The following is a 54,975-nucleotide window of genomic DNA, read 5'->3' on the forward strand; positions in this document are numbered from 1 at the left end:
GAGGGAGACTTGACTACAGATGAGAAGAAGGCAATGTGATAATGGAAGCAGAGGTTTGGTCTTCTCAGAAAGTCCCAAGAATTGAGGAACCTGTCATTCCTTGCAATGGCCAATTCGGTGGAACATATTTGTATTGGTTCTCCTCCTTTCCCTGTTCATTCCTGAATAAATCACTCACACATCAACTTCATCTCCGGCTCTGCTTTCCAGGAACCCAGGCTAAGACACCTAGTCACTGGGTCTCAATTTCTGATCTTCTCCGAGCAAATGTTTGGATATCAAAAATGCACACACATACATGCACATATACAACACACATATATACATATCCCAGGAATAAGCAATATTATACAAGTATACCCATAAACCCACTCCCGTCGAGTAAATTCCGACTCATAGCAACCTTATAGGACAGAGAACTTGCCCTTAGGGTTTTCAGGGAGCGGCTGGTGGATTTGAACTGCCGAACTTTTGGTTAGCAGCTGAGTTCTTAACCACTATGCCATGAGGGACCATATACAAGTATAACCCATTGCCGTTGAGTCGATTCCGACTCATAGCAACCCTGTAGGACAGAGTAGAGCTGCCCCATAGGGTTTCTGAGGAGCTCCTGGTGGATTCAAACTGCCAATCTTTTGGTTAGCAGCAGTAGCTCTTAATCACTAAGCCACCAGGGTTTCCATATACAAGTATGGTGCTATCTAAATCTAAAACTCTTCTCCCCCAAAGAAACCTAAAGGTTTCAGCGCACTAGCTTTGCTAAAGCAAACCCTCCAGTTTTCATTGTCGAATAAAAGTGTTTTATTCTCAGGATAAAACGCACACATTCAGGTGACTACAAGGTTTTCCCTAAGAGCCAAGGGTGAAGGTCTACTTTTATGTTTTCATAACTCAAAGGCCCTAGAGATGGTTTTCTCAGTCTGCCCTAATGTGAATTCCACACATTAATCTCTTGGGTGGCTGAAAACTGTTCACAGATTTTAAAATGGCTATTTTATTTTCCAACTTCTTGACTTTAAGGCTTCAGAAAATCTTGAGGTGTTCAATGTCAACCAGGTTAGCCTTGTTTCTGTTAGTTGCACGGGGGAGTCCATTCCAACTCATGGCAACCTCATGTATGCAGAGCAGAACTGCCCCATAAAGGTTTCAAGGCTGTGACCTTTTGGAAACATCCCCAGGACTGTCTGCCAAGGTGCCTCTCGCTGGGTTCAAACCATCAACGTTTCAGCTAGTAGTTGAGTTGTTAAGCATTTGCACCACCGAGGGATAGGTCATCCTTAGGCAAGTTATAGTTTACATGATTCAACCCGTACTTTCAAATTACTTTTCTTGGGCTAAGTGTCTCATGACTCATGAGAGGATTCAGATTGGAAAACCGGGAGAAAGGGGAACAGAGTGCAGCGAGGTGTTGTTTAAGTTCGGGAAAGCTGCTCTACGTTCCATTAGCCAGCTATTACTCACACAGCCACAGGCAGCTACAAGGATACTGGGAAATGTAGCCTTTTATTCAGGGTGGCCTCATGCCAGGATAAAAATCAGGGGTTCTACTGCTATGTAAGAAAAGGATGTCTTCGAACCAGCAGTTTCTGCCACCGCCATCCACAGCAGCCCCTCTCCGTCATGACATCCCTGGGATTCCCCTACCCCAGGCTAAATTTGGAATGTCAGCACTCAAGACTAATGTCACCCCTGTCCAGGAACAAGCTTTCTGAAAAGACAGTTTCCACTTCTCAGTTAGGATTTCAGAAGACGTGGGTGGGCGAAAAAGTGAAGCCAATCGCTAACAAGAATCTGCTTAGCGTCGGTCTGAGGCGTCGCGTAGTTATGGAGATCGACCTGGTCCATATTAAGCATTTCCGGAGCTAGAACACGAGAGGGGAGGGGGAACGTAACCCGGAAGTACTTTCCTGTTGTCTTAGGGGCAACATGGCGGCGGTGCAGATTGTTGGCTCCCTGCTGCGCGAGCCGACGCGAGAGGCAGCGAGGGAGCCACCCCCTGAACCTGGGAACGGGTTCCGTCGCCTGTCGGCCAGGCTCCGCGCCCTGCATCCGGACGACAGCAGCTCCGCCCGCACAGAGATCCACCTGCTCTTCGACCAGCTCATCTCCGAGAACTACAGCGAGGGCGACGGCGTGGCCCCGGAGGTAGGCGGCGCGCCCCATGGGGAGGACGGCGCCGCGTCTGCTGGCCCCTGCTCCACCCCTGAGGCATCCCCGCTGCTGGTTCCCGCCTGCCTCTCCGGGTTTTTCCCGCACCGTGCGGAATTACTTAGTTCCAGGCTTGTTTGCGCCTTCCGCTTGAGGCACATTCTTTGCCCTTCTCCAACTTGAAGACTTCAGTGCTTGGCAAACTCACATCTTTCAAAACTTAACTTGATGACATCTGCTCTGATTAACACCTCAAATGTCACCTCTGGTACTACCTTACGTCCCTCCCCCCCACTCCCTCGCTGTGCATCGAAACACTTTGTACACCAAATTCATTACTTCCATTTATTAAGTACATGGTACATGGACCACGTACAGTAAAAACGCACGGTTCCAGTAATCCTAGGACGTGGATATTACTAGATTTATTTTACTGATGAAAATACCGATGCTCAAAAAGATCTGGTGTCGTATTGCTGACCAATGGCAGAGCTACAATTGGAACCAAAGCCTGTTAAAAAGTCCCTGATTTTTCTGTTCTTCCATGCTAGCTCCTCCGCCTCTGCCGCCTCTTTAGAAGCTAATTTCACTCTCTCTGAGTAATCTTATCCACACACATCAGGTCTTGGTTACCACTTATATTGTCGTAACTGCTGAGTTCCCTAAACTCTTGACGTAGCCATACCACTGCTTTCTGGGGTTCATAGACACCTCGCTCTTGACAATTCCTAAAATGAATGCATTATCTCCGAATACACTCTTCCCGCTCCCCAACCCATTTCATCACCGAACACATACAAACATGCACCCAGTCCACTAAGTGACTCAAGGTACAAACACTGGAGTTATCCCTGGTTCTTCCCTTTTCCTTCATCCTCAGTCTTACCCATCATTGAGTTCTTCAGAATCTACCTCATAAGTATTTTGCAGTTCATCTCCACTTCTCTATTCCCATCATGCCCTCAGTCATGAAGACTCTCACCTGGACTCCTGACTGATTTCCAGTCCAGCCCTTTTCCAAACCATTCTTTGCTCTGCTGCCAGAGTGAACTTTTTTATAATGGGGAAAAAAATATGACTATAAAAGTCTCATCGGGAAACATCTTCAGTGCATATTGGTAAATGGTGAAAGAGAGCTTCAGAACAATTCATAGAGTATGAGACCAATATGAGGAAGAACCAAAACGAAACGCATTGCCGTTGAGTTGATTCTGATGCATATTGACAGAGTAGAACTGCCCCGTAGAGTTTCCAAGTTTGTAAATCTTCACAGCAGCAGACTGCCAAATCTTTCTCCTGTGGAGCTGCTGGTGGCTTTGAACTGCCCACCTTTCAGTGTGCAACCAAGCGCTTAACCACTGTGCAACCAGGGCCCTTTAATATGAGGAAAGGAAGGAGGAAATTAAAAAATATTTATGTATATAGTAGCCTTGGTGGCACAGTGGGTAAGAGCTCTGCTGCTCACCAAAAGGTGGGCAGTTCAGATCAACTAGACGCTCCTTGGAAATCCTGTGGGGCAGTTCTACTCTGTCCTGTAGGGTTGCTATGAGTCGGAGTCAGTCTTTTTGCTTGCAATGCCCTTTGATGCCTCGTCTATCTGGCAAATTTCTACTCATCCTTCAGATCATCCTAGATTCTGCTTAAAAGTCACCTCCACAAGACCTTTCTAATTACCCTTTGCCTCTTCCAGCCTCGTGGTTTTGCTCCATCAAATTAATACTTAATTCTTTCATCATTTAGTTCACTTTATTTTAATTATTTGTAGGTATTTCTATCTTCCTCACTAGACTGTAAGCTCTTTGAGACTCAGGAGCATGTTTTTGTTGTTTTTTAACCTTTGGAGCCCAAGGACCTAGCATACTACTGCACACAGCAGGTACTTAGAGCCTTTTTATTCAGTAAACATCAGTGGATGAATGATGTGATTCCTCTTCCTTTAGAATTCCCTAATTCTACATAAAATCTATACAAGTGTCATTTCTGATTTTCCCAATAGCGTGGAAAGTCTGGTTTGCTTACTTTTTGGTATCTTTACCTTAGTGCATGCTTTCATATCCTGGATGCTTTTTTTGGCTGTTTACATGTACTATGCTTACGTCTGTAGAGATTCTGGAATGTTTAGCCTGACAAAACCATACTGATTGTTTTCTTTCTTTTTAGCACATTCTGTTTTGCACTGTCATTTTCTTTTCCCCTACTCTCTGCCTCAAAAGTGTCTTTCCCCATCCTTGGATATGAACATCTGCATTTATTTTCCCATTTGCGTCTGTTTGGGAGCGTCTTTACTTGCCTGATACGTATAGCACCATTTCTTTGTTTTTTTTTGATAGGATGTCAGTGCTCTTCTTGTCCACGCTTGCCGACTGGTGCCTCTTAATCAGAATCATCTTGTCAGCAAAGTGTCTCAACTTATTCACCATTTACTTAACAGACTACAGGTAATTTTAGAACTCAGATTGTGAGTTTTAGTAATAAGTAAATACCTTTTGAAATACTACATCTGTGGTAGGTGTGATAGGCCAGTCTTTTGAGAAGCGATAGGAAAAGCAAATGCCATAATAAGGATGATATTGAAACAAATATAACTCTGACTAAAAAAAAAAAAAAATCTTCACAATTCTAGAAGTTTGTCCATTAGAAGCATTCCTTTCTGTTGGATTCAATAAACCAATGTCATCCAGCCTTCCCCCAACCTCCTCCCAGTCTTAGAATTTTTCACAGATCTATGTGATCAAGATGTAACTGAGAATCTGTTGAAATGACCCCACCCCCATCCTCCCGTCAATATTTTTTCCCGTTTTCTAAAGCTACCATTTTTGTGGTCTACTTTTGTTCTTCATAAAACATAAAAAATGGTTTGGAGGAGAGGGAACATTAGGACAAAAAAAGACCCTAGCTATTTATATCAAGCTGAATATAAATAAATTAGGTATCTTTTTAGGAACAGTTCAGAAATGAAGATTTGAGATAATGTATATGAATGCAGTTAAGTGCACAAACACATTTGAATTTTATCAACTAGGATGCTTTTGGCTGCAAGAAACAAAAAAAATCCAACCCGTAGTAGCTAAACACATTTTTTAAAAAATTATATTACGAGGCTCACTGACATCTTTCCAGTCTGCCATCCTCAGGGTGTGGGTTATTCTTGGCTAGCCTCTCTCACCGTCAGCACATACAAAAAACAAATGACATCCAGCAGAAGCCGAGGAAGCTTTTCTCATAAACTTTCTAGCCAACCTCCCCTGATACCTCTATTGGAGACCTAGGTCATGTGAGTTCCTCTCTAAACCACTGTCTGACCAGGGGAATAAACCAAAACCAAACCCGTTGCCGTCGAGTCAATTCTGACTCATAACGACCCCATAGGACAGGATAGAACTGCCCCGTAACGTTTCCAAGGAGCACCTGGTGGATTCGAACTGCTGACCTTTTTGGTTAGCAGCCATAGCTTTTAACCACTACACCACCAGGGTTTCTGACCAGGGGAACAGTATTACCATAGTTGGCTTAAATCTGTGGTTTTAGCCTTGGCTCTACATTAGAGTCAAGTGGGAGGTTTAAGCTCCCTAGATGATTCCAGTGTGCAGCCAGAGTTGGCTTACCTCAGGGTTTCTCAGCCTCAGCACTGTTGACATTTTGGGCCGACAATTTTTTGCTGTGGCAGGCTGTCCTGAGCATTATAGGACGTTCAGCAGCATCCTCAACCTCTAACTACTAGATGCCTGTAGCACCCCTCCAGTGTGACAGCCAAAAATGTCTCCGGATGTTGCCACATGTCCCCTGAGGGAGAAAACTGAGAACCATTATCTTAGACTAAGTAGGATTTACCCCTAGGTCTCATGTGGAAGAGGTAAGCAGCCAAATAAAATCAGTACCCTGCCAGCAGGGAAAGAGGAGACAGATGCTGGGTAGGCACCAGCGGTGTCTGCTGCTACATGTGAAGCCAGACTGTATTCAGGCTTAGAGTTTTTCATGGTAGTATTACATCCCAGAGCGGTGGCTTCTGAATGTTTATTATTCTCAGGTGTATCATCTTTGTAACACTGGCAACCGGAAAAGTATTTGATTACCCTTAACCAACTTTCTAGCACTTGATGACAGTTTGTTTCAATTATCCATGAATCGATTCTTGGATTAGCCTAGTCTGTCCCAGCAAGATTCTAAGCTCTTTGATGGCAGGGATATGCTGTCTCTGCCTGTTGTATTCCTGACATCATGCGACAGACATAGTAGCAGTTTAGCAGGTACATTTATTCACTATTGAGCATCTACTATGCCTAAGGCAATTTAACTAAGAAATTTCAGTGGATTGAGTCGTATGTATCTGTGTATATTTATAGCTGCCAGTTTCTGGCTAGTTGAGGGAAAAGTTACAAGGTCTTTGCCAGGTTCTACTTCGAGTGGAGGGACTAAGGGGAAGAAGTGAGTGAAGGCCCTGGGTCAGGGAGAAGGCTCCTGTCTAGATCAAACTTTCAAGGCCTTTAGAGCTGATCCTGATGACAAAAAAAGGAGGAGACACTCACTTTCTTACACAGCTTGATTCAGGTGAGCATACATGCCCGTAAAAGGGTAAGAATGTGTTTTAGAAGTTAGGCTGTATGTATTTTTTCCTGTATTGGCAGGTGATTGTTGATGAACAGAACCTGGATTTCCTGTTGGCATATACTATCTCTGCTATTCAGCAGTGTAGTTCCTGGACGCACATGGCAATTCTTCAAGCCCTGGCGGCTCTGGTTTACTGCAATGGCTCAAAATGTCAAAAGGTAGCTGAAACTATGTTTTGTCTTCCCTTTGAAAGGTTAGGAGTATAGGCTCTGGACCAACAGACCTGTGTTCAGGCTTCTGTCCTGCCACTAATTAGATGCATAACTTTGAGTAAGATGTGTAACCTTGAAAGATTTACACAATAGTCAGTCTTTATGGTATTTATCTTCCCTGTGGATGAAAATGAAATCTGTCTAACAGATAATGTTTTTGAGAAGTTTTTCTTCGACCAATGTTGGCTGTTATTTTGTTTTAGTACCTCCCAGACTTGGTAGGCAAGACTGGACTCTTGATAAAGTTGAGTGACCCAGCACAGTCTGACCCGGAAGTGAGGAGGGCAGCAGTGCACTGTATGGCAAACTTATGTCTCAGGTATGTGGATTCAATCAGGTTTTGCAGTAGTAATGATATAGGCTCTCTCTTGGGCTTTTTGTAAGTGGTATAATCCCTCTGATGCCAGAGCCAAACTAGAAAAATAACCCACTGTGCATTTCCCATGTCCTTTACTAATAAGATCATACTATATTGCTTGTTTTTAATTTTAGTATTGTTTCTAACGAAAGCTTATAAATAAAAGAAAAGAGTAGACCAGCACTTTGTCCCTAAAATAGGGTAAAAGTGATAATATTTGCAATATGTCAGGGTTTTGTTTTCTGTTGGTATAAATTCTAACCATATTAACTCATTTAGAAAGATGTATTTGTGTGAATTTAAGCTGTGGCGAGATTTATCTGTCAAGGCCAGTCTCTTCTTTTTTAAGAAAATGGAACCAATTCCAGCCGCCCACTTCTAGATTCATGCAATAGAAAATGAACAGCACAAACTTGATCTGATTTATGGTACCTTGTCTCTACCCAGGCCAGTGTTGTCCAGTGGCTAAGAAGACAGGTTCAGCGGTGTGATTCTAGCTTGGCAGGACCTGTCCGTATGGCTTCCCTCTTAGAACTGAAAAGCAGAACTGAGATTTCTTTTTCGCTGTAAACTTCTGTAACCCTTCCTTATAGAAAGTATTCCTCCTTTTCCATATTCATTCCAGGCTCGTGCCTGGCCCACAGCAGAGAGGAATTAACCAAAGTGCACAGTTTCCTATAGTGCAGTTCCATTCAGGGGTGTATTCCAACTCAGTTAGTCTGGATTACTGCTATTTTTAATTCATATTCTTTTGCAAAGCCCATTTCAAAGGAAACTGAGTTTGAATTGTTTATTCTGTGTGTATTTTAGTGTGCCAGGACATCCCTACCTGGATGAGCCCTACCAAAGCATCTGCTTCCAAACTTTCTTGACCACTTTACAGTCTCCAAAGTTGTCTGACATGGATGATATCACATTTTGCATGGTAGGTGGGAATATCACTGATCTTGTAAATGTTACTGATGTGTTTGGGAGCAGCGATAGAACAGAGGCTGTGACCGAAAAGTTTAATTTGGCTGCTGTGTATTATGTTTTGTCTGGAGATATAGATAGAAGTAGAGTGTTTATAACCTGAAAAGACTAAAATCATACATTTTGGGTTTAAATTACAACAAAATTGTTTTTGTTTATTTTTTTCCATAGGGGGTGGTTATTTGTTTTTACAAGCCTAGGTTTAAAAAAGAATATCTTTATTTTTTTATTCCTGACTGTAAAAGCAATACAATTTCAGGCTAGTATCTGCCTTTAAAGTAGAAGAAAAGGAGGCGAATTTCAGCAACTGCTTTTTTTCTTTAAAGAAAATCTGATGCAAATATGGCAATTTGTTAACATGTTCTAAATTCAGTGGCGGATTTCAAATATTAGAGATCTAAGATGGTGAGAGTTCCTTATAGTCCTCTGCTCAGATATAGCCACTGGGAGTAACTTGACCTACTTGCCCCCAAGTGCTTTTCTATGTGTAAATAAGCATACTTACAGTTTTTTAATGGGATCATATTAAGTATACCATTTTCAACTTGCCCTTTATTTTAAAGTATCTTTTGGACATCTTTTCCATACCTGTTGATGTACTTTCCAGCTGCTATTTTTTTTTATAGGTGGGAGACTTGGGGCAAGTTGCTTAACTTCTCTGAGCCCCCATGCTTCTCATTCCTGAAATGGGCTAAGACTGTGTTATAGGATTCTTATGAGGAGTATATGAAATAAAGCATTTAAAGTGCTTGGCAAAGTGCCTGCTGATATTATTTACTGAGTTTCACGTTTAACAAAGGGATGGCTTCTTATATCATCATTGTTACACCAGCATAATTGGTGGAAATCGGAGTTTTAAAATGTTTCCACTATTTCAAAGGAAGATAGCATTCACATCCTCCCCACATGCCTGTGGGGAGTATTTCCTAGGGACAGATTCCTGGAAGTGAGATTGCGGAATCAAGAAATCAGTCTCGATCAGAATTGCCCTCCAGGAGCCAAGTTTTTGTAATTTATCATCTGGTCCAACATACATTCACTTGCTTGAAGAGTTTCTGAGGTGGCTATATTACAGGGTGCCCTTGGGACTACCCCCACTTTGATCTCCACTCTACTTTTTGATTCTTTACCACATTCTTCCCACTAAACATTTCTTTTTTTCTTTCTTACCACTTGTACATGCTGATTTATAGACTTGTATGGTAAGAACGCTCTTATTCAATACGAGTAGTACAGGCAGTCCCTGACTTACCACATATTCAAGTTAGGACGGACTGTACTAATAACAGTGCCTTTTTTTGTTAGTAATATGTGCCGCATACAGTGTTGCAGTGCATAATTGTTGACATTCTCGGTCTCATGCCAACCCCCTGAAACAAATAAAAATTGGATTTATCAAGATGCTAATAATAAATTAAAAAAAAAAAACTAATAATAAAAGGCAATAATAATGAAAATAAAAAATGAGGCATTTGACTTACATCAGAACCAACTTACCACAGCATCTTTGGAACGGAACCCTGTCGTAAGTTAGGAACTACCTGTAGTTCATCAGGTCTGTTTTCTGGATCTTTATCTCTGCTGCTTTGTTGTTTTCTTTTTTTTTTTGTCTGAAAGTTTTCTCATAACTGAAGACTTTTTCTTCATCCTAAATGATGCTTCAAAGTTGATCCCTGGACAAGCAAATTTTATTCTGCCTTCTAACTTGATCTTCCTTTTTCCCCTAGTTGTTACAAAATGCATTAAAAGGTATACAGTCACTTCTAAATAGTGGGAAGATGAAACTGACACAAACTGAAGAACTTGGAGCTCTTCTAGCTGTGCTAAAGGTAAGGCATTGCTCATTAAACCCCAGGTCCCATTAGGGTTGGTATCTTTCCTGTTTAAACCCCAGGCACAGCTTTACATCGTCACCCTCAGACTAGCTTTAAAGTGTTACATTTTAAGAGAGAAAAATAAAATGTTCAAATTTAGGCATACTTAAAATTAAGAATAGAAACCAGTAAAACTCAATTTAGCAAATGTATCAAAACTTTATCTCTGAATCTTAACTTGGGAAAGGGATAGGTTTTGAGGTATGATCTGTAAGTAATTTAATTCTAGATGATTTCGAACCTACTTATACCTGTTTGTACTTGAAAGAAGTACAAACCAACTTCTTAGCTTTCTCCTCCCTATAGTAGGCAGACCAAACAGCAGGCTGCCACCCTTTAGCTTCTGAGCCTGGCTGACGGTTGGGAAGTCAGTCAGATTCTCTGGGAACCTAGCTGTCTTCAGTTCAGCCAGAAAAGAGCAGGATGCTTCATGCTGACCTCCAGTCTAAGCTCTGTATGCTAATCCTAACTTTATCTTAGTAAAAACCCACATTTTAACTCTTTCCCTGTACCATCTCCCCTACTCCCAAATAAATAGATAGCTAGGTATGGAGATGGTAATATAAATAAGGAACCCTGATGGTGCAGCGGCTGAGAGCTACTATGGCTGCTAACCAAAAAGGTCGGAAGTTCAAATCCACCAGCTGCTCCTTGGAAACCCTATGGGGCAGTTCTACTGTCCTGTAGGGTTGCTATGAGTTGGAATTAACTTGATTAGCAACGTTTTTTGTTTGTTTGTTTAATAGAAATAAAAATGATAGATTGGCTAAAAAAATTATAGATAGGTAAAATAATTGGTAAAAAATGATTGGATGAATTTTTTTTAATTAACAAATAAAAAAATAAGTAAATAAATAAACTAAAACCTAACCTAACTTAATCTGACCAAACCTTGTTAGAGGCTAGCTAATTTGAAGCTCCCATTTAAGCCCTAAACCTTGACAGTATTTTCTGTCCTGTTTTTGTTTCCTTAATAAGCTTCTAAATATTCATTGGCTGGAGTTTGTGATCCAGAACGTGTTGAATGATTCTGTTTCATGATTTATGTTTTGTATGTATGTGTGTGTGTTTCCTTAATCCTCATTGTTAGAAAGCCATGTTTCATGGGCTCCCTGGACTAAATATAGAGATACCTACAGTGTTATACCCAACCCCGCTTCCTCAGTATGATGGGCCACCGCCCTCCAGACCGCAGCCATCGGAATCCTGTGCTTCTCGGCCACCTGTGGTATGTTGTTCCTGTTCATACTTAAATGGTGGGTTGTTTGTTTTAGTTGCTTACTATACATGTTTTCTATGATTTGCATCACTGCTGCCCCAAAGGCCCACCCTGAATTTGATTTCAGTTAGGGTTTTTAGCATAATAAATTTAAATTCATCAGACTGTTGAAAATACCAGTTAAAGCATCTTTTACTTCTAAGAGGTTTAGGCCATGTAACAGCTATGAACACGTGCATTCACCTGTACACCGAAAGCCGCTCTTCCTCATCCCCAAAATGTTGAAGACCAAGCACCAGGAAACCTTTTCTGCAAAGGGCTGGAGAGTACAGATTTTAGGTCTGTGTCGCAACTACCAAGCCTGCTGTTACAGTGCAGTTAACTGTAGGCGTTATGTTAATGAATAGGCATGGCCACGGTCCAGCAAAATTTTATTTACAGAAACTGGAGGGAGGGGGCCTGGATTTGGCCTTCAGGACATAATTTGCCAGCTGCTCTCTAGACCATTAGAAGCCCACCTACCAGTCAGCTTACAATCCCTACACTCCCTACATTTACTGAATCTCCCAGCCTTTCCAGATAATTGCCATATCCTTCATGTTGGAGAACCTAAAACATACAGATACATGGTCAAGATATTACATGCAAAAATATAATACCTGATAAAAATGTTTATAATTAGAAACGCATTTACTTAGCCACTTGTTCAGCATTTACCAGGCATCTGCTATATGCTAGACATTGTGCTAGGAATTAAGGATATAACTCGAGAGACTCAAGAATTTAGCAGGGCAGAGGGGTGATGGCTAAGTAAACAACCATATTTCAGTGTCATGATTTCTTTTGTCAGAATATTCACAGGGTACGCTGGGAACATGTTCTGGGCACCCAACCCCATGGAGGAGTAAGAGGAAGCTTTTTAAAAAACGTAGTGGCTGAACTGAGACTCCTGTACAGTAGTCACCAGTACAAAGAAGGAAGGGAGAGTGTTTCATTCAGAGAATGAGAGTGCACACAGCCCATCTGTTAACCAGGAGGGCTAGAGCTTCAGGTGCATGGAGGGCAGGGTGGGGCCCTTGTGTCACCCAAAAAACCCCTTGCTACTGAGTCAGTTTCAACTCATAGTGACCCCATATGACACAGTTAGAACTGCCCTGTAGTGTTTCCAAGGCTGTAACCTTCACAGCAGACCGTCACATCTTTCTCCTGCAGAGCAACTGGTGGATTCAGGCTGCCAGCCTTTCGGTTAGCAGCCAAGCACTTAACCACTGCACCACCAGGGCTCCTTGAGGCCAGCATATAGCAGAGGCTCAATCATGAGGGCCTTGTATGGTATACTAAGGAGTTTGGGGTTTTATCTTGTAGGTGCTGGGGCTTCATTGAAAAATCTTATATAGGGGAGCAAAGTGATGAGATTTGCATTTTGTAAAAACCTCTCTGGTAGCAAGTAAAAAAGTATGAGTCTGGAGCTGAATTAAGCCATCCAAGGTAGAAGTGATATGAGGACTTTCCTTCCCCAAGGCCAGGGGCTTTGGATATCTGGAGGAGGACACAGATTCCAGCGATATTTATATGTGAGAAAGCAGGAAGTAGGAGAAAAGGAACTGGCCTTTACTTAAAAACCCCAGTGCCCTAGAACGTGCATTGTGTGTAATGGATTAACTTCTCTCCTATGCATCTAGAATGGTACTAGCTATGTATCTTATTTTGGAAAATTGAGAAAATAGTCATTCAAATCACTTTCTATAAGCCTTTATTGTGTTGTGGAACCCTATTTGAGAAAGGCTGGATACTTCGACACCAGCTGTGCCGGGTGGACGGTATTAGCCTGTGCTTACAGAGAAGGAAGGGAAAGCTCAGAGATGCTAAGCAATTTGCTCAGGACCACAGAGGTAGATTTGGAACGCAGGCTACATATTTTGCTCTGTCCCATGTATTTCATACCTTATTTCTTATAATTCAGCTGGGTGTGTGTAAGCACTTAGCATAGTGCCTGACAGGTGGGGTATTAAGTAAGTGCCACTTTCTTTTCTCCTCTTCTTTCTTCAAACTGCCATTGGGAACATGTTCGGTATTGATCAGCTGAGAGGAAGTACCAGTGATTCAGTTGAAAACTATTTTGAAATAGCTATTATATTATGTTTTCACTTGCTCCTAAAATCAGAATAAAAAGAAAAAAGCTAAAGTAAAACCAAAGAAAACCCAAGAAGGAGAGGAAGAGGACGAAGAAGCCAATGGTGAAATAGAAGCAGCGCCAACCACGGGCCGAGTGCACCTGCATAAAGGGAACACTCAGTGTCGCTCCTCCCCGGGTGTCCAGAGCTTGCCATTAGCTGGAAGTGGAGCTGCAGGAAAAGATCGAGTCTCCTCTCCCTGCAGTTCTTCCAGCTGGAAAAGGGTCAGCAGTAGTGAGTCAGACTATTCTGATGCTGAAGGAGGCATGCAGAGTAAAATGAGGTAGTAGTTTTGGGTAATATTTTTCTATTTTATATTCTGAGCTACTCATAAGTTTATAACTTTAAAATCTGTCTGCTACATGTGATTTCCTTGACGATTCAGATTCACTGATGTGGGGCTTTGCGTTACCCTGAATATGCCTTACTCCCTTGATCTGCTTTTTTATGTGTTCCTCTGCCTGGAATATTCTTTCCTTCGTTTTTTTGCCTTTCTGCCTTGTTAACCACCACTAATCTTGAATACGAGCTCAGTGATTATCTCTGAGAAGCCTTTTCTGATTTCCCCCTTGCCTCCCTATGGACACAACTTAGCATTGTTCATAATGTGTTACAGTTGTCTCTTTAACTGCCCATCTCTGCCATTAATCAGCTTTTCAGGATCGGGGGCTTTGTTATGTCTGCCAGTTCAGCACGATGGCACATAAGTAAGGACACTCAGCACCTATTTGTTGAATGGGTGAGTGGATGGATGGATGGATGTCCTGCAGTGTGTCATATTTAACACCAGTTTCCTAATGTCAACATGTTGCCCTCTTGTTAGGTGCCATCAAGTCATAGCAACCCTGTGTACAACAGAATGAAACCCTGTCTGGTCCTGCACCATCTTCACAATCATTGTTATGCTTGAGCCCACTGTTGCAGCCACTGGTGTCGTTCCATGTCACTGAGCATCTTCCTCTTTTTTACTGACCCTTTACCAAGCATGATGTCCTTCTCCAGGGACTGATCCCTCCTGATAACATGTCCAAAATATGTGAGATGTAGTCTCACCATCCTTGCTTCTAAGGAGTATTCTGGCCATACTTCTTCTAAGACAGATTTGTTCGTTCTTCTGGCAGCCCGTGGTATATTCAATATTCTTCGCATTGAATTCAAAGGCATCAGTTCTTCAGTCTTCCTGATTCATTGCCCAGCTTTGGCATGCATATGAGATGATTAAAAACACCATACATAGCTTGGGTCAGGCGCTCCTTAGTCCTTAGGGTGACATCTTTGCTTTTTAAGACTTCAAAGAGGTCCTTTGCAGCAGATTTGCCCAGTGCAGTGCATTGTTTGATTTCTTGACTGCTGTAGCCATGGGCATTGATTATGGATCCAAGTGAAATGAAATCCTTGACAGCTTCAGTTTTTTCTCTTTTTATCATTATGTTGCTTATTGGTCCAGTTGTGAGGATTTTTGTTTTATGTTGAGGTGTAATCCATACTGAAGGCTGCGGTCTTTGATTGCCGTCTTATTCTCTATTTAATGTGTTTTTTGATTTTTGGCTCTGTTAACTTTTTATATAAGATATTGCTTTAATATATTTTTAAAGGATATATTTTTTAATATCTCGGCATCTTCAGGGCTTATTCAGAATGTGTATCCTTTGAATTGTCTGGAATAAATAGCATTTTATGTTTGCCTTTTTTAAACCTATTTATTAAAGATTTGTTTTCTTCCTTCTGTTGTTTACTAAAGGTCTTACCAAGCCAAAGTTCGTCAAGGAGCATTAGCTTGTTTTCTTTCTACTATAAAATCAATAGAAAAAAAAGTTCTTTATGGCTACTGGTCTGCCTTTGTTCCTGATACACCCGAACTCGGAAGCCCACAGTCTGTGTCCTTGATGACTCTTACATTAAAAGATCCTTCTCCAAAGGTAAAAACTTTCAAGCTTTATAATAAGGAGAAAACATTTACAAGTCTTCATTTTTTTTTTTTTCTCTCTGCTTGATCTGATCTTATCTGAATACAGCTCTTACTAATATTAACCCAAATCCTTACTTGAGAATAGGAAGACAGGAAAGGGACTTATAATGGGCAGGGAGACATGTACCAAAAGTCACACTGAGGTAGCCTCCTGCCCGAGGGCTCACTGAAGGCCTGAGCACACAGAGTTATAACTGCAGCAGCTGTGCTTCTCTCCCTTTTGTGCAAATGTTGATTCTGAAGTGTCATTTATAATAGCAAAAAGTCAGAAATGGCTTAAACTACCAAATGGAATATCATGGCACATAATGGTTATGAAAGATGTGTAAGGCTTAGAAAAATGCTTATAATGTTTTGTGAAAACAGGATATAGAATTATACATACAGAATGATCACAACTATGGTTTTTTTTCTTTGAACTTTTCTGTAGTTTTCAAACCACATGTAAAATTTACGTATTTTCATAAGAGAAATTTATTTTACAAAAAAGACAACGAAAAAATGGCTTGGCAGTTATGGATGGCTGCAGCAAGATATCCCGTATTTGCCTTTTCTTGAATGTGTTAACTCCTCTCTGAAAGTTAGCCTCTTAACCAAGAAAGAAAAAGGTCTGCTACTTAGGTACTGTTTACAATAATGAGCCTAAAAAAGTCATGCTGGGTAGCGTCTGGAGTCTTTAGGTAACCAGCTGCACTTTCAAAGAGAGTGGTTTTAGTGATGCCAGTAGTATTCCTCTTCTATTTTTTAGATATTCCCTTTAAAAAAAAAAAAAAAAAAAGGTGTAATACCCCACAGTGCATTGGAACTCCTTATGATCATCTCCTTGACTAGCTAATTACTACAGAAGAAAATTTCCAAATAACCCTTCAGGGTGAAGAAAAGTAAGCTAGCCTCAATTACGTACCAGAATGCCTTATCAGGCATTTCAAATGCTGAGCTACGATGGAAACACTCAGTATCCTAAGCAGTTAAGCCAGCAGAAATGTTTCAGATAGACTGACTCAGTACGAAATCACCTGGGAGGAAGATGAAAAATGAGTGGTGGCGATTAAATTAGTGTAATGAAGCCATTTTAGTAATTGAAAGGAAAACTACTATAGTTTATTTGAAGACCTACTAGCTGGGGCCACTGCCAGCAGTGGCCAAGGAGATAATGCCATGAAGCAAGCAGCAACCCAAGTTAACCACCACGCCGCACCTACCCAGACTAAGTGGATATGGAAGACGTGGGTTTGGAATATGAATACAGACAGGTTATAAGGTCGTATTTTATGAAACTGGATTGAAATAATTTTTTTATGTTTATATTCTTTAAGTATTTGCATTTGACTTAGAGTGCCATGAGAGATTTTATATATCACAAGGTAGTCCTATCCATCTCCTTGATTTGTGTACCTTTTAAAAATGTTTTGCTCTTTTACTTCACTGAATACAAGAAATGTGATGAGAAAAAAAAAAGATACAGAACTTCCTCTTAGAGACGTCCTAGATCCAGTATAAAAGCCACATGAAGGTCCTATAGAAATGGAAAAACCAGTCATAATTCTTAGAGAGCATAAAAAAAAAAGATGACAGAAATGATTGAAATCAGCCAGTTCAGTTTAATAGCAAGTGGAATGATTGTACTTAACAGATTTTTACCCTATATTTAAAACCAAACCTGTTGCTGTTGAGTCGATTCTGACTCATAGCAACCCTATAGGACAGAGTAGAACTACCCTGTAGGGTTTCAAACTGCCGACCTTTTTGGTTAGCATCCAAGCTCTTAACCACTATATTAGCTTAAATCAAAAAAACAAACCCATTGCCGTCAAGTCAATTCTGACTCTTAGCAACCCTATAGGACAGAGTAGAACTGCCCCATAGGGTTTCCACAGAGCACCTGGTGGATTCAAACTGCCAGCATTTTGGTTAGCAGCCATAACCCTTAACCACTACACCACCAGCATTTTTTAGAAGGGTGTAAATAAGTGTGGTGATTATTGTCCACAACAAGGTTTGAAACATACTTCCGCAGACTCTCCAAAGTGTGATTAATTGTGCAGAAGACACATGCTAGAACAAAGTATTGTGGTAGATGTCAGTAAGAGACTTTTAAAAAAAGACTTCTATAGAGTTATGTACAAAAATTAAAAGTACCAGTTCATGTAGCAATGGAACAGCATTTTGGAATGATCAGAGCTAGATTAAAAGGAGTGGGATGTCTAAAGCCCATGTGGTCATCATTGTGAATGTAGAGTTGGATGACTGAAGTTTCTCTTAGCCAGGATTAAACATGACAGGGCAGTAATAGTATATCTTGTCATCGAAGTGCTCAGTGATGATACTTCTGAGTTCATGGCAGGCTCCCACATGACCTGTAGTAGATTCAGCTGGAAGCATGTTTTTAACAAGCATACTGAGAAATTTCCCAAAGACAAATGGAAAGAGAAAAAGATGATTGGACTCTCAGTCACGACACCAACAGTAGACAGAGATTTCTTGTAGGAATCTGGAACATGAGATGCTAGACTGTGAATCGGGAAGAGGAAAACTTAGAAATGTCCTTTAGGATTTGGCAGTGTGATGGTACTTGGGAAATTGTCACATGCCTACATGTTGGACATGTGCTTTAGACAGCACACCTTACATGTTTCCAGGAGGCACAGAGCAACTTATCAATAAAGTAACAGATGACTAATGTAAGAATCTCTTCTATGTGATTTCCTCTGGTATTACAAAGGTAGACTATGGAGATGTATCATCAAGGCTTGGTCTAAGGAACAAATTATAAGGCAAACCTTTCTCTTGGTACCTTGAGAATTTTTATCCTGATTTTAAAATTCCATGAGGTTTATTTCTGTTTGAGAGCTGTGAAATGTAGAAACAAAGTAAAATCTAGATAATTAGTAACATAGCTAGAAAAAAGGATGAAAAGGATGGAGTTTTTAACTTTGATAGAATGGTAGCCCATCTGTGTCTAGACTGGGTAGACACACTTACGTCTCAGTTTTCTCTTACATGGCCTTCCAAGACCTTGAGACAGATAACCTTTGCTTGGATGTCTCCAAATCTGAAGGCCCTGACAGTGTTCACGTGCCTCCTAGAAGACAACCAGCTTTGGGAGTGTGATCTAATGAAATCAATCCTGAAGCATGTGAAGAATAATCAGTACTTGGACAGAGCCAAAGAAGAGCCTTGCTTTGAAACCTATGTGGTACCCATTCCCAGCAGTGACTTCTTCAAAACATCACCCTTCCAGAAATATTCTGAGACCAAACATACATAAAAAAGAAAAACATAATGGTTGACTAAGCTACCTCAGCAGACATTTCTGCTACATTTTTAAATTGCAAAAAAGGAAAAATGCTTTCCTGTGTCCTGGACAAGCCTTCATATCCAAGGAAGTGAAACTAGACAGTAGTGAAACTGAGCACACCATCGTTTATATGATTGGAAAGTCTTCTTTCCATCATTGTAAATATTCAGATAAAAAAAACTTAATCAACAAAATGAGCTCTTTGGGGGCTGCAGCACCTCGGTTAGTGTTTGTTTAAATAACTGGAATTTTTTTTTTTTAATAGGCTAGCCCAGTGGATACATAAAACTAGCTAGCTATCACAGTAAAAATTGAAATTACTGTATATCAGTAATTTCTGCTGAAAGTGATGATTCGTTTATTAAATATTGATATAAACCAGACCCAATATTGCAAATAATGTTTTTACAACACAAATATATTAAACAGAGTTTAAAGGAAATTAAATTAGAATTATAACAAGAATAATTTGTTACCTTATGAAATTTCTGTATAAATTTTATATCTCAATGGAGAAAAATCACCAATATCCTATTAACAAGGAGCGCTCATAAATGCTTCAGAGTAGATTATAAAGCAGAGTGTCCCCAGGAAGTATGATATTAAACAGACTCTAAATGGGTGTATTTTTTTTTCTACCTCCTGGGTTGTTCAGTTCTATCTTTTCAGTTGGCTTTATGCTTGAATAAACCAGACTTCTAATCTTTAAGCTGTTCTAATGCTTAAAATTTCAGATTTTTTTTTAACTGTGGTGTAGCTAAGACTTATTCTTTACTGTAAGAAAGCCTGACAACAGTGTGATTTCAGGTGTCTTTTTTTAGGTCAGGGCTGCAAGTGGTCTAGTTCATGGGTACTTTTAGATGTGATAGATAATCCCATCGCCACTATTTTACTAATTAAAATGATCCTAAGTACTTTGAAAATTGAAATACATATATAGAGAGAGAGGAAGAACAGGATGTTACTCCTGCTTTTGACCTAACGAATGTGAATCCTCCCGGAATTTCAGACGCGTGCCTGTGCTCTGCAAGTTTTATCTGCCATCTTGGAAGGCTCAAAGCAGTTTCTTTGTGTTGCCGAAGACACCAGTGCCCACAGGAGGGCCTTTACTCCGCTCTCCGTAATGATCGCTTCCAGCATTAGAGAGTTACACAGATGTCTTTTGTTAGCTTTGGTGGCAGAGTCATCGTCGCAGACCCTTACTCAGATAATTAAGGTAAATGTGTCAAGTTATCTGTGGGTTTCAAAGAGGTTTCTCTGTTTTAATTTTATATAGTGTTTCATGTTGTCCAAAAGTAACTTGATTTAAGAATATAAATAAGTAGTAATTTTATTAAAGATATCCTATTTGGTCGTCTGTACCTACTTGTCTGATCTTATTTAGAATCTCTGTCCAAATAAATGATTTATTAAAAATACTCCTTTATCTTTAGTATTAAGCTGTACCAATGAGAACAAAAGTGTCCCCCCGCCCCCATTCCCCAAAAAAGAACTGATGTTCAAATAAGTGTAAAAGCTTTCTAAATTATATGCTGTAAAATTTTGTTTCTAGACTGTGGCTTAATTGGGCCTGTTGATGGGCTGTTCTCTCATTTGTGTTTTGCAGTGTCTTGCAAATTTAGTATCAAATGCACCTTACAACCGTCTGAAGCTCAGCCTACTGACCAAAGTCTGGAACCAGATAAAGCCTTATATCCGCCACAAAGGTTGGTATCAATCAAGCTTCTCCAGAGAAACAGCACCAAGAGGATATTATACATGTACATATAAAGAGATTTATTTTAAGGAATTGGCTCACTCGGTTGTGGGGGCTGGCAAGTCTGAAATTTGTAGGACAGGATGGCAGCCTTGAAACTCAGGCAGGAATTAACACTGCAGTTCTGAAGCTGAATTTTTACTTCTCTGGGAAACTTCAGTTTTTGCTCTTGAGGCCTTCAACTGATTGGATGAGGCCCACCCACATTATCCAGGGTAATCTCCTTTACCTAAAGTCAACTGATTGTAGATATTAAGCACATCTACAAAATCACAGCAGCACCTTGGTTAGTGTTTGATTAAATAACTGGATCCTATAGGTTAGCCAGTGGATACATAGAACTAGCTATCACAGTAAAAATTCAAGCTCAATTGCTTCTTTATATCCATCAAATCTAGATTATTAGTAAGAAAAAGTATCAGAGCATTTTCACATATATTCATCTTTATAAATATCCTAAAGGATAAATAGGAACATAAACTGACATTTACCTAGTATTGCAGCTCTAAGAAATCTCTACTGTTCCCCCAAACTGAGAGGGGACCAACTGTTCCTACAACCCCACTTTTGACCCCTGAAGTCCTAGTGGTTTTTGCTGGAAGGAAGTGAGATAGGGAATTAATTGTAAAGCTTAATACCTTTTTGATGCTTCAGTGTAGTACCCAAAGTAACCCTTTAGAATTAAGACTGAGCCAAGTGCAAGGGGCCCCCCTCCAGTGTATAATCGTTCATGTCCTTTAGACATATAGGTGGAAGGTGGATAGATGACTGAATGGGTGGACGAATAGATATCATCCTGTTTTTGGAAAGAAGTGGGACACAAAACCTAACTTACCTCCTCTGAAGTTGAGATAAAATCCCAGAACTTCAAATTCCCCACTGACTTCAGAGTCTTATTTTCTGTTACTTCCTGACTTGCTCCCACACGTATTATGTATGTGCTGTAAACACTTGCCTTTAGGATCTTTGTTTTTCTTTTGTTTGTAAGCTTTAGGATCAGGCCACGATCTGAAGAGTTAAGTTTTTCAGTAAGAATTGTGGAACTAGGAGGAACCGTGGGTGTTTTAGTGATATTACAGGAAGAGCACTAAAGCTAGCTGGGGTCCAGGGAGGGTCTCCAGCCCAGTTCCGTTTCTGCCTTCTTGTAGCCATGGCTCTCTCTGAACCCTAATTTCCTCCTGTAGAAAGAATTATACCTATCTCAGAATTTTTTGAGGCTCAAATGAGATAATGGTATGTAAACTCAGCCCGGTCTACTCCTTTCACCAATGTGTAAATTGGAGCCCAGAAAGATAAATCTTGCTTTAGGGTCCCTCATCTCATTAGCGAGAGAAGATTAAAACCAAGTCTCCCGGCTTATTAATCCACTGCTCTACTTTTCTTTATCTGTAAACCGAGGGGAGTCACCGTGTTTCAGAGGTGCCTTTCACATGTCTGGTTTTGTCCTGCAGTAAGTTTTTATTTATTAAAATGTTCAAATCCACAGAAAAGTCGAAAGAACAGTGCAGTGAATACCTGTGTACCTCTACCTAGATTTAACAGTTGTTAACATTTTGTCATATTTGCTTTCTCTTTCTACATATGTGTATATGTATGTGAATATATGACTCTGTTTCCCTAAACTGTCTGAAAGTAAATTGAAGACATGATTTTCACCCCGGAATATCTCAGCACATGTCTCTTAAGAATATGTACAGTCTCCTGAAAGTGCAATACTGTTCTCACACCTAAAAAAATAATGATTGCATACATCATCTAATTTCAGACTACAGAAGCTGGTAAAAATCTTCAGTTTCTTCATTTTTGGCCTAGGTGGTTGGTGGATAAATTTGAATAATAGTCTTATTAACTACTGCTGAAAGTGAAGAGAACTTGAAGCACTTACTGATGAAGATCAAAGACCACAGCCTTCAGTATGGATTACACTTCAACATAAAACAAAAATCCTCACAACCGAACCGGTAAGCAACATCATGATAAACAGAGAAAAGATTGAAGTTGTCAAGGATTTCATTTTACTTGAATCCACAATCAACACCCATGGAGGCAGCCGTCAAGAAATCAGAAGACGCATTGCATTGGACAGATCTGCTGCAGAAGACCTCTTTAAAGTGTTAAAAAGCAAAATGCCCCCTTGAAGAGTAAGGTGCACCTGACCCAAGCCATGGTGTTTTCAATCACCTCATATGCATGCAAAAGCAGGGCTAAATAAGGAAGACCAGAGAAGAACTGATGCCTTTGAATTGTGTTGAATATTCCGTGGACTGCCAAAAGAATGAACAGATTTGTCTTGGAAGAAGTACAGCCAGAATGCTCCTTAGAAGCAAGGATGGTGAGTTTATGTCTCATGTACTTTGGACATGTTATCAGAAAAGATGAGTACCTGGAGAAGAGCACATGCTTGGTAAAGTAGTGGGTCAGTGAAAAAGAGGAAGACCCTCAATGAGATGCATTGACAAAGTGGCTGCAACAATGGGCTCAAGTATAAACGATTGTGAGGATGGTGCAAGACTGGGCAGTGTTTTGTTCTGTTGTGCATAAGGTTGCTGCAAGTTGGAGCCGACTCAACGATACTTAACAACCTTACAACATCATCGTCTGATGTCTAGTCCACATTCAAATTTCTCCACATGTCCTAAAAAGTCTTCTATAGCTTCCTTTTAAAACTAGGATTTATTCATGCTTCATGCATTGCCTTTAGTGGTTGTGTCCCTTTGTTGTTGTTGTTGCTAGGTGCTGTTGAGTCAGTTCCAAATGATGGTGACCCTGCACACAACAGAATGAAACACTGCCAGGTCCTGAGCCATCCTTATACAGTCGTTATTACGCTTGAGCTCATTGTTGTAGCCGCTGTGTAAGTTTGTTGTACTATGGGGGCTTATGTCTTGCTGTGATGCTGGAAGCTATGCCACCAGTATTCAGACACCAGCAGGGTCACCCATGGAGGACAGGTTTCAGCTGAGCTTCCAGACTAAGGCTGGGAAGAAGGACCTGGCAGTCTACTTCTGAAAAGTATTAGCCAGTGAAAACCTTATGAAAAGCAGCGGAACATTGTCTGATACAGTGCTGGAAGATGAGCCCCCCTCAGGTTGGAAGGCACTCAAAAGATGACTGGGGAAGAGCTGCCTCCTCAAAGTAGGGTCGACCTTAATGATGTGGATGGAGTAAAGCTTTCGGAACCTTCATAAGCTAATGTGGCATGACTCAAAATGAGAAGAAACAGCTGCAAACATCCATTAATAATCGGACTCTGGCATGTACGAAGTATGAATCTAGGAAAATTAGAAATCATCAAAAATGAAATGGAAAGCATAAACATAGATATCCTAGGCATTAGCTGAAATGGACTGGTATTGGCTATTTTGAATCGGACAATCATGTAATCTTCTATACTGGGAATGACAACTTGAAGAGGAATGGTGTCGCATTCATCGTCGAAAAGAACGTTTCAAGATCTATCCTGAAGTACAACGCTATCAGTGATAGGATAATATCTATACACCTGCAAGGAAGACCAGTTAATACGACTTATTCAAATTTATGCACCAACCACTAGGGCCAAAGATGAAGAAATAGAAGGTTTTTATCAGCTGCTACAGTCTGAAATTGATCAAACATGCAATCAAGATGCATTGATAATTACTGGCAATTGGAATGCGAAAGTTGGAAACAAAGAAGGATCAATAGTTGGAAAATACAGCCTTGATGATAGACACAATGCCGGAGATCGAATGATAGAATTTTGCAAGACCAACGACTTCTTTATTGCAGATATCTTCTTTCACCAACATAAACAGTGACTATACACATGGACCTAGCCAGATGGAACACACAGAAATCAAATGGACTACATCTGTGGAAAGAGACGATGGAAAGGCTCAGTATCATCAGTCAGAACAAGGCCAGGGGCCTACTGTGGAAGAGACCATCAATTGCTCATATGCAAGTTCAAGCTGAAACTGAAGAAAATCAGAGCAAGTCCACGAGAGCCAAAATATGACCTTTAGTACATCCCACCTGAATTTAGAGACCATCTGAAGAATAGATTTGATGCATTGAACTCTAGTGACCAAAGACCAGACGAGTTGTGGAATGACATCAAGGACATCATCCGTAAAGAAAGCAAAAGGTCTTTGAAAAGACAGGAAAGAAAGAAAAGACCAAGATGGATGTCAGAGGAGACTCTGAAACTTGCTTTCGAACATCGAGCGGCTAAAGCAAAAGGAAGAATTGAGGACGTAAAAGAACTGAACAGAAGATTTCAAAGGGTGTCTCGAGAAGACGAAGTAAAGTATTATAATGACATGTGTAAAGAGCTGGAAATGGAAAACCAAAAGGGAAGAACACGCTTGGCGTTTCTCAAGCTGAACTAAAGAAAAAATTCAAGGCTCGAGTTGCAACAGTGAAGGATTCTATGGGGAAAATATTAAATGACGCAGGAAGCATCAAAAGAAGATGGAAGGAATACACAGAGTCATTATACCAAAAAGAATTAGTCGATGCTCAACCATTTCAAGAGGTGGCATATATGATCAGGAACCAATGGTACTGTGTCCCTTTAGCCTCTTTTAATTTAGAGTAGTCCCCCAACCTCTGCCCCTCCCCCCCCCCCCCCCGCCATGACACTGATTTTTGAAAGAGTCCAAGCCAGTTGTCTTACAGAATGTCTCACCTTCCGGATTTGTGTGATTGTTTCTTCACAGTGTTGTTTAAACTTATACTTCTGTCCGAGGTTATTTCCTTTCAACTGCAAGTTAAGTCTAGAGGTTTAGGTAGATTCAGGTTAAACAAGAGTCCCCTAAGTTTCAGCTGCCTACAGAGACAGTTATGATCCTTAGTGGTGATAACTGTGATCCCATGCTAATAGGTTCTTACTGTTTCCTTTGGCAGATGTAAATGTTCGTGTGTCAAGCCTCACGCTTTTGGGAGCCATAGTGTCCACTCATGCACCTTTACCTGAAGTTCAGCTGCTTTTACAACAGCCGTGTTCTTCTGGACTCAGTAATAGCAGTTCAGCAACTCCACATCCGAGTCTTCCTGATTGGTGGAAGAAAGCCCCCTCAGGAACCTCTCAAGAAGAAACCACAGTTAACTCACCAAGGGGGTCTTCAGAGCCCTGCTGGCTTATTCGACTTTGCATTTCCATTGTTGTATTGCCCAAGGAGGATTCCTGTTCAGGTAGTGAGGCTGGCTCTGCAGCAGGAAGTACCTATGAACCGTCCCCCATGCGACTGGAGGCCTTACAGGTAGGAGGTTTCATTTCCTCATCTTTGAAGTAGAGGTAACCATTCCTCCTCCTTAGGTGATTGTGAGAAGTGAGTCCAGGAAAATGAAGCCATGTGCTCGTGGTATTACTGGGAGTTGCGTTTTAGGTAGAGGTGGTTTGTTTTGTTGTTTTGTTTTGAAAGATTCTTGGTTGTAAAATGTCAAGATTCACTCTTTTGTTCTTGTTGCATGTTACTTTAGTCATCTCAGGTATTGTATGAATATGACAGGTGGGTATAATAGATTATATAGCAATTCTGAAAGAAATTGTACCATTAATCTTTTTTGATTTCTGCAAATTAAATGTTTAATTCTCTATAAACTTCTCTCAGGTCTTGTATCTGCTGCTTAGAGAAGACAAAATAATTGTTCCCTCAAAGGAGATAAACAACCCTAGATAAAAATACTTGCTTTTCCTATATGAATAGGATCTAAGACACTGACTTCACCCTGAGTTCTCTGCTGATTATCTGTATGGCATGAAATACGTTCTTCAGCCTTTTCAGCCTTAGATTTCTCAGCTTGAAAAATTCACTATCTCAAAGAATTGTTCCAAGGCTCAAATGAGATCATATTAATGAAAAACATTTTACAAACTGTAAAGCACCATAAAATTATGTGGTATGGTTAATTGGTTTTAATCAGGAAAAAAATAGTCATTCTTCATTTCATTCAACATCAGATTGTAGCCCTTGTTAAGTATGACTGATTTGTGAAATACTGAAACACTTCTGTATATCTCAGCCCTGAATTCAGGTCACGAGGTTAATTCCCTGCCACTGTTCTCTTGGCAGGTGTTGGCTCATCTGGCAAGGGGCTACTTTTCAATGGCTCAGGTCTACTTGATGGAGCTTGGAGAGGTGATTTGCAAGTGCATGGGGGAAGCAGATCCATCCATTCAGCTTCATGGAGCAAAGGTAATATCTTACTAAAAGCTACCTGCCTTTTTTCCTCTTCATTTTATGTATCTTGCTTCTGATGTATGTCCATCAATTCTGAGGTTTCCTAAGGAAGGTTTGAATACAAATATTTTTACGGATGGTATTTCTGGTAAGGAAGTCAGATATTCCTGTATTTTCAGTTCTACGTATAAACCCAAAGAATTGACTTGGTAGTAAATTAACAATATATAGGTAGTGATTTTGCTCTTGGGAAGAATGCCTCTGAGATAGGAGTTACTGAGAAATGAAAGAAAAGCAATTGGAAGTTCTTTTTTCCATTGATTTGGGGTAATCTCCAAACCAAAGTGAAGTTGTTTGTAACCTCCATAGTTCTACTCCATTGTTTCGATAATCTCTCTCTTTTTTTATCTTGGCAGCTTCTGGAAGAATTGGGTACAGGCTTAATACAACAGTACAAACCAGATTCTACCATAGCACCTGATCAGAGAGTGCCAGTCCTTTTAGTAAGTAAATGTGAATTTGTAGTTTGTTTTCTTAGTTCTTCACTTGTGTCTTTATTTTGAGGCTCAGTGATAAAGTGGAGTAGATGGCATGGTTTCTTCCAGTGATAAAAATGATGGTTTATAATCTAGGATGATGGAAAACTAGCATGAATAGGTTTTACTGGCATGTCGGTTTATTTGCAGTTCAGTGTGTGGTAGGATTATGTCCAGCCAGCAGTGGGAAAACCAGTATTTCTTTTGCCTAAAACCAGCCTAGTTTGGTTATTCAGCATGCTCAAGACTGGTGGGAAGAACCAAGACCTTGGAGTCAGAAGGCATGGGCTCAAATCTGGGGAGCACTACTTCATGGCAATGTGGTTATGAGCAGAGTTTCGTCATTATAAAGAAGAGTCAGAATCCTTACCTCACACAGCTGTTGAGTGAAATGTAATGACCTTGGCACATAGTAGTGCCCAATGAATGTTAGTTCTCTTAACCTGCCCATGATTTGTCTTAAATTCCTGTGATCTCTGCTTGTTTCTGTTGTTTCCACTCTGTGCCAGTTCTTTGGAGAAGGGACACGTGACTCCACCAAAAAAGGCTTCTACCTGGTACCAAAAGCAAAATCAGTTCAACATCAGTGATGTTTTCTCCTCCTTCCCCCTCGTCTTACCTCTTCCCTTCACAGCTTCCGTCATCCTTGCAGTGAATTAAGAATCTCTAACCCTGTCCTGAAACTATTGCCCTGAGATAACCTTTAAACCTTAGGCTGGATTCTCTACAGAAAGAAAGCCAGTAAGGCGTATAAATACATATGGGGAGAGATTACATCAAGGAAATGACTCACGTGGTTGTAGAGGCTGGAGAAGCCTCTTGCCTGACCCACAGACTTGAGACATTCCAGGGTTGAAATCATCTGAAGGCTCAACTGAGGCTGGAGAATCCTCTTCTAAGGTGGCTCACTCAATACCTGGCAAGCTAGTGCTGCTGTTGGCAGGAAACCTCACTCAGCTCCCCCCATGAGGACCCCTCCATAAGGCTGTTTGGGTGTCCTCTTGGCTTCTCCCAGAGTTAAGTGATCCGAGAAGGAGAGCACAAGGTGGATGCTGTGGTCATGGACGCTTTGGAGGTTTCACACCATCATTTCCTCAACGTCCTATTGGTTACACAGGTCAGCACTATTCCGTGTGGAAGGAAACTGCCCAGGGGAGGCAGAAATTATTGTGGGCCTTCTTAGAGACTGGCACCCATACCTTCTGTCCACATCCTTCTGCTAGATTGGGCAGGGAAGGCCAAAACCAGGCTTCCGGGGTCTGGGGTTGGTGGGAGGACAGAACTGGCCCATAGGGTACACAGCAAAATCCAGGACTAGGTCCATGGAACACAAACTGGAGACACCAAAACAGATTTGCAAACGGACATTCTAGTGCAGATTTTTTGTAAGGCATCCTTGGACATGGGCAGGAAACTGTTAAAGATGCCATTCAGATGCCTACCTTGAGGGGTTTTAGAGTGAGATGGTTGTTCAAGGTGCTTAAAATAGAGCCTAGTATTGAATTTAAGAGTGCCCACTCTAGGAACTTTATACACAACTATTACATTTAATTATCACACACACTCAAATAGATGTCTTTGCCCTGTTTTATTGAAGAGGAACTAAAGCTTAGACAGGTTAAGTGACTCAACTGAGGCTGCAGAGGCAGAAAGCAGCAGCTGAGGGACTTGACCCAACCTCTGCCTCTGGATCCCGTGCACACAGCCTCTGGGCTGCTCTGGGGCCCTGGGCCCTGAGCCCTGAGCCCTAGTTGGGTATCAGCTGATACGGATTCTAATCCAGCTCTGCTGCTGCCTATTAGCAAGTTGCCTTATCTCTTTGTGCCTCAGTTCCTTGTGCGAAAAATGGGGATAATGTTTCATTTAGTTGTGCTAAGGATTAAAATGAGTTGATATGTATAAAGCACTTAGAACAGTGCCTGGCATATAGTGAGTTCTCAGGAAAACCTTAGCTGTTGTTGCTACTGTCATCCTCATCCTCATGATTATTGTCACTGTTGCTGCTTAATTTCATCAGCTGTAGATTCCTAATCAGTAAAATGAAAGGATTCAACTAGTTGTTTTCTAAAGTTCTTTTCATCACTGTGGAAGAAGAGCCAGTGAAAGCAGTTACAAAAAGCCACTACTGTAAGGAGAAACCTTTCATTCCTACAGTCACTTCTGATAGGCTTAGTGTCAAGTATGTCTGCCTGTTGTCTCTTGGGCTGGCTTGAGCTGTGCTTCCATTCCAGGTGGTGACATTCTGGACTATGATGCTGAACGGCCCTTTACCCAAAGCGCTCCAGAATTCTGAACATCCGACTCTTCAGGCGAGCGCCTGTGATGCCCTGTCGTCCATCTTGCCAGAGGCCTTCAGCATTCTGCCGGTAACTTTAGGGGCACTGGTTCATCATTAAATCATGCTTCCAAGCATCAGAGTTTGAGTTTCTTGTTCACTTGTACCAGTCTCCAACATCATTTGTGAGGAAAAGGTCTTACTCTATTTGAGAATGGAGAGAGGGAAGTGGGGAGCAGCAGATGGAAAAACTGAAAGTAAACCGTAATGTACCTAGAGAGACTTTTCCCCCTGTGCTTTAGAAGGTAGACGGTACAAGTGAGAGGAGCACTTGAAGTTTTAAAGTCAGGGAGGTTTCAGGATAATTTCAAAATTGAGAGTTAGAAAAACCTAGCTTTGAATCGTAACTCTTGTACTCTGATTTGATTATCTTAACTTCCCTGAAAATTTCGTTTTACTCTCTATAAGATGGGGATAATGTAAGAAATATTATAAAGTATGTGAAAATACTTAGCTTGGTACCCAGCACATACTGTATTCAAACAGCTAATTTTCATCAGTCCTAAATGGCATTTGCATCTATTTTTCTTATTATATAAAGGAACTTTTACAAAGGAAGCAGCTTTAATGAAGTAGAAGGTTGTACAGATTAAATGTGATAACAGATACTGCGTGTACCCTCTACAAAGTGTGTGCTTAGGTGATGGTTGAATCTGAATTGAACCTTTGCTCTTTAACAAAGGTAGCCTTAGGGTCACAGTTGTGTTCAGTTCCTGAATATGGACTCAAATACAGATATTTTGGTCACATGTTGAAGACATTGGCTCATAGCTGTTTCATTCTCACTTTTCCTTTGTCACCCTTCCTTACTGCAGAATGACAGGCAGATCCTATGCATCACGATGTTGCTTGGGCTGAATGACAATAAGAACCGTTTGGTGAAAGCTGCAACATCCCGGGCCCTTGGAGTCTACGTGCTTTTTCCTTGTCTCAGACAGGTCAGAATTAGTCTATTTAGCTCTTCTCTGTCTCTTTTATAATCCGTATCACTGCTTTTTTTTAATGTTGATGGAGCCCCTGAATTGGACAGTAAAAGGAAATTAAATTGCTTTGAAATCTGGTTTCCTCAATTGCTACTAAAATATAGTAATGCCTGTAATTCATTTATTCTTTAGTTAGCACACTCCCTGGGACCCTAAGTGTCCCAGTAAATGCTTAAATTATTGCATGATTAAATAAAAATGAAATAGGATGTTGCTGTGTGATAGTAAGAATTTGGAGCGTTATATACCTTTTACTTAAAAGGAAATTATTTTTGCATTCACTCTTACTTCACACTTATCTCACCCAGAAGTATATAATCATACAGTGTATTTTAGGAATGCATTTCATTGTCAGAACATTGTTTCCCAAGGTGAAAATCGGTCTAAGCACAGAAGTCAAAAATATCTATCACAGGCCAGATGTAAGGTACAGAAAGCAATTTGGCCTTTGTTCTTGGTTCCTGAGAGCTAGACCACATCTGAGGCTAATGAATGGGGACTGAGTAGACCAAGAGGTACCACCTGGTGGTCTGATGTTGACTAGCCTCAGGAGGTATGATGTAACCTATCATAACGACGTGATGTGGCCAGTAAAAAGCCCTGAGCTCTAAGGCTCAGGTGAACTTCCTGGTTGGTGATAATATCTGGTCTCGGGAGGGTAGTGCGTCCTTTTAGGACATGGAAGCTACATGCCGGTACCCCTCCCAGACCTTACCCTATATGTATATTCATTTATGTCATTTTCAGCTATAGTAAATCTGTGGCCATAAGTAAGGTTTACTCCCTGTGATTTCTGTGGGTCGTTCCAGAGAATTACTGAATCTCATGGGGCATTAGGAGCCAGTGGGTCAGAAAGTAAGGGTGTCATGTGGGTTCCCCAAACTTACAACTGGTGTCTGCCTGTTTGGCAATCTGAGGGACGATGTCCTTTTAACTTGTGAACTCTGACCCAGCTGTGGGTGGCTAGAGTAGAAGAGAAAATGCTACGTGGGTGGCTGGCAAAAGGGTGAAGTGGGAATGTGAGGACTGGACCTATCCCCACGTTTTGGGATTGGATTTATACTGTTCCCTACCACGTAGCAGATTACAAGATGTTCACAAGAGCAAAATCCCTAAGCTCATACCAAAATTGTGGGAGAGATTCCCTTGGGATTTTAATGTGTGTCCAAATTAAAATAAACCAGAAGAACAGTAGGTTGGTGGAATAAATGAATTTTGATTTCCGAGTAGAAATTTGCGGTAAAGGATTATAGCTTTATCTGAAAATAAATTTGAGAATTTCGAATATGCCAGTGTGAACCCCTAAAGGGGCCACAGTATTCTGTTCTGCTTTGTCTGTCTTCTAGGACGTCATATTCGTTGCAGACACTGCAAATGCAGTGCTGAGGTCGCTTCAAGACAAGTCTCCGAACGTCCGGGCCAAAGCAGCCTGGTCCCTGGGGAATCTGACGGACGCTCTGATTATCAACATGTAGGTGACAGAGCTTGTTTTCCTAGGGGACTTACGAGACTGAGGTCCCAAGGGATATCTTTGGTCCTTCACACGAAAGAATTGGCAGTAATTCTCCCGCGTTATGCAGCCCTCTGCAGTAACAGCATTAACAGGCTACTCCTAATGTGTACTAGGAACGTATCTGAGTTGTTGTTGTTCGTTGCCGTTAGTTTCCGGCTCCTGGTGACCCCACGTGTGCAGACTAGAGCTGCTCCGTAGGCTTTTCACGGCTGTGATCTTTCGGAAGCAGATTGCCAGGCCTCCGGATGGGCTTGAACCGCCAACTTTTTCGTTAGTAGTTTGCACCATCCAGGGACTCCAATATATTAAGAGATAAATATATATATATATATAAAATGCTGTGTTGCTATATTATATCCACGTTATAGAAAATGTGGAAGATACAAAAGTAGAAATCTAAAACCTTAGTAATGGTTGTCCTACTTTTTTAAATATAGTGTTTATATTTTTTTAAGTCATATATCCACAGGTTTAAAATTTTTTTTTTAACAATGCAAAGGGATATTAGTGTAAAGGCTTTCTCCTACTCTGACCCCGTAGCTCCCTCCCCAAAGGCAGTTGTGGACACACAAGTGTCCTGCTTTTTGTTAACTCTGGCATATAATATGTACAAGCATCCTCCTGTTTTCTGGACTTTTATTATCATGTAATATTGCACTATCTATGCCTGTGCGATAATTATTTAACGATTCTTCTGTTATTAAACATTTAGCCTGTTTATAGCATTAGGCTTTTATATGCAGTGAACTTTTTTGTGCATGAAATCTCCATTTTGAGATGTTCTTCTGCATGCTTTCCTAGACGTGGGCCTACGGGGTCAGAAGGTATAAACTGCAAGTTCTTGGTATAATCTGAACAGATTTGTTGAGCTGTTTTCTTGAAGTTCTTCTAGCTACACTAAGTGAATACATTTTATATATACATGGATTTTACTTTTTTACATATTTCGCCTGCTTTTGGTGGAGTAGGGAAACACCAGACCCAAGTTTCCAGGAAGAGTTCTCTGGCCTCCTGCTCTTGAAAATGTTGCGATCAGCTATAGAAGCATCCAAGGATAAAGACAAGGTAGAATCTCAGCAAAACCTCATATTTCTCATTTAGATACTTAGTGTATTGTAGTGTTATCCCAGCCTGGAGTGTGATGTTCCTCAAACTGTCCCACCAAATTTACCCCTATTCCAAGGAGATTGAAGCTATCCTCTAGGGGTAGAGGGGGGGCCACGCCACACCTTTACAGTTTATTTACTGTCTCCTGTTTCGTGAAAACAAACAATACCCATTGTAATAGTACTTCATAATATCCATGTTTGTTTTAACATTAAGATTAATTAAATAGATTAATATTAATCTATATTTTTCCCCAAAAAATCTTCAAGTAGAATTGACAAGTTAGAAAGATGAGCCCTTGGCTTTGAATAGCCCATTATACAAATGAGTTTAAAAAACAGACCTGGGCTCTAAGATCAGGTAGACATGGATTTAAACCCTGGCTAGGAGACCTTTGCTGCATTATGTAACTTCTCTGAGGTTCAGTACTCTCACCTATAACATGGAAATAGTTACATATACCTCACTGGACTCTGAGATGCCTTATGTTAAAGCACTTAGCCCAGTATATGACCCATATCAAGGACTGAAAACCCAATAATCCCCTGGAAGCCCCCCTCAAACTAATTTAATCAGATTTTCTGGGGTTGGGGCCTGGGAATTGTTTTGTTTTGTTTTTTTAAACTCCCAAGATGATTCTAATAGGCCGCAAGGGCAGAGAATCTTTAGTAGAAAAGTCTACCTTCTGCTCCTAGTCTTGCTATGGACCAGTGTTGTCCTATTACCCTGGGCCTTGCAGCCCTCTCTCTAAAATGGGGAAGATAGACTAGATAATCTCGGAGGTCCACTTAAGCACTAAAAAAATAAGGGAGAGGAGTTTTTGTAGGATGGTTCACAGTGTCACCAGACAAGACTTTGCAGAGTTCCAAGAGCTGGCAAATAGTGGATCTCTGCCACCTTTATGGTGTACGTTTTTCACTAGCTTTCTGGCTTTAAGAAGTCTAGGACTTCGGGCATTTTTTAAAGCTGAAATTTTGGTTTTTGAAACATCTCTGGCAAAACAGGTTTCAAATGCTTTTACATTTTATTCTAGGTAAAGAGTAATGCAGTCCGGGCCCTTGGAAATTTGCTTCATTTTCTGCAGCCATCTCATATAGAAAAACCCAGATTTACTGAAATCATCGAGGAGTCTATCCAGGCCCTAATTTCTACTGTTCTAGTTGAGGCTGCCATGAAAGTCCGATGGAATGCTTGTTATGCGTTGGGAAATGTATTTAAAAATCCTGCTCTTCCGTTAGGTAAGAAAGTTTCCTTCTCTCTTGGGGAGGACCTCTTTGGATAGCACACACCAGTCTTACATTGTTGTTAAAGATGCTTGTCACAGTGGTGTTTATCACAGTGTTAGGAACAATGGAAACATACTGGATGCCCAACTTCAGAGGAATGGTTAATAAATCCTCATGCATTGTTGTAGTCGTTAGGTGCCGTTGAGTCAGTTCCGACTCATAGCACCCTACGTGCAGCAGAATGAAACACTGCATGGTCCTGCTCTGTCCTCACAACTGTTATGCTTGAGCCCATTGTTGCAGCAGCTGTATCAGTCCATCTCGTTGAGGGTCTTCCTCTTTTTTGCTGACCCTCTACTAAGCATGATGCCCTTCTCCAGGGACTGGTTCCTCCTGATAACATGTCCAAAGTACATGAGACACATCTCGCCAGTCTTGCTTCCAAGGAGCATTCTGGTTGTACTTCTTCCAAGACAGGTATGTTCGTTCTTTTGACAGTCCATGGTATATTTAGTATTCTTCACAAACACCACAATTCAAAGGCAACAATTCTTTGGTCTTCCTTATTCATTATATATATATATGTGTGTGTGTGTGTGTGTGTGTATTTTTAATGGAATATCTTGTTGCCATTTAAAATGGTGTTTACAAAGAATTTCCGGTAATATGGGAAAATACTTTTGATGTTAAGCAAACTAAAGCAGGATATGAAATTTTCTACAGTATGATCTCAATAAATAGGCAGAAAAAAAAGACTAAAAGGAAACTGGCCTAATTATTAACAGTGGTTGCCTGTGGATAGGAAGATGAGTAGGACTTTTTCTGATTTCTTTTTCTAAATTTTCTACAATGAGTGTATATTATTTTAATAATCAGGATAAGATAAAGGAAAAAACTAGCATGGAATAAAGAGGATACAAATTGGAAGTCCTTTGTGAGCCTTGGTAGAGAAGTGGAATGCTGCTGTAAGGAGGACCTCTGTCTCTGAGTAATGTACACATTGCTCTACACTCAGTAGCTAACAGCGGCTTATGCTTATGGGTCATCACCTCCAAATCCCATGTACTTTAAATGCCAGCATTTTTCTTACACATTTGTCTCTGTGACAAGATTTGATACATGGTGTGCGTTCCTGGAAAGGAGACAGTCATTCTGAACCAGCGACGTATGCATCAGATTAGGGGACCCTCACTCTGCTCCCCTTTCATTTCTGAAAGTGGCCAGGCTGACCAGTCAGCTGGGAGCCATTAGAGAAATAACCTCACAGCTTCTTCCAGTGAGGAAATCACCTAAGGTGACCTATCCTACGTGGGGTTGGAGCTCATTGAGGTGGATGTCTGCCTCCTGGAGAGCCAAGAAGTCCTTGAAACCAGGGAACTGCAGGCTTGTTTCCTGCCTTACCCTGTGTGATCCTTGCCTTCTGGTTACTGGAGAGAGAGAAGCTGACCTAAAGAAAGGGGAGTGCATGACTGAGGGGAAGAAGGGGGTTTAAGGAGGCAGAAGGTTTGATGGACTGAAAAGAATCCAGTGGCAGAGGCGTGAGGAACCACCTAAGAAAAGGGAGTCAGGAAATAGACTGCGGACGGTGATTAGGACAGTGTATGAGAGACTCTAGCACCTCCAACGGTAGCCTGTTGTAAATGGCAGTAACATCCACAAAATGGAAGGGGCCTGCTTTCCTATCCTTGAAGGGAACAAAAATGCTGGGAAGGGCTGGTAGAGTTAGGGAAGCTGCATTCTACACCACTGTTGTCCATCTTGAGGAATGATGACCCCCCAAAATGGAGTGGGTAGTGGTGACAGGTGAGAAGGGTGGGCTGATTTCCTGGGGCCTGCAGGAAGAGAGAAAACACAGAAATCTCGCATCTTCTCAGAATTAGAAGTTTTCTCTTTCTTTGGGATAAAATGCATGACTTCGCATGGCCAGAGCAGTGTCTGGATGCTAATCCAGTGGGAGGGGGAGGGCGTATTTTTTACTGCCGTGCCCAAGGCTGCCGCTTGCAGTTACATGGTTTGCGCACTGCTCAGAGGCTACAATTCAGTCCATGCTCCTCTCACCAAACCTCACCCCTCTCTGGAGGCCATCTTCCCAAAGGGGAAAAAGAAGCCTTCTTCTAGGTCATCAGAGGCTACCTATTTAGGGTAGCTAGCTGGTCTAGGGAAAGGGAAGGCCTGGGGGCAGGTACATTGCCATTTACCCAGGGTCCCACAGTTAGTCACTCACCACCCTGATTCTATAGGAGTATTGTAAGAATGAAAACAGGAAATGACTAACTGGAGCACTAGTGTATATACTTCCTTCGGTCCCCATGCCCCCACTTGTATCTAAGCCTTCACTTGATTTAATGACTACGGATCCTTTCTAGGAACAGCCTCGTGGACCTCCCGGGCCTACAGTGCACTCACATCGGTTGTGACGACATGCAAGAACTTCAAAGTGCGCATCAAATCTGCCACTGCCCTTTCCATCCCAGGCAAGCGAGAGCAGTATGGGTCCACTGAGCAGTACACACAGATCTGGAATGCACTGGTCACAGCCTTACAGAAGAGCCAAGACACCACGGACTTTTTGGAATTCAAGTATTGTGCCAGCCTACGGACCCAAATCTGCCAGGCTCTGATTCACCTCTTGAGCTTGGCCAGCGCCTCAGACCTGCCCTGCATCAAAGAAGCCCTTGAACAGAATGGGGACATGATCCAGTCCTATATCCTACAGTTTTTAAAATCAGGAGCTGAAGGAGATGACACCGGAACACCCCACAGCCCGCAGGAAAGAGACCAAATGGTAAAGGCGGCCCTGGAGCACATAGGCAGCATCCAGGCACTGGCTGGAGACACAGCCAAAAGGGCCATCATGGGCTACTTAGAAGATATCCTGACTGTTTATTTAGACTCAGCTGGATCACAAGTGGCACTCCTTGGGTTAACAGATCGCTGAGCATTTCACCATACTTTCTGGATGTCCAGTGTGGTACTAGGAAGACCCGCACTCAGGCACCTGATATGTGGGCTCTAATCTTAGGGGCAGAAAAACAGTCCACCCAATATTCATTTAGAATGAGTTAGCCGCTATTTAAAGGTTTCTCAAAGGGCTCAGCCACTTACGAAAGTGGTTCCCCTGCTTTGGCCGTGTTCTGGTTGGTTGGGACCTCTGACCCGTGCCACCAGCTGCTAAGGAGCCGGGTTGTAGTGTAGACCAAGCAGATGTGGGGAGAGGGGCTGGGAAGAGTATTTAGTCTCAGAAAAAAAAATCGATAGAATATCTGCCAGTTTGTCATACTGTGGTGGCTTGTGTGTTGATGTAATGCTGGAAGTTATGCCACCAGTATTTCAAGTATCAGCAGGGTTACCCATGGTGGATAGGTTTCAGCCGAGTTTCAAGACTTAAGAGACTAGAAAGAAAGGCCTGGCAATTTGCTTCCAAAAATTAGACAATGACAACCTTATGGACACAACAGAACATTGTCCGACTCACTTGTTTTGGACACGTCATCAGGAGGGATCAGTTGCTGCAGGAGGACATCATGTTTGGTGAAGGAGAGGGCCGGCAGGGCGAGGGAGACCCTTGGTGGCATGAACCGACAACAGTAGCTGCAGTGATGGCCTCGAACAGGCCAGTGATCATGAGGGTGACACAGGACCAGGCAGAGTTTCCTTCTGTTGTACGTAAGGTTACCATGAATCCGAGTCGACTCAGCAGCAGCTGTTTATCTCTATATTGTGTTTCTGGGAATTATTTTCCTTTTTTATAATAAACTAATGAAAAGTAGGGTGCAGAGTCTTGTTTTTATCACGTTGCCATTTATAGAAAGCTGTAGGCAGAGTGGATGTTCAGCCAATTTGCAGTGTACAGCTGCACCAGTTGCTAAGGGACTGAAACAGCTCCGTACAGGTTGGTAAATAGCTGCTGCACTGAGCTCCCCGAGTACCAACTCTGGAACGTGCCTCCCCACAGCCCAGCAACCACCTGAAGTTTCCTTCCGTGGGTAAATGGATAAACAGACTGGTACAGTGATACAGTGGACTGAATGCTGCGTTAATTGTTGATATACATAACAACGTGGAGGAATCTCAGAGGCGTTTTGCTGAATGAAAGAAGCCGGTCTTAAAAGGTTACATAATGTGTGTTTATGTTTATATGATACTATGGAAAAGGCAGAACTATAGTGACAAGAATACGTCAGTGGTTGCCAGGGGTTAGGGGCGGGGCAAGGATGTGCCAGGTATGGTAGGACTAGATATATCTTTTGAGTGAATGAAAACCACCTCCTCCCCCACGAATCACTGGTACCTGAAAGATAGGGTCTACCTTCTACGTAAGCACCATGGTAATAACTAACGTTTATTGGCTGCCTTTTCTTACCAAGCATTGCGCCTTGCTCCTAAATTCATTATTGCACTTCATCCCCACAGCAATCTCTGAGGCAGTTATTGTTGTTATCCCCATTCTACAGATACAGTCAGCAGAAGAACAATGTAGGTGACCTGCAGGAATAGAGAGTTAGGAGGTAGCAGAGTTGTACTTGAACCAGGCTTTTGGATTCCAACGCCAGTGAATTTACCCGTTACTTGAAACTCTATCTTGTGTTATTTGTATTAAGAGGATAAAAGATTGAAGGGCCTTTTTCTTTTGTTTTCCAAATGTAAAATTGTATTATAATGTTAAGTGTACTATTTCAAACTCTACACATACGCTAGGAGATCTAGGAAGACTCCCAGAGAGGCATGCCTCCCCTTCCTTTGGGTGAAAATCTTAAACCAAAGATACCATCTAATAATTTACATTTTTCCTCCACGTTTTTATAATCTTCGTACGTGTGGCCATAAAATCATAATTCTTAGACCTTTCTGTTATTTACAAGAGCATATTGTGTATTTTTCTAAAATGTCAGCTCTTCTTGGTTCTCTTTGATTGTTTTTGTAAACTTAAAGAAGCTGCATTGCCTCAAATACCCAAATTGTGTAGGTAAATTATCGCAATGTGGTGGAATGGCCAGCAGATGGAGACAGAGAACATAAAGTCATTCAGACTCCGCATTTTTGACAACTGTTTCCCAGGTTCGGGAACTGCAGCTCCTGTGTATCTGGTTGCTCTCATTAGAACACTGGTTCTCAGAGCTGGCTGCACATTGGAATCACCAGGAGAGCTTAAAAAAAATACAGATACACAGGCCACACCTCCAGATTCTGAGTTAGGTACTATGGGATGTGATCTCGGCATTGGGAATGTTAGAACCCGGACTAGGGATTTTAATGACAACTAAGTTTGAGCCCCTCTACTTTAGAACGTGCAACAAGAGTGGGTCGCAAGCTGGTGTGTTTCAGAATCACCGGGAGAACTAGTGAAAAACAGAGACCCAGGCTGTTGTGGTCTTCATTTGAGAACGTGTGCATACTGAAATGGTGATGTTTTAAATGTATGTAATTTAAAGTTAAATATGTCAGGACTAAATGTGATAAAGTCTCGTACTAGATTCTAACATATCAGAGTAACTGCAGGCATCAAAAGTTTTAAGAAAATTTTATAAGCGAAAAATTTTAATTGTGCAGATGCTAACCATTAACTTTATTTTTTCTCCTGGAAATGGAGATGAGATCACCTGGGCCACTCCTACACTAACCTGCCACAGGAGCAGGTTGCCAGCACTGGGCCAGCAGGTTTCCTCCCCAGACAAGTACGGGCTACACATGATGCCAAGTTCCAGAAGAGTTTGTAAACTCATGTTTAGACATCGTTTTGTGATGGAGTATTAGGGAAAAGTAGGGCTCCTTGGCCAACGGGACTCCCAGCCTTCGTGGAATATGCTCCCCAAGCTGGTTTATACTTTCTTTTGCCAAAGAAATTATTTTAAAATAAGATATTTTAATATTAGAGTCATCATAGATTAATTTTATAAATAGCATTGTTAGAAAAATAATAAATCTGTGTTGTGGAACATTTGGAAAAAACAAAGCAATACGTTAAGCTAAAATTACCCTCATACCTTGAGATAATCACTATTAACATTTTGATGTTTCATTCTAGACATTTTTTCATGACACACATGTATGTGAGTATAAGCATATACTATACAGGTGGACTCAAACACTCCAGATGTGTGTGTGTATGTCTGTGTGTGGGTGGGTGCATACTCCCATATACATTGTGGGAATTAGTCTACAAAATTGTGATCGTAAGCTATATACTTTTTTTTGAAGACTACTATTTTACTTAATGTCATGAGCATTAAATATTCTTCCAAAACATGATTTTAATGACTAGATAGTTGTCTATAGTATTGATATGCCACAATTTAACCAATTATCTGTTGCTGGATGTTGTTTTCCAGTTTTTGTTGATTTGCATATAACTCTAATAAACATTAGAATTGTGTTTTGTTGTACACTCTGAGGCAGAAATGTAATTTTATGACTTTCCAAGCAATTAGCCAGTTGGCCCTGCACCATTGATCGGATAATCAAACCATCCTTTCCCCGTGGGTGCTAACTGACTACATTCTTATCTTCCCGCATGTCTGTGTGTGTGCGTCCTATTCTCTTCATCTCACTGCTCTTTGATTCTTGTGCTAGTCCCAAATTCTTTAATTATTGGCCTTTAAAACAGAAAGTTCAGCATCAGGTGACCAACTAGACAAGAATGTTCCTGCCCCTGGCTGCTTGACTAAATAGGGCTTGGCATCACCCTTTGCTTGGGAGTGTCAACTGCCGTTCGTTGTTGTCGAACATTTAGTGTCAACATTTACGACAAACCCTTTATATTCCGAATGAAAATGTTGTGAAGATTGAAGAACTAGTCCTTCTTACTAACTGCAGTTGTCGTTCTTAAAAACACCCGATAATGCGACTGTCCCTTAAGACTGGAAGGCCTCCAGAGCTATTAAGGCAAACAGACTTCTTATGAAAAATGGTCCCAAATTGCTACGCTTTTTGAGTTCTTGTGTCTGCTTTTTAGAGTTCTTGTGTCTGCTTTTTAGAACTTTCCTGTTTCCTTCCTCAGCGTCAAGTTGTCGGCTGCCACTTTTTTTTTTTTTTTTTGGTGACGTTTTACACAGCAGTTTAAGTTCCCATTCAACAATTTCTACACAAATTGTTCAGTGACACTGATTATATTTGGAACATTTGTGTGAACATTCTCCTTATTTTCGTTCTGGTTGTAAAAAAAAAAAAAAGATTTTTTTTTTTTTTTTTGGTCTCATTTCCGTTAATCTAGTTTCCCTGCTCCCTTACGTTCTCATCTTTCTTTTAAAGTAATTGTTGACTGGTCTTACATAGGTGGGTTTTTTAAAGGTCACTACTTTTGGTTAGTATTATTTTGTGAGCCAGTTTGTTATTTAGCTACGAGGTGGCATTGGGTTCGTTTCGATTCAAGATTGAGAGAGTATCTCAGGGCAGTAGTTTCAAAGGAGTCCTCCAGTCTCAACCAGTTCAGTAGATCTGATTTTTTTGTTTGTTTGTTTGCTTGTTTTTTTATGAATTTGAAGTTCTGGTCCACATTTTTCTCCCATTCTATTAGGTTCATTTATTGTGGCCCAGATTAGAACGGTCGGTAGTGGTAGCCGGGCACCATCTAGTTCTGGTCTCAGGGTAGAGGAGGCAGTGGTTTGTGTAGACTATTTGTCCTGTAAACTAGTTTTTTCTTTGAGTCTTTGGTTTCCTTCTTTTCTCTTTTGCTTGAGTCAGCCATCAGTTCTTGCTAGTATTCACCACCTGCCTCCGTCAGCCCTCTTTATTACAATTTTCTGTTTCTGATCATCTGTGGGTTGCAAACCCTAATAATAAAGCTTAGTGGTGGTATTAGTTGCTACCATGTATTAAGTGCCTATTTTGTACCAGGCCCTGTGCTAGACATTTATTTAACCTCTAATCCTTGCTGTTAAATAGATACTATTATTCTCATTTTGTAGAGATGAGAAAATTTTAGAAGCAAATTATGATAGAATTGTGTCTAAAATGAGGGTGTATAGACCATATGTCAGGTGCTTGACAGATTCACCTCTGAGAAAAGCCTTAGTGCAAGGAGGGAGAAGGGAGAAAACAGAAACCTAATGGCACAGAAACCCTAAGTGGAAGGATTAGGACAAAGGGAGAGGAGTCAGTGGAGAAGGAGCTGGAAAATGGCAGGGGACCACTGATGGAGTGAGATTTTGGAGGTGACGAGAAGGGATTAGATCAAGAGTTGAAGTGGAGGCATTTGTAAGAAAAAGGGAACATCCATTCCTCTGAGTCAGGTGAGAAGGAAGAGAAGCTAGGTAAAAAAAAAGCAGAGAAATATGGGGTACAAGCAAAGGGACTGGTCACAGATATTTTGTAGGAGAGAGGAGGAAAATGTTTGGCATCATTGAGCTCTGAGGTAAGAGTTCCACCTTGGCTCCGACAGTTCACTTATTGTCCACAGTGGTAGCTGGCTCAATAATGACCCTTTATGGGCTGCACCACCTCCCCTCCCCTCTGGGATCACTTCTCAAATAAGCTGCTTGCATTCAAATCCTTCTCTCAGAGTCAGTTTCTGGAGGAACCCCAACCAAGACAGCATCAATGCAAATAGTTTTACCCACCACTTCCCAAGTCTACATTTTTAGCCCTGAATTCAGGTCTTATATTTTCAGCTACCTATGGGCATTTCTACTTGGATGTGTCTATAGACTATTTCTTAAATTTTTGTGTGTGATTATCTAACCCTGGGGTTTGGAAGGAAAACAATATAGCCTTTAAACTAGGAACTTTTCTGCAGAAATTTTGTTGTAATTTTCTTGGAAAGAAGCAAGGGTTATACCAACTACATTAAAGGTTCAGATAGTATACCTTAATGTAAAATATATCCTGAATCAAAGATAACTAATTAGCAAGACCTAGCAAGGAAAAAAAAAAGTTTTCACATATTAAACTTGTTTTCCTGAGTAAAGTAAAACAGTTAAGCTAATGGTACCTACATACTCCTCTGAATATGATTTCATAGGAAAATAAGCTAATAAATAATAAGCCCCTCACTTCTTATAGAGCTGGGAAGAGTAGACTCTGTTCTGACAGACAGGTGAAGGGGGAGAGGGACAGAGGAAGGAAGAATCAGGGAAAGTCTGGCCCTGGTCATTGACAGGGGCTGTTGGAATTGGTGTAGTATCCACCCAGTTAAGATAATGTCCCAACACCCATTGTTATGTCACCAGCTCTCCCAGAGCAGGAAAAATGCAACCCTACCCAGCAGAGCCAAGGTTTAGGAAACCATTAATGTGATAGCCACTGCAAATCCCATCCAACCAGGGGAACATGCCAGTCCATGACAATGTCCTCTTCTGAGACCAGGAAGGAGACAGTGGGGGATTGGGAAATAGGTGCCATTTCCTTCTTTGTCCATACCAAAATCAAACCTGATGCCGCTGAGTCAATTCTGATTCATAGTGACCATATAGGACAGGGTAGAACTGCCCTGTAGGGTTTCCAAGGAGCAGCTGGTGGATTCAAACTGCCACCTTTTGCTTAGCAGCTGAGCTCTTAACGACTGCATTACCAGGGCTACTCTTTGTCCGTAGCACCTTCTTTATTGAGTGCCTGGTATAAAAATTGTTTAATTAAAACAGAACTTGGAAGTGGGTGAGGGAGAACTGAAGTGGGCTGCTTATAAATGACTGAAGCTCTCCTGGAAGCTGTTCTGTTACTGTCCTTGCCCTCAACATGTTCATCCAGTCAGCAGGATGATATGGTAAGGAGATCCTGGACTTAGAGGTCAATCAGACTTGGATTTGAATCTAGCGATGCAGCTTTGGGCAAGGAACTTACCTCTCTAACCACCTGTTCTGTGCCAAAGCACCTCACCTGTATTATCTAATCTTCCCAACAACCCTCTGAGGTGAATTATAGTATTCCCATTTTTTTGGATTCCAAAAGTGAAGCTCCAAGAGATTAAGTAACTTGTCCAAGATCACATAGCTAGTAAATTGCCAAGCCAGGATCTGAGCCCAGGTGGATTCACCTACAAAACCTTTGCTCTTTCCACTGCACTACCTCACCTCCCACTGAGCCTGTTTCCTTGTCTGTAACCCTGGGTTACTAATATCCACTAACTTATCATTGTAAGGACTGAGTTAGATCATAATAGCTATAATTTAAGACACTCTGTTCTCCCCCACAATTGTATGAAGTAGATACTATCCCATTACACAGTTGAAAAAACTAAGGCTTAGAGAGATCAAGGTAATTTGTGTGACTCATTGATTGCTCCTCCTAAGGGCAGAGGCACTGCCTCCTTCCCGTTGGTACTACCCTTACTTCCTGTGTGTATTAGTTGCTCAATGTATGTTTGTTGAAATCTCTTTTATATACACAATAGAATCCAGCACAGTGCCAGGAGCTTTGTGATTGTTAAAAACAAGTTACCAAATTGAATTAACAAAGGCAGGTTTGTTTAGTCAGTGTAACTGTTAAAATATGTATGAACCATTCATTTAAAGCACACAGATTTCTTTTAATTAACTTTTATTAAGCTTCAAGTGAGCATTTACCATTCCCATCAGTCTGTCACATGTAAGTTTACATACATCTTACTCCCTTCTCCCACTTGCTCTCCCCCTATTGAGTCAGCCCTTTCAGTCTCTCGTTTCGTGCCAATTTTGCCATCTTCCCTCTCTCTCTATCTTCCCATCCCCCCTCCAGACAAGAGTTGCCAACACACTCTCCAGTGTCCACCTGATTTAATTAGCTCACTCTTCATCAGCATCTCTCTCCCCCCTGCTGACCAGTCCCTTTCATGTCTGATGAGTTGTCTTCGGGGATGGTTCCTGTCCTGTGCCAACAGAAGGTCTGGGGACCATGGCCGCCGGGATTCCTCTAGTCGCAGTCAGACCATTAAGTATGGTCTTTTTATGAGAATTTGGGGTCTGTATCCCACTGATCTCCTGCTCCCTCAGGAGTTCTCTGTTGTGCTCCCTGACAGGGCAGTCATCGATTGTGGCCGGGCACCAACTAGTTCTTCTGGTCTCAGGATGATGTAGGTCTCTGGTTCATGTGGCCCTTTCTGTCTCTTGGGTTCTTAGTTGTTGTGTGACCTTGGTGTTCTTCATTTTCCTTTGCTCCAGGTGGGTTGAGACCAATTGATGTATCTTAGATGGCCGCTTGTTAGCATTTAGGACCCCAGACGCCACATTTCAAAGAAGCACACAGATTTTATGATTGCTGTGCTGTCTCCAAATATGATGGGAGGAGGAGCAGATTAGTTCTCATTACCGTTGTTGACTGCCATTGACTTGGCCCCCAACGCATGGCAACCCCATGTACAGTGGAAAGAAACGCTGCCCAGCCGTGTGCCATCCCCATGATCAGACTTAACATACCGAATATTTATTTCAGAAAATGAATATAAGCTGTAAGAGGAAGAAAAGAGTTGGTTTTTGTTTTCATTTGTCCATAAAATATCTTCTCTATAAAGCCACAGAAATTCCTCCTCAGGCCCTTGCAACCTCCTGCCCGAGGAGTCTTGCCAGGGCTTAGAAGGCCCGTGTCCTCGTTCTTTACCTCTGGCTCACTTACGGCATGGTGATGGCTGCAGGTGGGGGTGAGAAAGAGACTGAGGCATGATGGGATGGCTGTCCCACTGTGGGCTGAAGCTGGAACACCGTCATCATCAGGCTGTGATTTCTTAGGAGATTGCCTGGGTACATGCTCTCCTTGCCTTTGAGACCCTCGACTCCCAAGCCCACATCAGTCTGTAGCCATCAGTCCCCTCTGACCTCCATTCCCTAGCCCCAGGCCCTTTGCCTCTTTTCTGAAACTATCACATCTGAAACTACCACAGTGGCCTCCAAGAGGGCATCACAGTCATTAGCAGATCTGTCGGTCTCCCCCTTCCCTTCTCACCTGCTCAACCCATCTTCCAAACTCCTGCTGGCCCAGCCAGAGGGATCTTTCCCAAGAGGCAAGCTGATCCACCATGGCTCTTCACTAGCTCCTTCACACGGCTTACAAGACCTTTCATGGCTGCCTTCCCCACCCTACCTGTCCACCATCCATCATTCCTTCTTCTCCACCTACCCTCAGCTCCAGCCATGTCAGCTACTCGAGGTCCCTGAAATCCCCAGGGCTCCTCCCTTCTAGCCTTTCCTGCCTAACCTGACAAGCTACTGTGCACACTTCAGGTCTCAGCTGACACATCACTCCCCCTGGGGTGCCTTCCCTAAAAACCAAACCAAACCTGTTGGCTGTCGAGTCGACTCCGACTCATAGTTACCCTAAAGGAAACCCTGGTGTCATAGTGGTTAAGTGCTACAGCTGCTGACCAAAGGGTTGGCAGTTCGAATCCACCAGGTGCTCCTTGGAAACTCTATGGGGCAGTTCTACTCTGTCCTATAGGGTCGCTATGAGTCGGAATCGACTTGACGGCTCTGGGTTAGTTACCCTAAATGACAGAGTAGAACTGCCCTGTAGGGTTTCCAAGGACCCCCTGGTGGATTCGAACTGCCGACCTTTTGAGTTAGCAGCTGTAGCTCTTAACCACTATGCCACCAGGGTTTCTGTGCCTTCCCTGGCACCTGAACAATGGGGTATTTGCAGTGTTCACCTCGTTAGGAGGATGAAATGAAATGACCCATACAAAGCTGCTAGCACAATGCCTAGCACTAGTAAAACCTAAATGAATGTTAGCTGTTATCATGATTTTTATTATGATCCTTGTCTGATCACTCACGTCCCTATAATACAATGGTCTGTTTACTTGTCTGTCTGCCTAGCCAACCGTGAGCTCCTTGAGAGTTAGCATGGTGCCTTATTCACCTATCTCCTCTCCAACACTGGGCCAGGCACATGGGAGGCTGTTGGCAAGGGTTTGTTGAATGAAGTAGGAAGGTATTAAATATTCCTATTTGACAGATGAGCAAACTGAGGCCTACTGAGAGGAATTGGCTTATCCCAGGTGACACTGCTAGCCAGTGGCAGAGCAGGAACTAAATTCAGGTCTGGGGACTCCTCCGTCTGGTGCTGTTTCCTCTGCACTGTGTTCTGTTGCCAGGAGCATGCAGAGGCCACCTAGAGAACTGAAATTACAAAGAGTACAGATATTTTCAAGCTTCTTTTGTTTTGATTTGGTTTTACTGTTTTACTTCTGGTGTATCCCGTGGTGATTTTCCTGATAATTCAGAACCTGTGAGGAAAATCTTCATACAGCTTTCCTCTCAAGGGAAGTGAGCTGTGAAGTTAGAGCTGAAAGCTGCCTTCAGGGTCATCTAGTCCACCCTCCACCCCATCCCCTTACCTCCAAGGAAACCAAGAACCAGAGAGATGAAGGGAGTCACCACAGACACATGGCCGACAGCGGAGTGGACTCCCTTTGCAGTGCTCTTCTCCCTACCCTCCCTGCCCTCCCTGCCCTTGCCCTCCTGGCTTACAGAGATGCCACTATTCACAGGAAGTAAAGTGGCATCCACGTGGGCAGAGTGGCAAAGGGGAGCCTGGTGATCACAAGGCAAATGCTCCATGGAATCCTCCATCACGAGGAGTTGAGCTCTGCAGCCTCCAGCCGCTCCCCCAGAGACAGCTGTGGCCCACGCTGGGAGGGACGCTCAGTGGTCAGAAGACAGGTAGCTCTTGCCCCACCCAGAGTAATGTTTTATAGTCTCTGCTCCTTACTGACATTTGTATGCCCTGCTCTTTATAGCTTTTTCAAGGGGAGGGCAATTACCTTTCTGAGCCTGGAGATTTATGGCTAGAGAAGCAACAAGGGCATTCAGCCCCACTCGGGGCCTTTGAAAGTAGATTTATATGTTTAGCTCTGGGCTGGGACACTTTGCCTTTAGCTGCAGGAAGGACTGTCCCACACAGTGCCTCCTTTATTGCTGATACTTGCTGGCTCCAGGGCCCGTTGCTGGAGAAGTAAAACAGATTAGGCCACAGGCTGGGGAGATGCAGTTTGGTGTTGTATTGTAGTGGCATGGGATCACATGAGGAACTCAGCTGGTCAGGGGTGTAGAGCAAGGTCTGCTGGCTGCCCCATGGTTACTGTTGGGACTTGGAAGAGGGCAATGTGGCAGCTGTAAGAGTTCCTACCTGGGGAGGGTGTGAGGGAGCACACCAACCTGCAGATACAGGTTTGGTTGTGAATGTTTCTACATATGCAGTTGTAGGTGCCGTATGTATATTAATATAGACAATGGAGCACACGAGGGGCACGGTCATGGAAACTTCTTAGACATTACCAAACACCTTGTAGGATGAAGTTCCTAGGCTTGAAGGCAAAGGACTGTAGACTTGGAGGGCATCTATATCAATTGGCACAGCATAGTTCATAAAGGCAGTGTTCTGTATCCTACCTTGATGAGTCACGTTTGGGTCTTAAAAACTTGTGAGCAGCTACCTAAGATGTAACTATTGGTCTCTTCCTGTCCAGAGCAAAGGCAAGTGAAGAAAACCAGAGACTCAAGGGAGCAGCAACCCCAAGACCAAAAGAACTAGATGGTGCCCAGCTGCTACTACTGACTACTCTGACTGGGGTCACAACACAGGATCCTGGACAGAGTGGGAGAAAAATGTAGGACAAAAAATCAAATTCACAAAAAAAGACCAGCTTTACTGGTTTGACAGACTGGAGGAACCCCCGAGACTATGGCCCTAAGATACCCTTCTGACCTGGAACTGAAACCATTCTCAGAGACCGTCTTTTAGCCAAACAACAGAGAGGCCCATAAAATAAACAATAACACCCAAGAGGAACATGTTCCTTAGAATATAAGATCAAAAGGACGACATTTGCCCAAAAGCAAAGATGAGAAGCCAGGAAGGGGTAGAAAATCCAGAGGAAAGAAAACAGGGAACCCAGAGCAGACATGGGGAGAGTGCTGACACATTGAGGGGAATGCAGCCAATGCCATGGAACATTTTATGTACAAACTATCGAATGGGAAACTAATTTGCTCTGTAAACTTTCACCTAAAGCACACAAAAAAAAAAAAACTCTGAAACCAAAAAAAGAAATAAAAATTACATTGTCTTCCCCCTCCAAAAAGAGTTCCTCCCTGGCCCCCTGCTTCTGCAAAGACCAGTAGGTATTCACTCATTCATTTATTCACTCTTTCATTTACCACCCCTCCCTTCCCCCCCCCCCGCAAAAAAAAACCTACTATGTGCCAGGCGTCTTTGTGTTCAGAATACAAAGATGAATAGTATGTTGGTCCTGACCTTGAGGAGCTCACAAACTAGAGGCCAGTGAACACTCAACTACACTGCAGTGTGGTAAAAGTCCCAACAGAGGCTTGCTCAGGGCTTTGGAGGAAGGGTCCTACTCAGCTACCCAAGGGAGAGTAATCAGTGAAGACTTCCTAGAGGAGGCGAGTCCTGAAGGACGAAAATATGGGAAAAGGTATTTCCAGAAGCAGAAATGGCCTGTCCAAAGGCCTGGAGGTGTGGGAGAGTACCACACCTGGGAAGTGCGTGTGGTTCTGCATGGCAGAGTATATGTGCTGGGAGTCAGGAAGTGGAAAGAGGCAAGACGGGGAGAGAGGTGGGGTGGAGGTCACAGAAACCTGTATGGCATCCTGGGGAGTTTGGATTTTATTGTGACGGCCAGAGAGAGTCACAGAGGGGTTTTAAGAAGAGTGCAGGTAACGCCATCAGATTTGCTTTAGAAAAGCACTCAGGAGGCAGTGTAGGACATGGATGAGAAGGATGATACGGTGGCTCCCGCCCTCGGCTGTACATTGTAATCACTTGGGGGAATTTCAAAAAAGGCTCATGCCCAAGTGCCACCTGCAGTCAGTCTGGTGTCCTTGGTCTGGGTATGACCCACTGAAGAGGAATCCCACTTTGGAGGCATTGTAGCCGTCCAGGTGAGAACTGATGAGGCAGTGTCAGAGAGAGCACAGATTCTAGAGAGAGAACCACAGCCTCTCATGGTTGGTTGGATATAGACAGGGAAGAGAAAAGAGTCTGGCAGCTCCTCAGATAGTTAAACATGGGGTTATCATATGACCCGGCAATTCTACTCCTAGGTGTATACCCCAGAGAAATGAAACTGTATGTTTACCCAAAGACTTGTACATGAATGTTCATAGTAGCATTATTCATAATAGCCAAAAAAGTGGAAACAACCCAAAAGCCGATCATCTAATGGGTGAATAAATAAAACACGGTATAGCCATGCAATGGAATATTACTCAGCCATAAAAAGGAAAGAAGTAATGATACAGGCTACAAAATGGATGAACCTTGAAAACATTATGATGAAAAGCAGTCAGTCACAAAAGTCCACATACATACTGTGATTCCATTTACATGAAATGTCCAGAACAGACAAATACATAGAGAGAGAAAGTAGATTAGTGGGTGCCTAGGGCCGGGCTGGGGAGGTGGGCGGTAGAAATGTAGAGTTTGGGGGTGATGGCTAAGGGATGCGGGATTTTGGGGGGGGTAATAAAATGTTCTAAAATTGGTTGTGGTGATGGTTGCACAACTCTGTGAATATACTAAAAGCCATAGAATCGTGCACTTTAAATGGGTGAATTATATATGAATTACATCCTAATAAAGCTGTTAAAAAGAGAGAGAAAAAGAAGGAAAAAATTTCAAATTAAAAAAAAAAACAAAGAGAAAGGATAGACTGTAGATGATCCCCAGCCTTCTGACTTGGGGTCATTTAAACGGTGTTTCCATGGATCACATAGCAAGAGGAACAGCTTTCAAGCAGCGTGATACTGACTTCTCTACTCATTCAGCGAATACTTCATGAACACCAGGCTTTGCTCTCGACAGTGGGATAGATCAGTGAACAAAATAAAAATCTCTTCACTGTGGGTCTTAAACTCTAGTGGGAACAGAATACAAAAAAAAACAAGTTAGTGTGTAAAAAGTAGATTAGTGCAATGAAGAAAAATATAACAAGAAAAAAAAAAGAGTGCTGGGCAAGGCTTGCAGTTTTAAATGAGATGGTCAGGGAAAGCCTCACTGGAAGGTGACATTTGAGCAAAGACTTGAAGGTGGTGAGGAGGTGAACCCTGGGATGTCCGAGAGAAGACAGAACATAGGACACAGGCCCTATGAGGGGAGAGTGCCCGGTGTGCTGGAGCCACAACAAGGAGACAGAGTGAATCGGGCAAGGGGAAAGAGGGGAGAAGGGTGGGGAAGAGGTGGGGAGAGAGAGAGAGCAAGCACAGGAGGTGAGAGTCAGGGACCATCCAATGTCAGGCCCACCTCAACACTTTATACCACCCCCATCCATGTCCCCCTCTTATCCTTATTGCTTATCGCTATCTAACTTTTTACATACCGTGCTTCCTGTCTCTCTCCCCCATTAGAATGACTGCTCCATGAGGGCAGGGAATTTGTGTCTGGATGGTTCACTAATATTATCCCCGGTGCCTAGGACAGTGCCTGGCATGTGAATCTGTGTTGAATGCATGGAATCGTAGTATTTTGGATGTTATGATGTTATTGGGATCCATTTCTTCCACACCTCAGAAGCCAGTAGAATGAACATGTGGTAGATGTGAAACTGTTAAAGAGGAGGGCCCCAGCAGGATCCAGCCCACGCTGAGGCTGTGTGGGTGACAGGGTGACAGGAGATGAGGGGGTACCTTAGATTGGGAAGCATGGAGCAATTAACATAGTCAAGAGCTACTGGATAATAAAGGCAGCCCTCAAACAGAAAATTGTTCCTGTCCCTTTCCACCCTAACTTGAACATGATAAATGAATCCTGCTTCCTTATAAACCACCTGAAAGCACCAAAAGAAAGAATCCTTGGGGTATTAATACTCCGCCTCCAGAATTCATCCAAACCACCTCCCACCGCTCATTCTTGGCTTTCCAGGTTCCTCATTTCCTTGGTTCATTAGCTCGGTGTTGGTTTCCATGGTAGCCTAGTCTCCATGATCAATGTTCTCAGTTTCGGATTCTCTGTCCTAGCTCTGGTCTTGATTTAATATTCACCCGCTGGTTTCATGCACCCAACACTGGGGTAAGAGGCAGCCTACACTCTGAGCCCTGTCCTGGACCCTCCAGGGTAGTGGAACAGAGCACAGGCTTGGGGTCAGGTGACTGGGTTCAAATTCTGAGTTCATTACTTACTAGCTGTGCAGACTTGGACAACTTATCTGAGCCTCAATTTTCCATTTGTAAAATATAAGGGTAAAAATTACCTTGCAAGGTTGTTTGCTTTCAGCAGTGATTCTTAAAATGTGTTCTGTGGAACGTCAATCCCATGGGATGGGAAAGAGTTGGTTTGTCAAGTGAGTTTGGCAAATGCTGATTATCACATCCCCACCTTGAGGCTTCTCAAATAACATTAGACTAAGTCAGCTTTGCTGTGGAGTTGATTCCAACTCAGGGAGATCCCATGTGTGTCAGAGGAGAACTGTGCTCCACGGAGTTTTCCATGGCTGATTTTTCAGAAGGAGATCACCATGCATTTCCTCTGAGGCACTTCTTGGTAGACCTGAACTGCCAGTCTTCCGGTTAGCAGCCAAGTGTGTTAACCATTTGTGCCGCCCATGGAGAACCCACGGTGGCTCGGTGTAGAATTCCTGCCTTCCATGTGGGAGACTGGGTTTCAGTTCTCAGGCAACGAGCCTCATGCACAGTCACCACCACTCTGTCAGTGGAGGCTAACATGTTGCTCTGATGCTTAGCAGGCCTCAGCGGTGCTTCCAGACAGAGGCAGACTAGGAAGAAAGGCCTGGAGATCTATTTCCTAAAAACAGTCCATGAAAACCCTGTGAATCACACAGTCTGATCCGCAACTGATGGTGGGGATGTACAGGACACGGCAGACTTCCGTCCCATTTTGCAGGAGGTTGCCACAAGTCAGAGGCCAACTTCATGGCAGCTAATAACAAGTAAGCTCTGAGAAATCTGTAAAAGAATCGGTTTAACACAGCATTTTCCAAGCAACAGAATCCTTTTTTGCAAGGAGTACCTATTAGCATCCCGTGGAACCAGTGTTCTGTGTAAATACACCTGGAGAAAAGCTGTTTGTGAGAGTTAAATGAGATGCTGAACACAAGGCACACAGCACAGGGCCTGGTACAGCCATGGTGGATGCCCAGCAGGTGGGCATCCTTCTCTAATTCTTGCCTCAAGTCAGGGATGTTTATTCAACCCTTTCCTACCTCAGCTACAAAAAAGCAGTTAGGCTGTTGTGACAAGTAATTGTGCAGAAAACTTTCGTTGATGCCTTTGCATGCTTGGAAATCCCATATAGTGAAGTCAATGAAGCCTGTACCTTGAAGGCTGACATATGAACACTTGTGAGCCTAGATATGAAGAATGCTTGCTCGGATTATTGGGCAGTGACTGGGCTGACCTGCACCAGCAAGGATTGGTGAAGTTGGGTAACTTCCCAAAAACCACACAGCTGGGTAGTAGCTAAGCCTGAGCTCTTTCCAGGAACAGCCACTACCCTACTCTACGTCCACAAACTAGAGTGAGGGTACAGGTCTGAGTACCTTCAGGTCCCATCCTTTTGAAAGAAGTTCGGCAATATGTGTGCCAGAAGTCTTAAAAATCTTCCCACCTAGGAATACCACTTCTGGAATCATTGTAAGGAAACCATCTAAAATGCTGACAAAAGCTATATGCATAAAGATATTTGTCACAACATTATAATGGGGCTTCTCTATGTTAAATATCTTACAGTTAATAAACACTTTTAAGTGGTGTGGGGGCATGTGTGGCTATAATGTCAAGGAAATAAAGCAGACTATAAAAATAAAACATTTGCGTTATAATACCAACTCTGTTGCTGCACAAACCAAACGCATTGTTGTCAAGTTGATTCCGACTCATAGTGACCCTACAGGACAGAGTAGAACTGCCCCACAGAATTTCCAAGAATGTAATCTTTATAGCAGCAGGTCACCATGTCTTTCTCCCACAGAGTAGTTGGTGGGTTCGAACTTCTGACCTTTCAGTTAGCAGCAGAGTGCTTAACCACTGCGCCACCAGGGCTCTTTACTGTTGATACACAGAGGGAGAAAAAGTTACCAATGTATCAGGAGTGGTTCCTCCTGATTGCAGAGACAATGAGTGATTTTTCATTCTATTCTACATATTTTTCTATATTTTCTCCTTTTATTCCACATATTTTCATGTATTTCTGAGTTCTCTACAACGGTAATTAGAAAAAGGTAAATATTTATTTAAAAAGGAAAGAAAAAAACCCAGCCTAAGTTATCCAGAGATCTAAATAGTATTACAAACACCGCCCTGATGTCCAGAGAAAACTGCCCTGTCTGAACAGTGCCGGATCATGTTGGGGAATGCCACCCAACATGTATTTCCCAAACTCCAAGAACTATCTGCCCAGTGTTGTCATACCTATGTAGAACCTACACTATAAAAAAAAAAAAAAACTATAGTTTACTTAATATTTTTGTAGAAATCAACTCAGTTTAAAAAGAAAAACTTAAATACATGTATTTTAAGAGGGTTTTAAAAAACTATGCTACATGGAAAAATAGTATCATTTGCCATTAACAGAAGGTAACCGTAAAATAAATGCAATAAAACAAAGCAGTATTATCAAATCCTAGGCTAACAAAACTTCTGAGTT

The 54,975-nt window shown here is 42.1% G+C and overlaps 1 protein-coding gene across 3 annotated transcripts; it reads left to right on the top strand.

Moving 5' to 3' along the window:
• Positions 1-1,918: 1,918 nt before the first annotated feature.
• HEATR6 (HEAT repeat containing 6) lies at positions 1,919-40,825 on the top strand. Of its 3 annotated transcripts, none has more exons than XM_049860062.1 (20): positions 1,919-2,145; positions 4,479-4,586; positions 6,774-6,914; positions 7,172-7,287; positions 8,137-8,251; positions 10,026-10,127; positions 11,263-11,400; positions 13,556-13,848; positions 15,307-15,484; positions 19,842-20,048; positions 20,439-20,538; positions 25,479-25,834; positions 26,648-26,770; positions 27,172-27,258; positions 29,523-29,657; positions 30,442-30,564; positions 31,956-32,080; positions 33,091-33,187; positions 34,263-34,467; positions 36,828-40,825. In XM_049860062.1, exons 1-20 carry the CDS (start codon positions 1,927-1,929, stop codon positions 37,391-37,393), a joined length of 3,534 nt encoding a protein of 1,177 aa, XP_049716019.1. In that variant the 5' UTR covers positions 1,919-1,926; the 3' UTR covers positions 37,394-40,825. The 3 variants fall into 3 exon arrangements, with proteins under 3 accessions (XP_049716019.1, XP_049716018.1, XP_049716020.1); XM_049860061.1 differs by having other exon boundaries at positions 36,822-40,822; XM_049860063.1 differs by having other exon boundaries at positions 34,836-36,908.
• Positions 40,826-54,975: the final 14,150 nt, after the last annotated feature.

Source organism: Elephas maximus, chromosome 19 (genome assembly GCF_024166365.1).
Source record: "Elephas maximus indicus isolate mEleMax1 chromosome 19, mEleMax1 primary haplotype, whole genome shotgun sequence".
Taxonomy (NCBI): Eukaryota; Metazoa; Chordata; class Mammalia; order Proboscidea; family Elephantidae; genus Elephas; species Elephas maximus.

What these genes read in the sequence shown, in the direction of transcription:
- HEATR6 (XM_049860061.1), top strand. Translation starts at nt 1,927, where the DNA reads ATGGCGGCGGTGCAGATTGTTGGCTCCCTGCTGCGCGAGCCGACGCGA. An exon ending in GGCATGCAGAGTAAAATGAG is followed by an intron (nt 13,849 to 15,306) that starts GTAGTAGTTTTG and finishes TGTTTACTAAAG; the next exon opens with GTCTTACCAAGCCAAAGTTC. An exon ending in AGAGAGTGCCAGTCCTTTTA is followed by an intron (nt 27,259 to 29,522) that starts GTAAGTAAATGT and finishes CTTCCATTCCAG; the next exon opens with GTGGTGACATTCTGGACTAT.